We start from the raw sequence: 61479 nt of genomic DNA, 5'->3' as shown, positions 1-61479 counted from the left end.
TGCCTGCTAGACTGCCAAGATTATAGGTAAAACATTTCACTATAGCTCTGTATTTAAGCACGGACTTGCAAAGTTCTCTGCTTACCAGAATGGGCTAAACGAATATTTGTTTAATGAACAAGTGGTAAGTGAAATAAACTGAAACAGAACTTGGTTAAGTAATTGAGTATGTGAGGTGAGGGAAAGGGAAGAACCAAACATTCAACCGAGGTTTCAAATACTGCAATCATTTTGAGAATGGTAGCATCCATGACAAATAAACGAGGCAAAAGAAAGAGCAGGTTTAGGGACAGAGGCAAAAAAAATAAGTGCAGCTTTGGACATGTAGGGTTTGAAATGATGGTGGGACTTTAATGGAATCATCCTGTAGGCAGTAGAACATGTGGGTCTAGAGCTTGGGAGAGAGCTGAGAGCTAGAGATAATGATCCAGAAATCAACTGCAGTTTATGTAGTTGTAGGCATGGAGATAAATGATATTGCCAAGGCAAAAAAAAAAAAAAAAGGAGAAATCGAAGAGGAACAAGAACAGAACTTTGGGAAATAACTCCCTTAAGCTGTCTAGAAGTGAATGAGGAACTAATTAATGAGGCAGAGGAGAAAGTGAAGATATTAGAGGAGAATTGGTAGTGTGCCACTTTTGAAGTTTAGGATGGAGAATCTATATAGAAAGGTGTACAATAATTTCAGATACTGCATTGAGATCACGGTGAGAACAGAAAATGCTACTACATATGCTAACTGGCACATTTTGACAGAACAATTTTATTAGACATGTCAGGTACATGGCTTTAGAAGTGCTTTGTAGCTTTGAAGGCTTATTTATCATGCCCAGGCATCTGCCAGAATAAGAGCAAAGGAGGGAATTTTCCCATGTGAAGGGCAGCGCGTCATTCTCCTGACACCCTGACCTCTAACCGTATGGTTTAATGTACTATATTCATATGTGGAAGGAGGGAGACACACACACATACATATATATGTAATATTTATATTGTGACACTGTTTACATACTCCATATATTCATACCAACATACACACACAGATGCATTCATGCTTTTTTTTTAGACCACTTGGACCAAACCTGTGGTTGCACTGATGTAAGGAGGAACTTTTTCTACCAACATAGATGTGTGCCTATTCTGCTGTCAATTCATATTCAAGAATTGACTTCAACTGATAACATTATTACATATGTGAGAGAGAAGATCTCTAGCCTTTCTCACATAGAACTGAAAGAACATTGCTGGGCATTATCTTACGTTGCCCTGGATGAGACTATTAGAAAACTTGGTCTGTTGAGATGACCACCACTGCTTTTCCCAGAAACACTATAGCTACAGGCAAAGGAGATGGAGAATTTTCTTTAGAAGACACCCAACACTCAGAAAGCAGAGACGTATTTTTCAAGTGTTCACCAAGAAATCCTTAAGCCATTCATCTCTTATCTGTGGGTACTTTGACTTCAGCAGCCAGAGCGAATGGAAAAACACAGTTCAGAGACAATAAGTCACCAGCTGACTGCAGAATCTCCCCCCACCCCCAGCTCTATTCCAAGTGGCTCTAGTGTTTATGTTTTGTAATGATAGTCCTATCTTTAAGCTGCTGTTTGTGTTGGTTTTTTAAATCATAATTGTATGACCTTTCCCTGACATACACCAAGGGGTTAAAAGAGATTTGGTTGCAGTGGTGGCTCGGGGATGGCACTGATATTTACCACCCCCACTCCAACATGCTGGGCTTGAAACTTCAGACCGCATTTGGTCAGTTTAATCACAAACCAGCAGCCTGCTAACATAGACAGCTGGTGGTAGGTTCTACCTCCATATTGTCCAATGAGGCTGCTTCTAGCTCCAAGGGAGGTCTACAATTTCTTTTCCCATTCTCTGCCTCAGACGTCAGGTAGACCCTTGGCTCAATGAGGGGCTTCACTTTTCTTACTAACCTTTTAAATGGCAATATTTCCACTCTCTGATTAGCACGGGCAATGGAAGCCAACACTCATTTTTAATAAAATCCTGTTACACTGTACATCAAGTGGGAATTTATTTATGTATGATGTGGCTTGGCCAGTTCTCAGTCCGGGGTAGTTTTTCAATTTGTACAGTTATGGCTCTACAGGTCCATAGCTTTATATTTCATTGCTTGCAGGAGAGGGTTTGTCATTTGGATTGAAAAGAAAACTAGAAACGTGAGATGAAAGCTTCACAATAAGGATGACGCAACTGCTGCATGTGTAGAAATAGCAAATCCCAGTTTACCTGTAAATAAAACTCTGTATTATTGCTAGTTCTTCTGTAATTGGTCAAATATTCTTCGAACTGCAGGCTTTTATGAATAAAACTTACTAGTAAAATATTTCCCTAGATAAGCAACTACCGCAGTGTGTAAAAAGCAAACATATTTAAATTTAAGGTTGTTTCACCATTATCTGGGGAATGGTTGAGAAAAAATTTGTTGTATATAAATGCAATGTGATATTTTATGCTATAAGAACTGAGAAAATAGACCATTTCAAAGAGACATGGGAGAGCTTGTATGAACTCATGCAGAGTAAAGTGTGCCAAACAATGAGAACAATTTATATTGTGACATCAATACTATGAAAATGAACAATTTTGAAAGACTCAGGATCTCTTATAAATTCAATGATCAACTATGATTCCAGAAGACTAATAAAGTAGAACACTATTCACCCAATGACAGAGAGATTATAAACTAATATGCAGAATAAAAAAATGAGCTTTTGGACGTGAACAATGTGGTAATTTGTTTTGTTAGGCTGTGCTTATGTGATACATAAGAATTCCTGTGATCCTCCTCCCTTTCTCCTTTCTACTGTTCCTTCCTTCTTTCCTTTCTTCCTTCCTTCCTTTCTCCTTCCTCCCTTCCTCTCTCTTTTTCTTTCCTTTCTTCCTTCCTTCCTTCCTCCCTCCCTTCCTTCCTTCCTTCCTTCCTTCCTTCCTTCCTTCCTTCCTTCCTGTCTTTCTGTCTTTCTTCTTTTCTTTTCTTTCCTTCCTTCCTCCTTCCTTCTTCCTTCCTTCCTTCTTTTCTTTCTTTCTTTCTTTCTTTCTTTCTTTCTTTCTTTCTTTCTTTCTTTCTTTCCTTCTTTCCTACATTCCTTCCTCTCATGGTTAGGGAAGGGGGGAAGGAGAAAAAAATGAATGTTGATAACTGAAAAACTGATAAAGTAACTGATAGCTGAAAAAATAAAATAATAAATTTATTTTAAAATTGCTCACTGTTCTCTTTGTCTGAATTGTCTGCCCTTAGCCTCTTCACTTATTGTTTACCTCCAAATCATTTAGAACAACCATCTCCAAACTTTTTCTGATTTTCCACCCCAACAGTAAAAAAAGAAATGTGCACGCAACACCAATTTATGTATATTTTCTTATTCAAAAATTATATTTCTATGCTATCGTACTTATATATATACAATAAAACAGAAGTAGACATTCAGAAAAGATGAGATAAAGATAAGATAAACATTACAAATTTTAAATATCATTTTTAATTTTTTATTTTTAAAATGAAAGATTGTGTTTCTTTAATTAAAATAATTTTTTTTTTATTTTTAGTTGGAGAAATGTAATCAAGTGTGCTCTATTATTTTAAGGAAAAAAATCTATTTTATATCCTGGGGGGTAAGGATGACTTGTAAATAATAATTGCTTATTAGTAATTAATAGTTCAGTTGATTTGATCAGTAGTTACCCATGCAGGTGAATTTCTTTCTTTTTTAAAGATGCTTTTAAAATAGAACGCCACATACTCAATAATCAAATAAGAGACAATAACAGTGAACTTTTTGGGAAGAGTATCTCCGCACACAAGGCAAAAACAACAAGCAAAAGGGACTTGTCTCCTACCTCTGATTTCAATTCGACAGAATTTTTTTTTTCTTTTAAATTCCTTCCTTTTTCTGGTTCTGTTTTGTGGCTGGTGGTGTTGTTCACTCATTTCAGTCATGTCCAACTCCTTGTGACCCCATTTGGGGTTTTCTGGGCAAGGATACTGAGGGTTTGCCATTTCCTTCTCCAGCTCATTTTACAAATGAGGAACTGAAGCAAACAGGTTAAATGTCTGAGATTAGATTTGAACTCATGAAGGTGAGTCTTCCTGATTCCAAGCCCTGTGCTCTAGCCACTGCACCACCTAGCTACCCTGTAGGATTTACCGTACCTGACTCCAAATTAAATTAGAGGTGGTGGTTTTATTCAGTGGTCAATGCCCAGGACCATAGAGCACTGATCTCCAATTGTACCTGTCACATCCACTAGGTGATCTGGAAGGCAGGAGTAGGCATGCTGAGGGGAGAGGGAATGTTCCCAATGGCACCTGTGCAGGTGATAATTACCTTACTGCCCTGATGGGCCAACTTGTGCTCAGATTCAATCTAGCTCAAACTCAATCTGAGTCAGATTGTTCTGGCCAGCTTGTCAATACAAGCGATATAAATGCTCAGGCTCTTTAAGAGTCCACCCAATATAGTGAACCTTTAATAAATTTTGTTTTACTTTGGCTGTAAGAAGACTTGAGTCAAATTCATTATAGCAGGACCTGGCATATTGGTATTTTGAGGTCCTGAACACTCCTAAACCTCAGCAGAGGTCTAGAAGGAAGAGATCTGAAAAAATATCATCAGACTTAGCAATTGAGAAATTAATGGTGACTGTGAAGAAAATTTCAGTTGAATGATGAGGTTGGAAGCCAAAGTAACAAAAGGCTAAAAAATGAGTGGAAGTACAGGAAGTAAAGCCACTGAGTTTTGACAGCTTTTTTAGGAGTTTGCCTAATAAAGTGAGAAAAGTAGAAGTGATTCTTGAGGGATTGATAGAGAAATAATTGTTTTTGTATTAATAACCATTTATTAAATTAAGATTCAGGATTTTTTTCTTTCTGTTTCCTCATTCAGGGACTAGTCCTTGTAGGTCAGTAGGTTTCTGAATGACAAGGCTGATGATGAGATTAACCTAATCCTCTGGAAATTCAATCTTGGGTGGGACCCCACCCAACCAGGAGAGCTCACTTCTCATTAAAATATAAATAGAATCTAATCTACATGAATTTCCACCCTAAAAGCACTACATACACACACATGAACCACTCCACCCCTACACACACACACACACACACACTCACACCCCTGTTGTTGTGTCCAGATAACTTGAGGCAGCTGAGTCTCATGATCAAACCATATTCTCAGCAGGAGAAGTTAAAGGCTTTTAGCCCAACTCCTCATCCACTTATTGTTTACCAATCGGGGTTGATCTCTGCCTGTCAGGAGCACCCACTTTTCCAAAGATATTTAAGCATTTGATGATCTTGGTTACTGAAAGAGATCACTGACCATCAATTTATTGCTTATTTGCTAGGCTGATTTAATAAATCAATTATTAATTACCCAGGAACTCTGTCTCTTGGACTTTTTATTTCTCTCAATTCAGTCAAGTGAAAGTTTTTAAGGATGAAGGACACTTAAGAGTGGTCATAAGTAGGAGTGAAAGAAGCAATAGATAGGAAAAATTTGAAAATTAGACAGTAAGAAGTATGCTAATCTGTGGGATGTGATAGGATGGAATAATATAGATAAATATATTACTTTTGCATTTTCTAATTTTCATATGTGTCTTTTTTTTCCCCAATAAAAATTCCAAGTTCTTTGTGGCCGAAAATCACATCCCATGTATATAAAACACTTTCAGAACTTTAAAAGCACTACATAAATGAAAGTTCTTATTATTGCTACTATTATATCCGTCTCACTTTATTCAATCAAAATCATTGTTCCCTCATTCTCACCTTTTTTGATGAGATGGAAACAGCCCCGGGACAAATCACTATCTTGCTACTATTGATTTATATTAAATGTTTAACAATTTATTTCATAGGCAGAAAAATTAACTGAGATAATATATGTAAAGGGCTTTGCAAACCCAAAAGCACTAGATAAATGTATTATCATTATTATTGTCATTGAGTAAAAGCATTAGGATTCAAGCTGTAGGCTCACCGAAAATATCCTTGGTACCACTTCAACAACAGACAGATCAACAGGAATGATATGCACCTCACCTTTGCCCACAAGCCTCTGATCTCCTCTGCTGTCATCCTTGGCTCTCTTCACCCCACATGTCCAATCTGATGTTGTCTTCTTGTTGTCTCCTTTTTTCATCATCACCTTCCATTTGGATTATCGCAATAGCCTTGGGGTGTGTTTTCCCACTCCAAGTCTCTCTGCAATCTAATCCATTCTCCACTCAGATGCTAACATGATTTTCCCATGTCTGAACATGTAACTCTATTTTTCCTCCCTGCTCCCACTTAAATTTCTGTGACTTCTTATTACTCCAAGGATCAGATACAAAAAATCTGCCATTTGCCTTTTAAAGACCTCCATAACCTGGACCCTTCCTCCTTTTCCTGTTTTCTTATGCATTATTCCCTCTTAATTGCTGCTTCTCACACAGAGCCCTCCATCTCCTAACTCCACGCCTTTTCTAGCTGCCCCATAGGTCTCTCCCTACTCACCTCTCCCTCTTTAGTTGCCGACTTCCTTTAAGGCTCCGGCCACATCCCTCCTTATGTAGGGATCTTTCCTAGTCCCAGTTAGTTCCTTCTGATATTACCTCCCATTTACACTCTATAATCTTGTATGTACATAATGGTTTTCATGTTATCTCCCTAATTGTTTTATCTCTTTGAGAAGGAACTCTTTGAGGGGAGGGATCATGTTTTTGCCTTTCTTTGCATCTAGGGTTTAGCATAGTGCCTTCCACTTGGTTGGTTGGTTGTTGTCCTTCCTTCTAGAAGAGGACCAAAATGACATCATTATGTTTGAGTCAAGATTCAGCATGTCCAACTGTGGCTGATCAGGTCAATACAAGCTAAGAATGCTCTACCACAGGTCGGGCACAGGTAGCCCATGTGAACATTTGGGATGGGTTCTCCAAATTTGTGCATCCTGCATTTCCTTTGAGCTGTTTCAATTCTGCTTTGCTCATAGAGCACAGCACCTTCTCTGATTTGGGAACACCATACTGAGCAGTCCTGTGCCAATGTCTCCCATGTCACACAATAAGTTCCAAAGTTCTTGAAGAAAGTGTTTAATGAATGCTTGTTGACTGACTGGCTGTACTGTGTTATTATTGCTACATATCACAATCAAAATAGATTTTTACAGCATAAGTTATTATTATGGTTGTTGCTGTTAAGATGCCTATTGTGCCCAAATGAAGTGGGAGCTAAGAAAAGATAGCAAGTAATTATTTGTTGATTGGTCAGGGACCTCTTGAAATATTTAATGTGGTCAAGTTAGCTTATTTAAACATTATTCCTATCATTCTCCTTTGTAAAAATTCTTTCAAACAATCTAAGGCAGATTTCATAACAAAGGACAAGGAACTCCCTTTTCTTTGCCATGGAGACAGATTACTTCTACTCAAATGTATCCTGAACTGTATCTGTGAAGTAAAATTTGAAAGTACGAATCATTTTAAACTCAGTGACTTTTTTTCCCATTTTTTTATATTGTGGGGACTTTTTTGTTTTTTTAGTTTTAAAAAGAAAAAAAAAGGAACTAATTGGTACCTGAAGAAAATGAAACTAGTCAATTCACATATGGAAATTAAATGAGTTCAGGAAAACATTTTTTTTTCATGCTTCCTTTGTGTTGTCCCCAAGAGGGGTAGGTCTTTGTCTCCAGAGAACCAATTTTTTTTAAATGTCTGCGTGTTTAGGATGTTGCTTCCTGAGTTGATTGTACACTGGTTTCAGTAGCAGTATTTACATGTTAGACATAATTCTGAGCAATCTGAACTTTCTAATGGCCTTCTATTAGAAGATTTTTTTCTAACTTGTTACTTCTCAGGGAAATCTTCAAAGAGCAGGTTTTATAATTACAGATAATATAAGATAAGATATATAATTAATATAATATAAATAATTAATGACATAATATAATATATAATACTATACTATACAACAATATACTATAATATAATATAATAATTATAGTCAAGCTAAAACAAACAAGATGACTCAGTGATTACTGTACCTGTATTCCTTAAAGAAGTGAGTTCATATCCAGACTCATGCTTACTAGCTATGCAACCCTAGGCAAGTGACTTAACCTCTGCCTGACTCAGTTTTCTCATTTGTACAGTGGTACAAATAATAATAGCACCTACCTCCCAGGGTTGTGAGGATGAAATAAGATGTTTGCAAAGTGCTTTGCAAACCTTAAAGCACTATGTCAATGTTAGCTATTATGATGATAATAAGAAAATTTGGACAGTATGAACTATGTCCTGCTGCCAGCCCAGTCTGGACAAACTTACCTATGGGCCTGACAGACCAGTGCCAAGTGTTTTCTTATGATGACATGAGCAACCTGGGTTACTTATTTCTCCAGGTAAAAGAATATGGACATTTTCTTCACTTTGATAGCATAACTTTGAATTAATTTTCAAAATGATTAGCCAATCCACCATTCCACTGACAATATAGTAGGATGCTTGCCCTTCCAAAGTCCCTCCCAACATTAATAGTCCCCATATTTTCTCATATTTATGTTATCTTTACTTCTTTGGGGATATTTTCCTATTTTTCTTCAGAGGAGCATAGATGTTAAAACTGGGGAGGACCTCTTTTAGATATCATCAAATTCTAAGTCCTTATTTTAGATAAAAAAAATTAAGGCCAAGAGAGGTTAAACTGCAGCAAGAATTGGAATACTATTCCTCTATCGCCAGATCTAGTATTCTTTCCATTCCATTGCCTAGAACCAGGTAATATGGCTAATAATTTTTATATAATTTATAATTTGTTCTCAAGTCAAAGAGGGCAAGCCTACCTTTATCACTTTTCCTCTCAATGTTCCATTGGCATCTTTAACCCTGTTCTTTTCTTGTTCTTTCTTTATTTTATTGCATTTTTTAAACATAGTAATTATCACCAACATGCTTAGGTAAGCATATGTAAACTAGCTATAACTATGACTTTGCAAGAAAATCAGATTTTTATAACATGGCCAAACTTTATAATCTCTTTTTTTGTATTCCAGTCTATTATGCAAAGACAAACCTCACTAAATTTGGAAAGGTTCATTATCAGGCTGATATTAAAGCTTTAACAACTCTACAAGTATCTCTACTAAGTTACCAGGAATTCAGGACCTGCCTTGATAAAGGGAACTCCCATACACACAAAAATGACAATTATTAGAAGTAATCAGTAACACAAACCTTTAAATTAAAAAACAAAGCACAAAACAATTCAAAAATCAAATCAAACCCCAAACTTCAAATTGTTTGGCATTTCTTTTTAAAAGTATCTACTAAACTTAAAAAGCTGCTTCTTCAATTATCCAATGGTCCTGGGACCTCATTGCTGTGCATATTTCTTCCTTCAGTGGATAGCACAACTTACCCAGAATCATTCATTTTAAAGTTCTATTTTCTATTGGTGGAAGATAGAATCAAAACCATAGACAGAAATAACTAGGTGCTAAGGTCAGTTGCTTCTAAACTACTGTAAGAGTACATATGTTAAATCCTTGCAACCTCCAAATTTTGATGTCCTAGGGCAAAGTTATAACCAACCTACCCTACTTATGTCTCTGGCTATTATATATCAATTTAAGTGAAATATAAAAGTATAAGATCAAAGTAGCATTAGTGGAAGTCTCTTTTTTCTTTTCTCACCCCTTTCTTCTCAAAACAATGATTTTTTTTTACTAGAGGATAAAGTTTTATTATTACAAATCAATATCTATTAGAATTCAGAAGTCAAAAGGTGTATATTTATGATGATGAATGGCCATGAAACGAATCTATCAGGAGAATATATATTCTAATTTTAACTTAGTTTCAAATAAATTCAAGTAGCAACTCATAGCCAGAACTGTGGCCAAAGGAGGGGGAAAAACTTTTTAAACACTGTTTTATATTTTAAAATCCATAATTAGTTTTTATTTCCAAGAGGGAAAAAGACTTTTGAAAATTAAATTCTAAAATAACACCATGATGAAAGAGTATTCAAAGTAGGAATCAGGAAATCTCGATTCTGGTCCACCGTAATGGCAAGCAAAGTAGGACATTTTATTTTGCTCTTTTTTCTTTTGGAGTTTCAGTTCTTCTCAGCACTAAGGTAATCAAGTATCTTTGACTGAGACTTGCCTTTGTTTGAAAAAAAGAGTCTTTGATTAATCAAGAGTCTTGGATGACCTGCTTAAGTTACAAGAAAGCCTAAGTCACATGAGTCTGAGTAACATGGTTGTGATGCCCTCTGTGGGCTGACCCTGAAGAAGTATATATATATATCTATATATATACTCTGAGGTTAGCATTTTGCTTTGGGGGCTCTGAGGTTAGCATTTTGCTTTGGGGGCTCACTCATTGGAAGAGTGTTGGTGTGGAGACTCTGGGTAGCCATTAAGGAGCTCCCCACCCCAACTTTGAAAACCCAGATGCTGGTGCTTCTTTCTCTAGTAACTATATATGTATTGCTATGGTCAGACAGAAGCCTGTCTGTTGATTTGTTATTTGCTCTGTTTATATAATTTCTGCTTGTAATTTCTGTTTGCATTTTCTCTGAAGTTCAGGGTGCTGACTTTTACCTTTGAACTAAGTGAATGATATATGTATGTCTGATTAAAGTGAGATTGTAAATCCCTTAAGGTTGCTTTTCTTGGAAAAGCAGATCAGGGAACCCATGCTAGCAGCCCTCCTGTGCGCTGGTGTTGTTGGTCTTATACCTCCACAGCAGCTGTGGACAGCATTGCTGTTATATCCACTAATTAATTAATCGCTAATTAACTATGTGACCTTTGACTAATGACTTTTCCTCTCTGGGTCTTAATTTATGCTTCTTTAAAGTTAGGGACCCAATGACTACTAAGTTCTCTTTCAGCTCCAAAATTGTATGTTTCAAGTTTGTATAGGAAATCAATTATTTATTCTGCCATCATTATTATTTATATATAATAATATAATATAATAATATGTATAATATAATATATATAATAATACTGGGACTTTAAAAGTATTAATAATTCTCTCTATTTTCAAGGGCAAAAATAAAAGGGCCTCAGTGTGGCAAAGGAGATTCACCAAGGATCACTCTGAATGTCTGGAACAGAGTGAAGTCTGTCATAAAACTTTAAAGACTTTAGCAGTGTTGACCTTGGACAAGTCACTTAAATCTCTGAGCATCAAATTCCTCATTTTAAAATGAGAGGGTTGAACCAGATGGCCTCTGAGGTCTCTACCAGCTCTACCTGTATGATTCTATGAGCCTAGGATAAAAATATTACCTTTCCTAATAATCTCTACAGCTAAAAATCAAATATGAAGAGGATGTATTTATTATGTTACTGCTGGTAGAGAAGCAAAGTGAGTTACACATGTTCATGTGGTTTTTGGCCAAAGATATTTACCTTAAGAAGTTATTAAAGATTTACCAATATCACCATTGTAATAAGCATTGCCCAATGTAAAATGGTCTTCTACTGAAGGCTGCAAAGCAATTTGCAAATTAAGGATATTAAAGGAGACTCTTTCACCCTTTAACGTTTGGGGTGAGATTACAACTACTGAAGTGATGATCATCTCCTACATTGAATATGATGTTTTAATGCATAAAGGTAAATATCATAAGCTCTGTGACAATCATAAATTGTCACTGTCTTTAAATAAGGCATATTTTTAAAATTCCTCAATTTACCAAGACACTGAGCATTTGGGTACGAAATGGCTATAAAATGTCCCAGGTATTACCTCTTAGTTTACTTATTCTGACCTAAACTAACAAACCAAGATATAATTATATGGCTGCAACTTAGGATCCAAAACCAAGGAGGGCAAAGAGTAGAAGACAGAAATGTGACCATATATCACACAATGACCACCATAATGTAAAGGCAAACAGAAATGAAAGACATCAAAACTCTGATTAGTGTTGTGACTAAATCTGACTTCGAAGGACTGCCGGTGACATACCTCCTTTCAGGAGAGAGGTAGTGGACCAAAAGGGTGGAAGGAAGCATACATTGCAGCTGCTGCTGCTGCTGCTGCTGCTGCTGCTGCTGCTGCTGAAGATGATGATAAGGCTTTAAGGTTTGCACAGTACTTTTCAGATCATTATTAACTCATTTAATTAATTAGTATTTATTTTAAATTATCTCATTTGGTCCTTACAACAATCTGGGGAAGTTGGTGCCATTATTAATCCCATTTTACATAAGAAGAAACTGAGATAGGCAGAAGTTAAGTGACTTGCCCAAGCTCACACTTACTACTAGTAAGGTTCTAAGGTTGGATTTGAACTTGATTATTACTGACTCTATACCCAGAGCTTTATCCACTTTACCACCTAAGTTAAGTACTGTTGGAACATAACCAACATATCCTTTGCTTTTGATTAAGTATATTTCCTTGTTATAAGGGAAGAGACTTCAATGGAAAATAGCTATATTATTAAAAAAGCATTAACAAAACATTTATTTTTTTATTTTTTTATTTTTAATTTATTTAACATATTTAGTTTTCAGCATTGGTTTTCACAAGAGTTTGAATTACAAATTTTCTCCCCATTTCTACCCTCCCCCCCCACTCCAAGATGGCGTATATTCTGGTTGCCCTGTTCCCAAGTCGGCCCTCCCTTCTGTCACCCCACTCTCCTCCCATCCCCGTTTCCCTTCCTTTGTTGTAGGGCAAGATAAATTTCTACGCCCCATTGCCTGTGTATCTTATTTTCTAGTTGCATGCAAAAACTATTTTTTGTTGTTTTTGAACATCTGTTATTAAAACTTTGAGTTCCAAATTCTCCCCCCTCCTCCCTTCCCACTCACCCTCCCTAAGAAGTCAAGCAATTCAACACAGGCCACGTGTGTATCATTATGTATAACCCTTCCACAATACTCATGTTGTGAAAGACACTATATTTTGCTCCTTCCCAACCCATCCCCCTTTATTGAATTTTCTCCCTTGACCCTGTCCCCTTTCAAAAGTGTTTGTTTTTGATTATCTCCACCCCCATCTGCCCTCCCCTTCATCATCCCCCACCCCCTTTTTTATCTTCTTCCCTCTTCTTTCCTGTGGGGTAAGATACCCAATTGAGTATGTATGGTATTCCCTCCTCAGGACAAATCTGATGAGAGCAAGATTCACTCATTCCCCCCTCACCTGCCCTCTCCCCTCCTCCCCCAGAACTGCTTCCTCTTGCCACTTTTGTGCAAGATAATCCACCCCATTCTATCTCTCCCTATCTCCCTCTCTCAATATATTCCTCTCTCATCGTTTAATTTGATTTTATTTCTTTTAGGTATCTTCCCTTTATCTTCAACTCACTCTGTGTCTGCTCTCTCCCTCTCTCTCTCTCTCTCTCTCTCTCTCTCTCTCTCTCTCTCTATACATATATATATATATATATATATATATATATATACACACATACACACACATATATACATACATATACATTCACTTATATATACATAAACATATATATTATATATATATATATATATATATATCCATATTCCCTTCAGCTACCCTAATACTGAGGTCTCATGAATCAGACACGTCATCTTTCCATGTAGGAATGTAAACAAAACAGTTCAACTTTAGTAAGTCCCTTGCAATTTGCGTTTCTAGATTACCTTTTCATGCTTCTCTTGATTCTTGTGTTTGAAAGTCAAATTTTCTATTCAGCTCTGGTCTTTTCACTGAGAAAGCTTGAAAGTCCTCTATTTTATTGAAAATCCATATTTTGCCTTGGAGCATGATACTCAGTTTTGCTGGATAGGTGATTCTAGGTTTTAATCCTAGCTCCATTGACCTCCGGAATATCGTATGCCAAGTCCTTCGATCTCTTAATGTAGAAGCTGCCAGATCTTGAATTATTCCAATTGTGCTTCCACAATACTCAAATTGTTTCTTTCTGGCTGCTTGCAGTATTTTCTCCTTGATCTGGGAGCTCTGGAATTTGGTGACAATATTCTTAGGAGATTTCTTTTTGGGATCTATTTGAGGAGGCGATCGATGGATTCTTTCAATTTCTATTTTGCCCTGTGGCTCTAGAATATCAGGGCAGTTCTCCTTTATTATTTCTTGAAAGATGATATCTAGGCTCTTCTTTTGATCATGGCTTTCAGGTAGTCCAATAATTTTTAAATTATCTCTCCTGGATCTATTTTCCAGGTCAGTGGTTTTTCCAATGAGATATTTCCCATTGTCTTCCATTTTTTCATTCCTTTGGTTCTGTTTTATAATATCTTGATTTCTCCTAAAGTCACTAGCTTCCACTTGCTCCAGTCTAATTTTTAAGGTAGTATTTTCTTCAGGGGTCCATTGGACCTCCTTTTCATTTGGCTAATTCTGCCTTTCAAGGCATTCTTCTCCTCACTGGCTTTTTGGAGCTCTTTTGCCATTTGAGTTAGTCTATTTTTTAAGGTGTTGTTTTCTTCAGTGTATTTTTCAGTATTTTGGGGGGTTTCCTTTAGCAAGTCATTGACTTGTTTTTCATGATTTTCTCATATCCTTCTCATTTCTCATCCCAATTTTTCCTCTACTTCTCTAACTTGCTTTTCCAAATCCTTTTTGAGCTCTTCCATGGCCTGGGACCAGTTCGTGTTTTTCTTGGAGGCTTCTGTTGTAGGCTCTTTGACTTTGTTAACTTCTTCTGTCTGTATGTTTTGGTCTTCTTTGTCACCAAAGAAAGAATCCAAAGTCTGAGACTGAATCTGGGTGCGTTTTCACTACCTGGCCATATTCCCAGCCAACTTACTTGACCCTTGAGTTTTTCAGCGGGGTATGACTGCTTGTAGACTAAAGAGTTCTATGTTCCACGTTTGGGGGGGGATGTGCCAGCTCTGCCACAGCAGCACTCCTCCTTCCCCAAGAACCCCCAACCCGGACTGGGCTTAGATCTTCAGCAGGCTGTGCACTCCTGCTCTGATCCGCCACTTAATTCCTCCCACCAGGTGGGCCTGGAGCCGGAAGTAACAACAGCTGTAGCTGCCCCACCTCTGCTGCCCCTGGGGCCAGTAGCGGAACCGAGAACTCCTTCCACTCCCACAGCTTTTCCCACTAACCTTCTCTGCTGTCTTTGATGTTTGTGGGTTGAGAAGTCTGGTAACTGCCGCAGCTCACTGATTCGGGGCGCTAGGGCCCGCTCCGCCCAGCTTCTGGTCTGGTTGGTCCACTCTGCTCATGCTGGGCTCTGCTCCGCTCCACTCCCAGCTCCCAGCTCCGGGTGGCATAGACCTCACCCAGAGACCATCGAGGCTGTCCTGGGCTGGAGCCCTGCTTCCCTCTGCTGTTTTGTGGGTTCTGCAGTTCTAGAATTGGTTCAAAGTCATTTTTATAGGTTTTTGGAGGGGCTCGCGGGGGAGCTCACGCTAGTCCCTACTTTCCTGCCACCATCTTGGCTCTGCCCCCCCCCCCCAAAACATTTATTTTTTTAAATGCAAGTATTATTTAAGAATAAAAAAATGTAAACAAATTGTGGAAGGGATTGCCCCCTCCAACTTACAGTACAACTCCAATTTATTCTGGACTTAAGGAGATCGTCTTTAAGGTAAAGACATTCAGTGTGCTTTATTTTTCATTCCAAGTGCTACTTGTAATTTCTGGTAGAATGCAAGGACACGTTCTTTCTGAGCTGGCCAATGCAAGATGCAGTGAGATTTAAACATTCCTCTTCTTAAACAAAGGGCATGATTCAGCTTATAATCTGGAATGTCTTCAAGAAAGATCAGGATGATGGAATCCAGATTTTGTTCAATTGCTTGCTGGACAGCATGGTGTACCTTGAACCTGAAATAAAAAAGAAATAGTTAACCCTGAGTTCTCCTTCAATGCTTCAGAAGATTCATTGTTTAATTAGTGTGGGTTCTTCCTCTATTAACACAGATCACATATTATAGCCACAATGATTGCTACTATTACTGCTACTACTACTGCTGCTGCTACTACTGCTACTACTAGCATTTATATAGCTTTTTACCATTTGCAAAGTGCTTTACATGTGTTATCTCATCTTCCTAAGTTTTGCTGTTCAGTCATTTCATACATGTCCAACCCTTCATGACCCCATTTGGGGTTTTCTTGGCAAAGATTCTGGAGTGGTTTGTCACTTCCTTCTCTAGCTCATTTTTCAGATGAGCAACTGAGACAAATAGGGTTAAGTGACTTGCCCAAAGTCACACAGCTAGTAAGTGTCTGAGGCCAGATTTGAACTCAGGGAGATGAGTCTTCCTGACTCCAGGCCCAGCTGAACCACCTAGTAAATTATAATAAATTGAGTGACTTGCCCCAGGTTACTCAGCCATATAGCTAGTGTGAGTCAGAGGTAAAAGTAGAATACAGGTCTTCTTGACTCCACAGCCGCCCACTGTTCACTAGGGCTCTAATTTTCTCAAATCAATGCTATTAGAATGTGTTTTTATCATAGGATCCCAGATGTAGAGCATAAGAGAATTTAGAGGACATTTGGTCCAACTCCTTCATTTTGCACTTGAAGAAACTGAAGGTCAGAAAGGTTAATTGGTTTGCTTAAGATAACACAGGTAGTAAGTAGCAGAGCTGAGATTTAAACCCAGGTCTAAATCCCCACGATCTCTTTCCCTATCCTCACAATTCCTGCTCTAGACCCACTTTCTTCCCTGAATAGTCTTGACTCTATTGTTAACTAATTCGACTATAGACTGTCCTCCATCTCTGAATCTCATATCCCTTTGTCTTTCTGCCATTCATACCAATACTCAAATCATAGGCTACCTAAGCCCTCCATTCCTCTTGTCTTCGTACTGCCCAAACTGCTGAACACTACTAGGACGAGTCACACAACCATAGGTTCACAAGAAAGTGATTATATCTATTTTCAACCAAGCCCTCGCTGCTGTGTAGCAATTTTTTATTCTTCCTTAGTTGATTCTATCATGATCCCTCAAGCAACTATTCCAGGACTTCTCTTACCTCTTCAAGTCCAAAATGCTAACTCGACTATGTCTTGCTCACCAGGCAAACTTAATTCCAGATTTACTGAGAAAAGTAGGGTCATCCACCCATTGCATACTTTCTCATTTCCCCAGAATCCCTCTATATTTTCAACTATCCTTTTTGTTTGTTTGTTTTTGATCCAGTGTCTTAAAAAATGGTGGCCTTCTTACTGGGCAAGGCTAATCTTCCTCCGATTGTGTCTTTAATCCCATTCCCTTCTATCTCCTGTATTGACTTGTTTTTTCATCTCCAAACTCAATCTACACACTCTTTCCTTGCAGCCTACAGAAGAGATCACATCCCCCATCATTGATTAAAATAAGCAAAATCTTCTTTGATTTTGGCATCCCTTCAAATTTTTGGTCTATATCTCCCCTCTTTTTCACTGCCAAATTACCAGTAAGTCACCTGCTAGCTTCCTCTGACTGCTCATTCCACATTCACTTTCAACCACTTTGCCTTCTAATCCCTCCCTCCATTTGAGCTTTCAAATATCATCAGTGATCTCTTTATCTTTAAAATCTAGTGGTTCTCTCTTAGACCTCACCTTGCTTGAGATTTTTGCAGAGTTTGACACTGTTTATCATCCTCTAACACCAGATACTCTTTCCTCCTTCATTCCTCATATACCTGTTTTATCATTTCTTCCATCTCCTGCCTTCAAAGAATGGGCAACCCCCAATGCTCCTTATTGGGCTTCCTGGTCTTGAAGATCTCATCTTATCTCTTGGTTTTGTGTATCATCATCCACAGGAATGACTTCTAAACCTATATATCTAGTCCAAATCTACCTCCTGAATTGTGATCTGACATCAACTACCTCCTGGACATCTTTGCCTGAATGTCTCAATGGGACCTCAAACCATTTTCCTTTCAGTTTGTCCTAAAAAAAAATAAAGCTCTGAATTACAAGAAATTGTATGTATGTATGTATGTATGTATATATTGGGGCAGCTAGTCAATACAATGAATAAAGGTCTGGGCCTGGAGCCAGAAAGACCCAAGTTTAAATCCAGCCTCAGATGCTTGCTAGCTGTTTGCTTAAATTCCTTCTGCCTCAGTTTCCTCATCTGTGAAACGGGGCTAATGATAGCACCTATCTCACAGAGTTATTATGAGAATCAAATGAGATAATAATTGTAAAGCACTTGACCCAATGTCTGGCATGTAGTAAATGTTATATAATTGTCAACTGTTATTGCTATATATCGTGCATACGTACATATATGTGTGCGTATATTATGTATAGCTACATGTGTGCCGATATATGTCAACATATAATATATTATTTGTGTATATATGTGCGTGTATATATATATATATTTATGTGAGGAAGAGAAGAGGGAAAAGGGGAAAAAAATACCTTATATTAAGCACCTACTATGTGCACTGTGTTGAGAGCTTTAAAAATAGTATATCACAGGGCAGCTAGGTGGCGCAGTGGATAGAGCCCCGGTCCTGGAGTCAGGAGAATCCGACCTCAGACACTTGACACTTACTAGCTGTGTCTAAGTCACTTAGTTGGCATTTAAGCTGGCTAAGTCACTTAGCCCCAATTGCCTTGCCTTCCCCACTCCAAAAAAAAAAAAATAGTCTTATCATTTGATCCTCACAATAATCCTGGGAAGTAGGTGCTATTATCATAAGTGCTGTTATCTGCATTTTACAGGTGAGGAAACTGAGGCAGACACAGATTAAATGACCTGCCCAAGGTCTGAAGGCTAGTGAGTGTCTTGAGGCCAATTCTTCCTGACTACGGGCCTAGTGCTCTTTGCAGAATAACACCACCTGACTGCCTCTTTGGGGCAATGGATAGAGTGCTCAGCCAAGAGTCAGGAAGAATTCCCCTTCCTGAGTTCAAATCCAGCCTCAGACACTTACTAGCTGTGTGACCCTGGGCAAGTCACTTAACCCTGTTTGCTTCAGTTCCTCATTTGTAAAACGAAAAGGAATGACTAAACAACATTGGTTCCAAGACAGATCCCTAAAAATTTATGTGCATTCCATACATATTAACCTACCTTTTACACAAGGGATCTTTCAAGAGATTTCGTGTTACAACAAAAATAATCTTCCTGCTCCTTTTTATGCTGTGGACAATTGCTTCGAGTTCAGGTATACCAGCTTCAAAATCCCTTTCCTCCAGGCAGAATCTGAGGGAATGGTCTTTTTCTTCCATACGAGACAAATGCTTCCAGATCCACCGTGCATCTTCTCGGGCATGGACCACATAGGCCGTGTAGTCGGGCTTTTCTTCTTGGTGATCAATTTCTTTGAAGCCAAGGACTCGGTGTACAGTGACATTCCAGTAAAAGGCTATTCTCCAGCCTTGAAAGTGGACAAGCATGACAACAAAGATCAGAGTGAATAGGAAACTGGTATTTATCACAAAGAGTAGCTTAAAAGGGGCACTGTCTTTGCAGGGGGAAATATCGAAGAGCATCACTGGGGTACCATGATATTGTGGTGGGGTGTTGCAGAGGTAATGACTGGACAGATCCTTGATTTCTGTGTGAGTCTCATTAAGCCAGCTAGCAAACCAAGCCAAACTTTCACAGGTGCAGTCAAATGGATTGAAACTCATATCTAAGGAATTCAGATTCTGGAAAGCCGGTCCAAAAACACTCTTCTCAATAGATGTTATAAGATTCTTCTGCAGGCTCAATGACTTCAGGGATGTCTGATCATCAAACAGAGAAGCTGGAAGTAAATTCAGATTGTTTGATCCTAAATCAATTACCCTTAGCTGAGACAAACCCTTAAAGACATCTGCTGGAATTTCATCAAAGCCATTAGACTCTAAATTAAGTATGTGGAGGTGAGAAAGACCTTTCAGGAAAAGAACAGGTCCACCAGGATTAGCACATTTCCAAAGCCGAGCCAAGTTATTGTGCTGAAGATCCAGAATTTCCAGCCGATTGAGTCCTTTTAACATTTCATCGTTTATGTTCGCAATGTTATTGTTGCTGAGGTCTAGAATGGTCAGATTTCGAAGAGGATGGAATGGGGATGGAGAGACGTCCAGCTGCTTGCAAGCTACTCTTCGGAGCATCAGTCTTTTGAGGCTTGGGACTGAAGCAAACGAGTCACTGGTCAATGTCAGGTATTTATTGTAAGAAAGGTAAATCTCCATGATGTTTTCCAGACCTTTCCACTCTTGGCCTGTAAGTTCTTGACTAATTTCATTCAGGCCCAGGTCCAGGACCTCTAAATGGTCCAACCAAGAGAATGCACCACTTTCTATATGAGAGATTTTGTTTCTAGTCAGGTTAAGAGTAAGTAAGGGAGAATAAGCAAGGGATGAGAAGGTAGCGTTGGTCAGAGTCTGTAAATTTGCAAAGGAGCTGGACAAGGTTATATATTTCAGACTTGTTAATCCTGTGAACATATCAGTGGTAATGCCCAAAAGGCTGTTATCGTCCATATTAAGATATTCCAAACATTTTAGCCACTGGAAAGAAAACTCCTCTATCTTAGGAAAGGAAAACATGGCATTTTTTGGTTTAGTGAAGGCTCTTTTCAAGTTCAGGTATTTTACCTTGGAGAGTCCATAAAAGGAGCGAGAATACAGATGGCCTATGTTATTATATTCCAACCCAAGCCATTCCATGTGTGAAAGCCAAGCAAAGGAGTCATTAGCTATTGCCGACAAACCATTATGGGAAAGGTCAAGTGTGGTGAGATTTGTCTGGTTCAGGCCTCTGAAAGTCATGTTGGAAATTTTGGTAAGTTGGATGTTGCTCAGAGAAAGTCTCTGAATACTTGTGCCTGATAATTGTAAACAAAGCTTCTCTGTGGGTTCAAGCCCAAGCTGAACATTGTTCAGTGAAAGGCCATATAAATTCCCAATTGACTGAAAGCACTCTGGAGAAAACTGGAAAAATAAAAATAAGAAACAAAAAAAAGTTAGTGGTTATTTTACATGACAATATGTTTAAATAGCTTTTCAGAGAGGTAGGAAACTAGGTAGTGAAATGGATGGACTTCTGGGCCTGGAGTCAGGAAATCTGAGTTCAAATCCTCTGTCAGATATTTACTAATTATGTGACCCTGGGTAAGTCACACAATCTGTTTGCCTCGGTTTCCTCAACTGTTAAAATGGGGGTAAAAATAGCACCTACCTCCTAGGGTTGTTATGAGGATCAAATGAGATAAAAACTGTAACTGGCACATAGTAGGTGCTTTATAAATGCTAGCTACTTAGTAGGAGATTGGGCAAAGTTTTGCTATTCTGGAAAGTTGATCTGCTCAATTCCTGAGAGGTTACCCTGTGTGAAACTGAGAAGGAAACTGAGTAATGGATAGAATGCCATACTTGGACTTAGAACTGACTTGGATTCAAACTCTATCTCTGGCGCCTGCTAGCTATGTGACTCCGAGCAAATTTTCCTTAATGTATCTATGCGTCATTTTCTTAATGGGTAAAATTGATGTGTAATATTTATATTTCTTAACTGGAAGGCAGTGTGGTCAGTGGATAGAGAACCAGCTTTGTGAGTTTGGGCAAATCACTTAATCTCTTAACTCCTCGGATACTTTCTAAATGTGTGACTGAGCAAATCACAACTTGATCTTTCTGGGCCTCAGTCGCCTCACCTATAAAAAGGGCATGTGTGTAGGATTTAATGGTCTCTAAAGTCCCTCCCAGCTCTAAAATCCATGATCCTATGGCTTGCAAAGCAGGTGATGATATGAATTGGAGGAGGGGGTTCCTTCCCTGGGAGCTCCCCACTTTGAACAAATCACAGCTCTGGGACTAACAGTTTCCTCCCTGCCCCAAAAAAGAAATCACCCTATTTATCTTAGAAGGTAGTTTTGAGAAAAAGCAGTTTATAAAGCTTAAAGTGCTAAACAAATGCAAGTAATAAGAAATACTACGACCCCAATAATCTGGAAACAATTTCACTGAAAATCTTAAGCATACAAAAAATATTGGTTGTTAGATATGATACCTAAATATGGCATCATTCATGTATTTGAGGGACTTTTCTAGCTGTATGACCCTGAGCAAGCTATTTATAACTTCTCCAGGCCTCCATTTCCTCATCTGTGAAATGGGGGTAATGCTTTTCTATTATGTCACAGGACCGATGTGAGGAAAAGTTAATAATAAATAATACATATAATTATACTATATATTATACATAATCACATGTAATGCATCACCTAAATAATAAATTAACAAATAAAATAAATATTATAAATAATAAACTATAAAGTTGAATATAGATGTGGACCATTCAAGCGCTTAGGCAGTATTTTCTGAGAAATCATACATATACATACATACATACATTTTGATTAAGCTTTGTGTCAGTGGGAGTAGAAGAGATGAAGCTACAAAAAGGTCACGGGTCTGTGTTCACGGAGGGCCTGGAATGCCAGACAAAATAGTTTGAACTTGATTCTACGAGCAATAGGGAGTTCTGAGCAGGAGTGCCAGGGCCAAATCTGGGCATAAAGGAAGATCAATCTTTTTTTTTTTAATTTTTTGCGAGGCAATCAGGGTTAAGTGACTTGCCCAGGGTCACACAGTTACTAAGTATCTGAAGTCAAAGTTGAACTCAAGTCCTCCTGATTCCAGGGCTGGTGCTCTAACCACTGCACCACCTAGCTGCTCCAAGGAAGATTAACCTTGCAGAAGTAGGAAAGACTTGAAGGGGAGCAAATGAAAGGGGCAAGACCCATTAGTGGCTTCTGCAGTCTCCCACACCTATAATGTATTGCCTCCCTCCTCATCTCCACCTCTGAGTGCCTTCTAATTTCTTTCAAGTTTCAACCGAAATGCCATTTTCTTCACCAAGACCTTCTTTCCAGCTTCCTCCAGCTGTTAAATGCCTTCCTTCCAAAAACCCTGGCATCTATTTTGTTTATGTTTCTCGTATACATAAATATGTCCATTGTCTCCCCAGACAGATTGCAAGCTCCTTGAGGAAAGGATCTGTTTTCATTCTGTTTTTGTATCCCTAGTGCATGGCACTGTGCCTGGCACATAGAAGATTCCTAATAAATGCTTGTGATTGACTGATTGACCGATAGTCCAGGGCGGGGGTGGGGAACCTGCAGCCTCAAGGCCACATGTAGCTTTCTAGGTCCTCGGGTGGGGCTTTTTGACTGAGTCCAAGCTTCACAGAACAAATCTTTTTATGAAGGGGCTTTGTTCTATGAATTTGAAGTCAGTCAAAGGGCCACACTTGAGGACCTAGAGGGCCACGCTTGGCCTTGAGGTTACAGGCTCCCCACCCCTGGCGTATACTTGATGGTATCTGCGTGAAGGAGGAAGCAGCAGTACGATTAAAGAAGAAAAAAATATATCTATATGAAAGATAGAAGTAGAAATAATAGGACTTAGAAACTGGTAAATGTTATAAATTGAGGCAATAGAAGAAGTAATAATAAAAAATAACAGTAACAGATACCACTTCCATGGCTCTCACGATGTGCCAGGCACTGTGCTAAGTGGTTTTGTAATTATCATCTCATTCGATCCTCATGACAACCCTGTGAGGTAGGTGCTGTTATTAGCACCCCCATTTTACAGATGCGTAAACTGAGACAACCAGCGGTTAAGTGACTTAGCCAGGGTCACACAGCTAGCAAATGTCCGAGGCCAAATTTGAACTCAAGTCTTCCTGACCCCAGGCCCAGAATTCTATTCATTTGTACCATTTAACAGCCCCTAATTTGTAGATGTTACAAATGTCATTATTTGTTCTTTAAAAACAAACAGATGAAAACTCTATGTGGGAAACTAAACAGATTCACTAGAGTAATCACCAGGAGTCATGGAATCCTGGGCTTGGCAGACATTCCAGGGGTCATCAAATCCAACTTCTTGTCCTTTTTTTTTTTTTTTTTTGCTTTTTTTTTTTTATTTTGGCAGGGCAATTGGGGTTAAGTGACTTGCCCAAGGTCACACAGCTAGTAAGTGTGTTAAGTGTCTGAGGCCAGATTTGAACTCAGGTCCTCCTGACTCCAGGGCCGGTGCTCTACTCACTGCGCCACCTAGCTGCCCCATCCTTTTTTTTTTTTAAAAGGGGATGTGACTTTTTAGGGATGTAGATTTTAAAAGTGCGTGTTGCTTCAGTTTTCTATATATTAACAGGAAACAAATTCTCAGGGAAGGAAAGAGAAAGTTTTGATTTCCTCAGAAGAACTAGAATAAAATTAATATCCTAGAACATTAAGAATAGTCCCACCATTGTACCTGGTTCTAACTCGAGTACTGAAGTATCCATGGTGTGTATATTTTACTAACAAGACACGGAATCATATTGGAGCCCTGGAGGAAGACTGTCCATCTGGTCCATTCCACAATTCCCTCCATTCTCAAAAGTTTTGCCTTTTTACCAGATATTTCATTATCTAAGCTCTCTTAGATGGAGTCTAAAACGTACTCACTTCAGACCAAAATTTGCTTTAAAGCAAACAGTGTCATTAGCACATTCCAAAGTATGTCATATGGAAAACATCCTGGCTCTGTTTTCGAAAAGCTAGACTTTCTTTCTCTAACTTTAACTTTTTGAGGATTTCACTTCCCTAATGCTTATCACGGCCCCTGCATTCCCTAGTAGATGCTGCTATTAATAATAATAGCTAGCATTTATATATTGCTCTAAGGATGACAAGGCACTTTCCAAATGTTCCCTCATTTGATACTCAGAGCAACCCTGAGAGGTACAAGTTATTATTATCTCCATTTTACGGAAGAGGAAATTGAAGCCAGTGGAGGTTAGTCAACTGACTTGACCAGGGTCATGTAACTATTAAGCGTCCGAGGCAGCATTTGAACTCAGTTCTTCCTGACTTCAGAGGTCTATGTATTGTACCACAAGTTGCTACAGTTCCCCCACTTCTCAAAAAAAAAAAAAAACAAATCAGGATTTGGTGGCCAACATTCTATTGATGAGTATCTTAGCAAGGTGGGTCCTTAGACAAAAGACACATGGTTGTTTCTAGCTTGTTAGAAACTCTCAGAACTTGAAACCAATCTTCAGGAAGCCAGGATGGACTCTATGCTAGGGTAAGACATCAGAGTAGGTCTGTAGTAAAATTTCTCTCTCTTGACCTAGGGTCCAGGGACCCAGCTTTCAAGGGATGCATGAACTTGAATGGAGAGAGAATCACATTTTTATTTTCACTAACATTTGGTTTTCTTTTTAACCCTATATATTTTGAATTTAAAAACATTAATCAGAGAAGGGGTCCATAGGCTTCACCAGACTGCCAGAGGGATCCATGACACAGAAATTGATGAAGAACCCATGTAGGATACGATCAACATTTTCCTGATGCAAGTTTCTTCCCCACCCCAACCTTCCCTGACCACTCCAGAGTTCTCCTCCCACACAATCTGATCAGCCCCAGCTCGCCTGATGTAGCAGAGTGGTCAAGGGGCATAAAACATCCCAGCTGCATATAGTTGGGGCTTTTCAGACTTGGCGGGTGCTTGAGACCAAGCAAGTCACCAAACCTTTACTGACTAGATGTGCTTCCAAATGGAGGCGAGAGGGGCCACCTCCAGAGAGTCTAAGTGCCACAGTTTCCTTGTTACACATTCTTGCTGTGTTTGGGCAAACTACCTTTTCTTTGCTAATTGTTCAGTGACTTGCAGGTGCCTCATTTCATCCTGACCTTGAACCTTCTCTAGGAGGGTGCTGGCTCCAACCGGACCCCTGAACTATTACTTCCTGCTAAATTCCAGACTTCTAATTTTTCTAACACTCCAGCAATCTTCCCCAAGCCAGACTGCAATTCAACATTGAGATCCCTGCCTTGGGGCTCCCTATGCCTTCTCTCTTCCCTACCTTACCTTCAAATAGCTGTGGCTTTCCTTAGTGAAAGAGCTGGAAATGAAGAGAACAGAGAGGAAAAAATCAAGCCAAAGAGGGGATAAAAGACAGGGCCAGTCCCTAGCAGGGTGGGTGGTCTGGAGAGCACAGCAAATACCATTCACACCCTCAGACATCAGTTAGCAGGTTGCTTTTTTCAGCAGCCAGCAAGAAAGAGAGAAACATGATATAAATAAAGTAGATAGAATCAGAAAGAAGTGGGTCATATCTAAAATCTTGCAGTTACTGAGTCTGGCTAATTTAGGGCATAATATACAGGAGCAAGAGTCAACTCTCCTTCTTAATCAAAAAAGATTAGAAAGGCAGTGGGATGTTCTAAGGAGGATGACAGATTTAGAGATAGAACCTGTCTGACCGTGTGAAATCTGACTTGGGGAAATCATTTAACCTCCCTAGACCTGTTTTCTCGTTTACACGAGTGACTTCTTTTGGAGCAGAGATTCTTAATCTGGAGTCCCTGAACTTGTTTTTTGCTTTTCTTTTATCTGATATCTGTATTTCAATATCATTGACTTCCTTTATAATTCTATGTATTTTATTTTGTGTATTTAAAATATTATTTTGAGAAGGGGTCGCTAGCCCTTTATTAATAAGTAAGGATTTATTAGTCTTTCCCAAATTTCCAAAGGAGTTCATGATACAAAAAAAGATTAACAAATTCTGGTCTCAAGATCTTTTCTTTAGGATACTCTGCTACTCCCAAATCTTATTTCTGCTGGAATTTTTAAATATATCTGCCAAATAATTAATACAGTGGAACAATATTCCTTTATGAAGAGCAAAGAACATTACAAAAATTAATTACCTTGGAGGAGAAAAGGCAGAAAAGAATGTTGATAATGATCTTCTGGTAGGATTACAGATCTGACCTATGTAAGAGACTGGAGGATCATCTAATCCAGAGGTCCCCAAACTTATTTGGCCTACCACCCCCTTCTAACAAAAAAATTACTCCGTGTCCCCCTAGAAATCTATTTTCTTTAACCCTTTAGCAGTTTTTTTTGAAATTTGTGTCATTTCAAAAAATATAAAATATTTATTTTAAATGATGTATCTTAAATATAATAATTTATTGTATTGAAATTTTAATGACATAATATTGAATTATGTAACCAAAAAACAGCGTATTATAAACGAGTCATTACATGCACATATTCCTGCTGATGCATGCTGGACTTCCCAACAATGTGCAACATACTCACCTGCCAACACTTGCTTGTTAAGACCTGTCAGCAGATTGACTACTGATCTGTTATAGACTGCATTTTGTGTGTTTATTTTGAAAATAATGTAATCACTATGAGTTTTACTGTTACACAACCAGATGAAACATGTACTAACGGTTTTTCAAAATTTTTTTATCTTCCCTTCTTTCCTTGTTCTTCCACCGTCCCCTTATTTTTATTCAACGCCCCCTAATTGCATCTAAGGATACTAGAGTCCTTCCCCTCCCCCCAACCTGCACCCCAGATCATTCCAGTGTCTCCCAGTGGACAATATCGCCCACTTTAGGAGGCTTTGATCTAACTCCCTGGCTTCCAACAGGCCAAGGTGTTATCATTCTCCTCTTAAAAATGCAGCATCTTGGGACCAGAGGAGTAAAATGTCTGGCCCAAGATCACACAGTTATTAAGTAGGGGAAACAAGAACCCAGGTTGTCTGCCTCTCTTTCCAGGTACTGTTTATGCAGATATGGTGAGCTCTCTCCTGAACACGACACAACAGGGAACAAGGCATTTCGAGTAGCCATGATGGAGGCTGTGACCTCCTTTCTTAGGCATGTTTATATTTCCATCAGTTGGTCTCCTTTACACAGAGTTCAACCTAAAGTTAGTGATGCCATTTCTTACCTCTTTCAGTTGGTTTGAAGACAAATCGAGTTTCCCCAAGGATGAATTCCCAAGGTAATCAAAGTCCCCCTTTTTTAAGGTATGTATTTTGTTGTTAGTTAACAGAAGTTCCTGGAGATTTTCTAGTTGTACCTCAGTTCCTAATTTTGTAGATGATAAACCACTGTGAGATAGGTCTAATATGCGTAAATCCTGAAGGGGGGAAATTAAAAACAAAAACATTACAATGTGTATGTTAGTTTTCCAATTGAAAACAGCCTTAAAGTACACCTCATAATTATCCTTGAAGTCAAAGTATGGCCCATCACTATTACCTCTATATCTCGTGGTTTCATAATCATTATCAGTGTAGGTACTCTCTCCGCCAATGCAGTGACATAGTAGATGGTCTTCATGGGATTATAGATTTAGAACCAGAAGAGACCTTAATGGCTAAGTTCATCCCTTTCATGTTACAGATGAGGAAACTGAGGCACAGAGAGGTTAATGACTGGACCAGGTTCACAGCAAAATAGTATATGAGGTGGGATTTGAACCCACATCTTCCTGACTCCAATTCCAGCTTTCTATACACTACTCCATGTTGCCCCTCTGAAGGTTGATATGACTATCAATGTCATTTTGCCAACCATTGGGTCTTCAGCTTTTCCATATTTAACTAAGCCTGTCATTGTATGACAGGCAAACCAGATCTATGCAGTTTAGTACCTACTAGAGTTTGCACTCCAGTAATATAACATTCAGGAAGCCATGATCATGGCCGTGATGGACTCTAGGCTATTAATAAGGAACTGAGAAGGATTTTAATGGAATATTCTACTAATCTGAGGGAAAAGCCACGCTAGAGTTAAAAAAAGTAACTTAATAAATGCTTAATTGGATTAAGTTGAATTAAACTTCTGGCTGACAAAAGTAAACAATCTTTTGGCCTATTAAAGATAGGACTTAGTTTCATAATAGAAGAATTCATTTTGCTTCTTTTCCCAGAAGAAAAAAATAATTAAACTTGGAAAGGATTTGTAAATCCTTTCATCATGTATGAGTTTTCCACTTAGCGTATGAATTACTTGAAAAATGACACATTGATACGAATAATGATTGAGTAACTATGAAATCCTTACATGAACAAAAAGCAAATAAAAACCATGTAATATCACGCTTGAAAGAGCAGAGGTCTTAAAGTTAGGAGGCCTAGATCTGTATCCTAATCCTAGAACTTTGGGAAAAATATTTAATTGCCCCAAATCTCAGTTTCCTGAGTTCCATCTGTACAATGGGAGATCATAATACTTCATTCTCCATCTCATAGGTTGGTTGTGAGGAAAAAGTTTTATAAAGTATAGACAGCCATGTCAAGAGGCAGCAAGTAGGTGTAGGATCAGCCTTAGGGTAACAAAGATCTAAGTTCAAATCCTATCTCTGACACATGCTAGTTGTAGGATCCTGCACAAATTATTTAATTTTTTAATGACCCAGTCAATAATTTAAGACTAAAAAATTACAGGTGGTGGAGAGAGTTTCTGTAATGGAAATGCCCCATCACAAATCCAGTAAGCAAAAAAATAAAGGATTATTTGAATGCAACAGGTGTCTGGAAAATGCTCAGAACACTTGGAATGGCATCTCCACATGTGGAAATGCTGAAGGGCCTAGTTCGAGAAGAGTCATGATTCCATGGAGGCAACTTGGAAAGACTATAGAATGCATAGACATTCTGTTACTGGTTTTTGGCTTATTACAGGGTGAACAGGAGGTTTGGAAGCATTCAAAAGACTTTCTTTTTTTTGCCATCTTGCTCTTTAGCTACGTTCCAGTGGCATGACTCCTTAGCTCCCAGCTGATGAGAGAAAAGCGTTGTGAGAGGATAGGTCTTGGAACCTTTTCCCCTCTGAGGCCATGCGGCCCTAGGAAAAGACATCAACCCCTTAGCGTTTGTTCTTTTTCCCCTTAGCTGAAGAAGATTAGAGTCTCCAAGTCTGTGAGTTTTGAAAGGTCAGAAGAATGGACAGAAGGAATCTTAGAATCAGAGTCTACTAGAGTTCAAAATTCAGAGTATGGATTTTGTAGGCAGCCTGACACTGATGCCCAAAAGAATAAGGAGTTTGAGAAGTGATCTTTTGGACACAGGCCTACAGAAACTGAAACTCATTTGTCCTTCCACATATGAACTTGGTGGGACCAATGTTCTGCAGGAACTGAACCAAGAGTAGGCTTTGTAAAAGCTAACACATTTAAGTTGTAAGCGGAACTTGAGTGCTACTCATTGGCACCTAATAATGGGTGGGCCCAGCTGGTGTGGGCTCAAAAATAACACTGGAGAAGAAATGGTCCCAAGCTCCTCAGAGTACCTGAGAATCTCGAAGGGAAATGTAGCCTGCCTGGCTCTGGGAGAGCTAGCCAGAGGGAACTAATTACATAAATGTGAGCAATTATTATGATCTGAATGGGCCGCTACAAATTAACTCTTGCAAAAGGTGATGTGACTTTCTAGAAGTGGAGAAAGGGGCTAGACTTTTAGAATCCCTTCACCTTTGACCAGTCTGCTCCCAACATCTCATCCAGATGAATACCTGCTGTAAGATGTGCAACCTTTGCTCCTCTGTCAGCAGAGATTGTACCTTAATAAGATTTTTTGTTTGTTTCAAATTTGTGATTTTTTGGTGCCAGGAACTTCTGGTGATTATGTTCATAATATAACTTATAATTATCTCTAATCTATAATTATCTAATCTATAAATTATCTTCATAAGCCACTGGTAATATGCCAGCCCATCCTCAGCAGCCACCTTCCAGGGGAGCACCCCTTATGGAGAAGCCACCCAACAAAGGCCTCTTCAATGGCCTTAGGAACTCCTGACCTAGAAAATAAAGTTCTCACTATCAAATTTCTTGGAACAGTTAAATGATTCAAAAGATGTGTTTTACCGATGGAAATGACATTGAGGTTTAGTCCTTTTTTTAGTCCTGTCTCACTCTTGGTGACTCCCTTTGGGGTTTTCTTGGCAGAGATATTAGAGTGGTTTGCCATTTCCTTCTCTAGCTCATTTTACAAATTAGGGAACTGAGGCAAACAGGATTAAGTGACTTGCCCAGGGTCACACATCTAGTTAGTGTCTGAGACTAGATTTGAACTCATGAAGATGAGTCTCCCTGATTCTAAGCCCGGTGCTCTATCAACTGCACACCTAGCTGCCTCCAAAATTGTCATTTGTTGTTGAGTTGTTTCAGTTGTGTCCAACTCTCCATGACCCCATTTGGGATTTTCTTGTCAAAGATACTGGAGTGATTTGCCAGTTTCTCCTTCAGCTCATTTTACAGATGAGGAAACTGAGGCAAATAAGGTTAGGGTCATGTAGCTACTAAGTAGGAAAAGCTGGATTAGAACTCAGGTCTTCCAGCTACCCAGATGACTCTAGGGCCAGTGTTCTATCCACTGCACCACCTAGCTGCCCCTCTCTGTTCATTAGGTCTAAGCATAGAGTAAGTGCTTAATAAATTTTTTTTCATTCATTCAATGATTCCACTCCAACACTCTGATTCATACTGAAAAGAAAACATTGGAGCTATGGAAGCACACTACTTTAAGTCTGAACCACAAAAAGGACATTTTGAGGTGTCTGTTTTGCCTTATCTATGTTTTTTTTCCACTACCCCATTGAAGACAATGGTCAGGAACTGCTGTGACTGTCCCCAACAGTCTCGCCATCCACCACTTCACAGAATCAACAAGACTAAAGTTTCTCTTCAGTGTCCCATGAGGTGAGATTTGGTCAACATCTGTCCTCCCTTCCGGATCTTATGACACCTTTTCTAAATATTCGCCAGCTTAACTTAAGCACTATAATATGAAGCAATAAAACCTCAATTTTTTGTTTTGGGTTTAGACTCTTGAGTTCGTTGAGTCTTGCCTCATTTTTGTTCAGATGCAGAAACAAGACCGGAGAGATACCAAATACTCGTGGTCATATGCCTCAGTAAAGAAGCCAAGAAACAAACACAAGTCTTCTGACTCCAGACCCAGGGCTCTTTCCACTTTCCCACACAGCCTCTCACTCAGCTTTCACATTTGGCTGTCCATTGTAAATGAAATGAATTTTAAAGACAATCTATTCTAAAGAGAACTTTCAAACTTAAAACTTTCTTCTTGAGACTGCCAAGTAGTGTAACACAGTGGTGTCAAACTCCAATAGAAACAGATTTCTGCAGGCTGCCTGACTTAGAAAACCACGAATTAACATTATCTATGTTGTATTGTATTTTATTTTCTTAAACATTTCTCTCTTTTTTTTGAGGGGGGAAGGCAGGGCAATTGGGGTTAAGTGACTTGCCCAAGGTCACATAGCTAATAAGTGTGTCAAGTGTCTGAGGCTGGATTTGAACTCAGGTCCTTCTGACTCCAGAGCCGGTGCTTTACTCACTGCACCACCTAGCTGCTCCTTAAACATTTCTCAATTACATTTTGGAGTTTCTCATGGGCTTGAAGCCTAGGAGTGCCAAACTTGGAGAAAGGAACAATAAAATCAACACAACAGTAATAGCTGGTATTTTTCTGTGGGGGGTCGGTGGATAGAGAATGGGACCTGGAGTCAGGAAAATCTGAGTTCAGATCTGGCCTTGGATGCTCACTAGCTATGTGACCCTGGGCAAGTGCCTTAACCTGCCTCAGTTCCTCCTCTGTAAAGTAGGAACACTCTGGAGAAGGAAATGACCACTCCAGTATCTTTGCCAAGAAAACCCCACGAACAAAGTCCATGGGGTCACATAGAGCAGGACAGGACTGAACCACTGAACAACAAGCATTTCGGTAGGACTTTAAGGTCAACAAAGCGTCGCACATATATGATCTCATTGGATCTTGGGTTTGAAAGGAAGACCTGGGTTCGAATCACGCCTGAGACCTTTACTAGCTGCGGTTCCTTGGACAAGCCATTTTATTTCTCATGCACGGCCACAGTTGTTTCAACTATAAAAAGGTGGTAATGGTAACATCTCATAGGGTTGGTGTGAGAATCAAAAGAGGTCATCTATGTTACACGTTCTGCATATATGTAACAGTGTAACATACTATGTAACATCTGCAAATCCTCAAACTCTATACACATGTTAGGTATTATCATTGCTGTTTTTGCTATTCATGTCATCTCTGGCAAAAGAACACGTTTATATTACCTTTAGATTTTTGAAAGGGTTGTTACTGATTTTCTGAAATGAGTTGAACTTTAAATGAAGTTCCGTAAGGCCTGTGCAGTGGGCAAACACGGCGTCAGAAAGCTGGGACAGCTCATTGTGTTGAAGGTTCAAAACTTTCAACAGAGGCAGATTTTGACACAATTCTGGCTCCAACTTCGAGATGCTGTTGAAGCCCCCATCCAAGACGACGAGTTGTTGGTATCTTGTAAAATTTGCAGCTGGCAGTCTTTTGAGTTGATTGTGGGTAAGGTTCAAGGTTGTGATGTTGGTTGGGAGATCAGGAGGAATTTGGGTTAATTTCAGGTGACTGCAATCGGCCACTTCTTGTCTGACAACACAACTTTTTACAGATTGTGTGCACACCGTGTGAAGGAGCAATAATCCGAGGAAGAAGTAGCTCCAATAGGGCAAACATCTTTCCATGATTCTACTCTGCAAAAGAATCCAAAGCAAGCATGCACATGATTAATAATGCACGATTATATAAATAATTTGCACAAATTACTTGCTACACAAAGCACCAAAATAACCTTGCCCATTTTGATCATGCCACAAAAGTTGCAAAATGGATAGAGGGGGTCCTCAGAAAGAGGAGGGATCTGTGTTCAAGTCTCCCCTCTGACAAATATTGGCTGGGTGATCATGGCTAAGTCAATTACTATCTCAGAATTTCATTTAGCCTGGAAGCTACACAGCAAGTGTCCGTTTGCATTGGTGAAGGAAGTTTCTCACCCTCTATCAATGAGATAACAGTTCTAATTCCTGCCCCCTTTCCCCCCACCAAAATCAACAGATCAAGAAGTAGCACTGTATAATGGATATATAGCTGCCCTAGTCCATGTACCCCGTCACCCCGCCTTCTCCACTTTATCAACCTTCCTCCTACGATCGCACACTTCATCTCCCGAATCTGAACATTTTCACTGGCTGTGCTCCGTGCCCTCCCGGCTTCTCTATGCCTAGCTGTCCCATTAGGACTAAAATGAAAAAACATCAAACTCCAAGCTCATCATCATGAGTTATAAAGCCCTGCTGATCTCACTTTTCCAATTACCATCATCAAATCGATATCAATAATATGGTAAGCATATAGGCTGTGTTAATGTTTTATATAAATTTATTTTCAGTTTTCAACATTCATTTTCACAAGATTCTGAGTTCCAAATTTTCTCCCCATCTCTTCCCTTCCCCCACCCCTATGCTGTGTTAATTTCAGGGTTCAAATTTAATTCAACAAATATTTATCAAGCAGATATCATGGGCAAATCTTGAAAGGTGTAATTGATTTATATCTGGCCTTAGAATTGGAAGGACCCTGATACACATTGGCTGTAACTGTGGACAAGTCGTTCAACCTCTCGGTAGGCCCAGGGCCCTCTCTAGGACGGGTCTTCCCAACCAGAGTTACAGATACCACCCGTAATACGAGAAGCTTTTTGAGAGAGTAAGACAAATGTTTGGCAAATTACTGTATTATCCTACTGAAACATTCCAAAAGTAGGAGTATTAGTGAGAAAAATGTGTGGATTAGAAAGAGAACAGTGAGAAAGCAGGAGAGTGGTGAGAAAAGGAAAGAATGTTACAATGTACCTAAGAACATGTGAAAGATACTAACACAAAAATAACTCCCAGCAACCAAAGCCAAATGAATGAGGATTGAATATGAAACACGATTCATTTTAAGCTAGAACAAATAGTGGCAGTGACCCAACGAATGGAAGAGGAACTAACTGATGTCCGCAATAACCCCAAACTCCAAAAGCATTTCCAGGCCACGAAGTTACAAAATGCCAGGCACGCTCTTATTAGACGTGCTCACAAAGTTTTAATTCTGCTTACAACTTATCTCTGTGAATCAGTGCCCTCACTCAGTCCTGTTCTCAGTCAAATCCAAAGCAAGAGGTAATTTGGAGGCTGAACATCTTATGTGGCTGGTATCTATTTTAAGAATCATACCAAGAAGAAAACCATTGGCTGATAAGAAGCCAAATCAAAGGTTTAATTCATTTATTTGACTATATTCTGATAAACATTGAAACTTTATGGTAACTAACAATGTTGTTATGTATTAAACAAGGTTTTCCTTATGAAACTTTTATCTTATCTCTTTTGTGCATGTATATAATATATACATATACACCCACCATGTACACACACACACACACACACACACACACACACACACACACCCCTAGAATTTATTTTCAATGGATAGCTAGGTGGGCACAGTACATAATGTATCTCGCCTGGAGTGAGGCAGACATCTCCCTGAGGTTAAATCTGGCCTCAGATACTTACTAGCTCTGTGACGCTGGGCAAGTCACCTAACCTGTTTGCCTCAGCTTCCTCATCTGTCAAATGAGTTAAAGAAGGAAATGGCAAACTACTCCGGTATCTTTGCCAAGAAAACCTCAAATGGGATCACAAAGAGTCAGACATGACTGAAAATGACTGAGCAACAACGAAAGAACTGATTTCCATTCATATTGAAAAAGGGATACGGAAAGGTTTACTAAAAGCCCAAAGGTATAATTATTATTATCATTATTATTAAGCATTATATAAGCATTGTTATTAGTGTGATCAAACTCTAGTCCTGAGGTATGGGGAGTAATGCCCCAAGTCTCAGTTCCTTCTTACTGTTGCTTTCTGAGGTCTGTTCTGGGGCTCAATCTTAGGCTCTCCTCTCCACTCCTAAACCACAGTGTCTGCAAACTACAACTGTTCTCTCTACCTCGGAACTGAAACCAGGGGCTCTGCTTTCCTGCAAGTGCCCACAGCCAGCAAGGTCCCCGCTCCTCTGCTACTGCACTAACCAGGTGTTTGCTAGCTCCTTCTCTCTGGAGCCACAGCCTGGGATGCATCTGGTCGACACAGCTGTCCTTGGCAACCCTCAACTATGGAAAGTCCTTCAGTCTCCTCCTACTCAGGTGTCAGACTGCACACTGTGAGATTAGAGTTTCTAAAGCTGAGGCAGCCTCCCAATTCCAGCTGCCCCCAGGGTTTGTTGTTGTGGATTCCACAGAGTTGGCCTGGAAGTGTTTGCCCTTCACTCAGGCCAAACCTCTGCCCCTGAGGGTCAGGTCTTTCCTGGGGTTTACTCAGGTTATTTTAGGTGAACAACTGCTTTACCCTGTGTTTATTTCTGCTGCTCTGAGGTGAATTTCTGTCTTTTCTTGTGGAGGAAATTTAGAGAGCTGAAAGTTTTCTGACCTACTCTGCCATCTTCCCAGAATCTTCTCTCTTTCCAATTTATTTTTCAGTGAAAGTGATTTTTAAAGAAAGAAACTAACTTTCCCAATTCATATTGTTAAATGCACTTTGGACTTTTTTTCTCAGACTCTGATAATCACCATTTTCTCAGTAAACATGCAAACAACCACCAATGAACAATTTCTCTTTTCAGCCATCATTAAATTGGAGGAGAATTCAGTGAACATTCCAGTACAAGCTGTTTTTATCTCCTCTCTCCTGCAAAATTAAAAAAAGAAATCTTTGCAGCCCATCTTGTAGTACCTTTTTTTCTTTCAGTAGCTCAAAGTCCAGGACTTTGCTCAGAAACCATTAGTGACCTGTTTGCTCAACTCCTGAAAGTGAAACTACAGAAATTTAAAAAAAGAAAAAGAAAAAGAAAAAGAAAACCCCCAAAACTTCCTTTTTTACTTGGATTTAACTGTGGGAGAAAGGGAGTGGAACCCCAGCAACTCACCATCTCAGCAACAGTAGTCCTCTCTTTGGCTTCTTTACACACGTTCTCCCCACTTTGGAAGCAACGATCCTGCTGAGTAACCCAAGTTCAGGGCAGGATTCAACCCTGTTGGGATGGGCCAGGACTACGGCCAGGAATGGATACACGGATATAAGTCACTTCCTCTCTTTGGCATGTATTCTTGGATAAAACAAAAATCAACTCGGCAAAACTGAACTATAGTCACAAACTAATTTAACATGAATTTTTTCCAAGATGAAACACCCTTAGGCGATTCAGAGAGGCAGACAGTAGTTACTATTGGGAACAAAGGTCACCTTGGAAAACGGAGGGAAGAAAATGAGGGGGTATTGAGGAGTCTAGGTTTCAAGAACCCCAAAATGTTCAGCTCAGCTTTATAACAGCAAAAGGATTTTACAGTAGCACACATGCTTATATATTTACTAAGTAAACTGTCAGAAAATATTATGTAAGCAATGACCTTCTATGTTATTTAAAAAAAATTTTTAAACATCCTTTCTCATTTGTCCCTTCATTCTAGCCTTCACCACCAGAGCCTTATTAACTGGGAGGGACAACCTGCCCTTGGTCCCAGGTCTCCAGCACCTGGGAAGGCATTTTTCCTCTCCACTGAAGTTCAAAATCCATCACCACCACCCTACTGTGTTGTTTTCCACTGTCCTGCACCATATAATCCGACCTTACTCCATCACCTAGCCCTACCTGCCACCCCAGCAATACCATTGCCGCCTCTCTTCTGGGAGCCACCCTCCTTTACAATCTTGACAATGGAATGGGCTGATGTAATTACATACATGCTCAGATTATTCATTCTGCCACTAATAGCACCACTGACTCAGTACAACCCCCAAACCATTTTGCTCCAGGTGAACAGTCTTTTTTTTTCTTTTTGGAGGGGGGAAGGCAAGGCAATTGGGGTTAAGTGACTTGCCAAGGTCACAAAGCTAGTAAATGTGTCAAGTGTCTGAGGCCAGATTTGAACTCAAGTCCTCCTGTCTCCAGGGCTGCTGCTCTACTCACTAAGCCATCTGGCTGACCCAAACACAGTCTTAATTTAAGGTCTGGTCAACATAGTTTTAAGAGAAAGGTAACGGATATACTACTATCTATTTTCACATCCCATCCAGCCATTCACCCTCTCCACCTTCTTGCCACATGCACTACCACTCAACTCTGTTCACTGGACCTCTAGAGACCATGTCCAGGGGGAATTGATCCATTGAGCTATAGAATTCCTGAGTCATCTTAATTGGTGAATGAAATTGATCCTTTCAGCTTTGGAATTCCTGAGTCATTCTAATTGGCAATGAGTCAGGGAAAACTCACATAGACCACTACTATCTACCTGGTTTCAGACCAGATCATACTTCATATCTCATCCTGCCATATGCCCCTACAACATTCTTGCCATGTATCCTACTGTAGCATGCTCATCTACCTCTGTCCTTCTGGAAACAAAACTCCTGTCTGGCATCACCAACTACCTATTGGATATTTCCAATTGGGCATCCCATAGGCATCCCAAACTCAATTGATCCAAAATGTGTCTTTTCCCTAAGCTCACCCCTCTCTCGTTCCTGCCAAGAATATTTCCGTCCTATCAACTGTGAATGACTTAGCTCTTCTCAGCAATGCAATGATCCAATACAATTCTGAAGAACTTATAATGAAAAATGCTGTCTATCTCCAAAGAAAGAATCAATGAAGTCTGAATTCAGATCGAAGCAAAGTTTTTCTTTATTTTTCTTGTTTTTTGTCTGTGTTTTCTTTCACAACATGACTAACACAGAAATATGTTCTGCATGACTGCACACATATAACCCATATCAAATTACTTGCCTTCTTAATGAACCAGGGAGGGGAGGAAAGAAGGGAGATGAGTTGGAACTCAAAAAATTTTTAAATGAATGTTAAAAGTTATTTTTATATGTAATTGGGGAAAAAATAAAATATTAAAGAAAGAAAAAAAGAACTTCCCCATTCTTCTAATCCTCTACATTTGCCACCACAACATTGTACTCAAGATCTTCTCTTTTACTCTATATATCCAAATCAATTATCAAATATTGTTTCTACCTCCACAACGTCTCTCACATGCATCCTCTTTTAACTACTTATGCAGCCCTTATCATCTCACCCAGCATTAGAACCTCCTAATTAGAGTCCCTGCCTTAAGTCCTCACTTCTCCTATTCATCTGCTACAGACCTGCCAAGCGATTTTTACTAAGCAAAGCACTGACCATGTCATGCCTGTATTCAAACTCTAGTGGATACCTGATGCCTCTAGAACAAAATACAAACTCATCTGTTTGGCATTTAAAACTACTCACAACCTATTCCCAATCACATTTTCTAGATTGATTATTTTTTTTGGTTTTTTTGGCAGGGCAATTGGGGTTAAGTGACTTGCCCAAGGTCACACAGCTAGTACATGTGTCAAGTGTCTGAGGCCAGATAGATTGATTATATTTTACTCTCCTTGTCTCACCTTATGGTCGAGTTAAACTGGTCTTGCTGTGGCTCACACATGACACTTTATTGCCAATATTTGAAATACACTCCTTCCTAAATTGCATGTCTCAGAATCCCTAGTTTCCTTTAAGACACAACTCACTTTTTATATGATGGCATTCCAGATCACCACAATTAGTGATGTCTCTCTACTAAAATTGCTCCTTATTGATTTCGTACTTTTAATACATATTTATATGTGTGCATATTGTTTCCCTTAATAGAATATTTGTCCCTTGAAAGTAAGGATTGTTTCATTTTTTTTCTTTGTATTCCTAATACCTCATCCCACATCAGTACCCAACAATAGGACATCACCAATGGTTCATAGTTCCATAGTCATCCTCAATTCTTGTCATCCTCCTTCTTACCACTAACATACAACCAGTTATCAGATTTTTTAGTTCTGCCTCCAAAACATATCTTATATCTTTCTTCTTTTCACTTATACGGCCATCACCCAAGTTGAGGCCCTTATCACCTCTTTCCTGGACTATTACAATAGCCTCCTACTTTGTCTCATAACTACTGGTCAGTCAGTTACTGAGTCAGCAAGCATTTATTAAGCATTTAATATATGCCAGACAATCAGACAAGCACTGGGAATACAGAGAAAGAAAAGAACAATCCCTGCCTTCAAGGATTTTATATTCTGAAAGGGAAGAGAGACGATACGCAAAAATCTCTGTACATACAAGATATATCCAGGGTAACTTGTAAGTAATCTAAGATGGAAGGTGTTAGCATTAAGGGTGACCAAGGAAGCCTTCTTGCAAATGGGAGGATTTTAGCTAGGACCCAGAAGAGGCCAGAGAAACCATCGAAGAGGCATGGGGTCAGGAGATGGAGATGAGGATAAGCAGGGAGGCAGTTATCATTGGATTTGCGATTACGTAGGGAGTTAGATGAAAAAAAGACTGGAGATGCAGGAAGAGCCCAGGCTATAAAAGTCTTTAAAAGTGAAACAGAGGATTTTGTATTTGATCATGGAGCTAATGCATGAGCCTGATAGAATTGATTGAGTGGAAGGGGACAAATTCAGACCTGAACTTTAGAATGATCTCATTGGCAGCTGAATGGAGGATTGACTAGAGAGGGGAGATAGTTCAGGCAAGGAGTCCAAACCTGTAGGCTACTAAAATAGTCTAGGCATGAGATGATTATGGCCTGTACTAGGATAATGGCAGTGTGAGAAGAGAGAAAGAAGAGGATACAAGAGATGTTGGGAAGGTAGAATTAAAAAGACTTAGCAATAAATTGGATATTGAGGGGGAGGGAGAGGTGGGAGAAGATGAAGAATCAAGGATGACACCTAGATTGTAAGATAGTGCCCTTGAAATCCATAGAGAAGTTTAGAAGAGGGAAGGGGTTTGGGGAAAAGATATTAAGTTCAGTTTGGACACGTGGAGTTTAAGATGTCTACTGGACATCCACTTTGAGATGTCCAACAGACAGGAATGCTTTGACTGGAGGTCAAGAGAAAGGTCAAGGCTAGATCAAAGACCTGAGAATCATCTGCATGGAGAAGATAATTCAATCAATAAGAGCTGATAGGATCATTAAGCAAGAAAAAAAGTATAGAAAGAAAAAAGAAGGTCCAGGACAGAGCCCTAGGGACTCATAGTTGGTGAGTGTGACCTGGATACAAAAAGGCAACAAGAAGGAGTGAAGATATTTAGGAGGAAAACTATGGGAGAGCAAAGTGGTGAAAACCTAAAGAGAAGAGAGTATGAAGAAGAAGAAGAGGGTGATTCACAGTGTCAAAGGCTGCAGAGAGGTCAAGAATAGTGAGGACTTCAAAAATGTCATTAGATTTGGGGATTAACAGATAATGGTAATTTTGGAGAGAGGGATTTCAGTTGAATGATGAGGTTGGAAGCCAGACTAGAGAAAGTTAAGAAAACAGTGAAAGCAATAGAAGATGAGTCACCAATTGGAGACGATTATCTCAGAGAGTTTAAGCCTGGAGGAGAAGAGATAGAATAGCTGCCAGTGGGGATGGACAAATCAAGAGAAAATGTTTTGAGGATATGGAAGACATAGACATTTGTAGGCAACCTGGAAGCAGCCAGGAGACAGCAAGAGATTGAAGATAAGTGAGGGAGTTGAGATGACAGAAGGAGCAATTTGTTTGAGAAAATGTGATGGAATGGAATCACAAATGAATGTAGAGGAGCTTGCCTTGGCAAAGAGAAGAGATATCTCTTGAGAGAGGTATGAAGACTATGGTATGGAAGGCACATGGGTATTATGAGATGAGGAAGAGAATAAAGGGAATTGTGGGTAAATGGCCTGAATTTTTTCAGTGAAATACAAGTCAAGTTTCTCAGATAAGAGAATGGGAGAAAGGAGAGCCACAGGAAGTTTGAAGAGGAAATAACAGGTTTGGAAAAGCCACTGTGGTGATTGGAACAGTGAATTAGTTAAGAAGGTGTAGAAGAATTTCCCTGCTGCCATGAGAGCCCAGTTGAGATTATGTAACACAAATTTGTAGTAGACCCAATCAAGACAGTTTCATGATTTTCTCCACTGCCATTTAGCAGAATAAGATTAGTAGCAAAGGCAGCAGACAGCAAGTGATCCAAAGTTGGAGCTTAGCAGAGCATGAGCAGTGATAAGAAGGCAAAGGACTTGGGAGCAGAGGATAGTGTAGAGTTGAAGGGGTCAAGATTGGGTGTAGCCTCTACGGGGCAGGGGCAGGGTATTGTCCCAGAAATGAACTGAGAGAGGGATTAGAGGTCATGGTGAGGACCAAGAACAGGTTAAGAGTGGTAACTCAGAGGAAAAACAGAATGATAAAAGATGATGATGAGATAAAGGAATATCAGAGGTCGTGAACATGGAAGTAGACCACTTGTGGGTGCTGGTAAGATCAAAGATATGGCTATCTCTTTGTGAAACTGAAATGGGATAGAGGTTTAGGTCCTGGGAAATGAGTAAATTAAAGTACTGGGAAGTTAGTGCGTTTGAAGAAACAGCAATTTATATTTTAAAATCCCTTTGTCTGAGGACAGAATTCGGACAGTAGAGCATGACTGTGAATGAGGCACTGAGCTCGTTGAGAAAAGGAGAGTATTCTGGGGATCGATAGATAACAGCTATCATCCAACCAAGATTCGGTGATAAATATGGATTGCCAAATTGATCCTCTACACAACAGCCAAATTGCTATTTCTAAATCTCCAACCTAGCCTAAAGTCAGGATGATCCAAGTTCAAATCCAGCCTTGTGACCCTGGGCAAGTCACTTAACCTCTGCCTATTTCTTTATCTGTAAAATGAGGATAATAATAGCACCTACCTCCCAGGGTTGCTGAGAGGATCATATGAGATAATAATTGTAAAGCATTTAGCACGGTTCCTGGCACATAATAACTGCTATATAAATATTAGCTATTATTTCATGATTATTATTCCAAGCCATCAGAAAAAAGAAAATAATACCCCAAAGGACCAATGAGAATTTCACCAGATTTTTCCACAAGAAAGACAGCGGATCAAAGAACTTAAAAACAGTATATATACATATACATATACATATATATATACATAATTTTAAAATATGGTCTCATATCCCAAGATAAGTTTCACAGTTAATCTAAGCATTGTTTAAAGTTAAAATGTGGATACTTAAAAACAAAAAAAATTGCAAAGAATTCATGAAAATAATTCCACACCTGATAAAATGCTTTCAATTTGAGCTGAAGAGATAGTCTGTAATTAAATCAGAGGTGCCTAAAACCCGTTCATAGGTATAATGGAACTTGTAATGCAAGAAAAGCAAGCCTCCAATCACATGTGGTATCATATCATTCATAGCATTGAATATTAAAGGTGATTTTGATAGAGAAGAAAAGATGAACAGACATGCAGACATAGTTACAATATATTTAAATGTTCAAAGAGATGATTTATATAATCAAAGGGGGAAAAACACAATAAAAGGAGAGTGGAAAAAGCAAAAGAATTAGCTATCATCCCAAAACCTCTTAAACCTTTGCTCTTTAAGGAAGATGACTTGTACTCTTAAGAAAACTTACATATTTAGCAGCAAAAACTATAGGGATTGTGTTTCATTTTGTTATTGGGTCTAGTTACTGAAATATCTATAATGTCTCATTGTGGTATGGAGATGACCTTGCTTTTTTTCTCAAAAGTTTTATCAACACAGCATAAACTTTGGCAGGTCCTAGCAAGCAAGAAAGGCACAAAGCATAAACTCAGTTTGTACGTATATTGTCTGGGGATCAGCCTTGCTTAGGCCAAAATCACTCATGTTCAGATTCATAGGGATAAATATCTTCTATTGAAACCTAGAGAAGTTATCATCAGTGTCACTCAAGGAAGCATTCAAAACAATTAAACAAAGTTCATTGACATATTGAAATACTACATGCAGTAAAACAGGAAAACTCACATTTGCTTCCAAGCTCATTACTAACAAATATAGGGGGGAAGAAAGAAAAACACAAATCAAATTGAACAATTGGAACACTGAACATGAATAGACTGAATTCACCTAAAGAAAGAAAAAGTTAGGCATGGTTTGGTGTTGTCTTTTGTTTTCAAAGAGGACCAATGAAATCACTTGGATTTAAGTGAGACACAGTTGCATGAAGTTGTCAGCCTCACTCTCTCTTCCAGAGTCATCCAAGTCCAGTGGCAAGACAAAAGTCAAAATGACTGGTGATATTTTTTAAAAAAGCCAATGGCTTTATGTCTAAACCTTAGAGTGTTATATAAATGTGAGCTATCATTACAGAAAAAAACTTTGTTATTAGAAACACATTTTAATGGAGGGAAAAGCTTCAAGTAATCATTTATAATTTTTTATTTCCTTTCTTAAGTTGTCATGTTGGCAGTTTTTGAAAAGATGAAACATAATCACAAATTATTTAACCTTTCTAAAAATGAAATAAATTCAAATTAAAACAACATTGAGGCACCACCTCACATCTGTCAAGGTAGAAAAGTAATTAAATGCAACATAATTCATTGTTGTTGGGACTTCAGGGTAAGAGGAACAATATTATATTGCTAACAGAACCATAAATTTATATAATCATTTTAGAGAGTAAAACATATTTTCTGTATTTTTATTAAATAAATTTAATGATCCCATTACTGAACTTATGCCCTAGAGATGCAATTAAAAAGAAAATAAGAAATCCATAAAATAATAGTTATCCCTCATTTATTTGTAAGAACAAATAACTGGCAACAAACTTTATATTCTACGGTTGGGAAATAGCTGTATAAATTATTATTATCAATGTGAGAGAAAAGTCTTACACTATGAAAAGTGATAAATATAAGATATACAATGAATAATGGAAAAAATTAAATGTAAGGCAATGTGAAGAAAGAAATACTAAAAAGCCCAATATATATATGGGTTAGGACCATGTGAAAACAGAACTCCCTTTCTTCCCTTTCTTCTCTCTCTCTCTCTCTCTCTCTGTCTGTCTGTCTCTTGATATAGATATATATATATATATATATGGAGAGAGAGAGAGATATTGATATATATGTTGATATATATACACACACACACATATACACACACATATATGTATGTATGTATATACAAATATGTATATATAAACTGATTTTAAAGCATGAACAAACAAATAGGAAACAGATTTGGTAAAGATGAGTTATTATTGGTTTGTTAAAGCACATTTTATTATAGATGTTTTAGGCTGGGGAAAATGGCTTCTTTTGACCTTTAGTTGGCTCTGCTTCTCAAAAAATTTAAGTTGAGGCCTTATTTTAAAGTTGTTTGGAGTGGAATGTTGTGAGTATTTGTCTGGGTTCTCTGCCATCTTAGCTGTGCCCCACCCTATCAGATGTTTTTAGAATATAAATATTGAAAGAAGGCTTATGAGTCTAGAAAAAGCTAGACTGACATAACAATTAAAAGCTTGAGAAAACCCATCAATTCTCTTTGTAGGACAAAACTAAAGTGCAGAATTTTTAGCAGTTTGCAATAATGACTTAAGTCATTGGTGTATTCAGGAAACCATAGACATTCCCACTCTCCATCTGTTTTCTCATGGGTTTTCATTTCAATCAATCAGGAAACCAGATACCTGTTAGCAATTAGCCCTAAAACACTGATCACAACTTCCAGGGACACTTGAATTACTGGAAGCAGCAGAACCTCTGACAGCCAGCACCAGTATTTTCACACCAAGGCACTCACTCCCATCATTTCTGGATTGTATCTAGAAAGCAAACCATGACTTCCATTCCATAGCAATTAGTTTATTTGTAAAGGAAGTAAACCACAAGTACCACATAATCAGCAATTTCTTAGACAAACAGACACTTTCCTTCTTCACAATTAATCACAAATACTATTGGATTGAAATTAGGCACGTTATTACTTACCCCTGAAATGGAATTAAAAGCCTGAGAAATTAGCTCCAAAATTCCTGGGAAATTTCACTTCAGTCAAGAAACATCTCTACTTCAGAGTTGGTGTATTTAGTCAAGCAACATCTCTTTTTCAAGGGTGGGAAGCTATTCTCCAATGTGCATTGTGGATCTGTACCCAAACTTGTACACGTAAATGAATATATCACAAAGTCAAAATAGGATTATGCGCGAGGAGCAGTACCAAGCCTGTCTGCTCAGATTCACTTCCTCTGTGCTATGTGCAAACCACAGACCACTGAAATTTTGACTTGAAACAAATACATATAGTCTGTCTCAAGAGTTTTGACACAGATTTAAACTCTTAAATTAAAGTAATTATTATGGTTATAGTAAGCTTGGATTTCTTCCTTTGAAAACTGCCTTTTCATATCCTTTGACCAATTATCTATTGGGGAATGGCTCTTATTCTTACAAATTTGAATCATTTCTTTATATATCCTTTATAAAGGACTTTATCAGTGAAATGTGCCACAAAGATTTTTCCCAGTTATGGTCTCTATATCTTTGAGATATATCTTTGAGATATATCTTTGAGATATAGAGATCCCTGAATCTTTGAGAAGGCCTCCCAGGCTCAAGTGAAACTGAGTAAAATGACGAGTTGGACATGGCTAGGGGGGCTATGTTTATATCAGCTTAATAAAAATTTTTTCCAAGACTGCAATTAATTCTCCCGAGAAAGGAGAAAAAGACTTCTGAAAATTAGGTTACAGTTCCTCTTACTAGTTCTTGTAGGGTGACTCCCTTTGCCAGCATTATCTCTTTGAGATTCTCAGTTGAAGATTTTTCAATTTTTCAATATTTTCTTTGGCTTACTAATATTACTTACTTTGTGTTAGGGGTCCCTGACCAGCAAGGACCCCAATCTCAGTACGCAATGATGAGGCGGGAGTCAGGGAAGATGTAACTCCGATTTATTGGAAGACATTATCCAGTTTTATAGGGTTTTGCACTACATGAGCAGAAGCAGGTGTTCAAGGGGTAAGGGGTTGACAGCATGGGAAGATCGATATCTGGTGGGAAGAATCTGGATTGTAGTAAACTATGATTCCTACAGGTGTATGGGAAAAACTAGGGCTGTAGTAAGGTAGTTTCCATGGGAGTATGGTAACAAAGGGGGGTGCTGTCCTACAGTATCTACGGAGGCGTGGGAAGGCTCAGGCATGTAGCCAGCTGATATCAGAGCTGTATGAGCTATGTGAGGCACAGGGCAGGATGCCCTTGTAAAGTATCAAAGATGTTCCAGTAAATAAAGTATCAAAGCATTGTTGTGTTAGGCACTGGTTCAAGAGCATTAGGTAGTGGCCAGCTGGGTTCCTCCTTCTAGGCTTGTGAGTCCCTGGTAAATGGACTCTGCCTGCATGAGAAAGGATGGCTACGAGAGCCGTAGGGGGGCTGTTAGGGGGGCTGTTAGGGACGGAAGTCCTTCCTCCGGGCGCCTACCGTTCCAACTCCTACTAAACCTGTCTGGTTTTACCCAGGAAACAGGCCAAGCACTAGGGTCCGAGCAGCCCCGGGGTTGGCACCAACTCCCTACAACTTTGGTTTACTTGTATTATTGTGCTTGGGTCAAACTGAGAAAAGGCTGTTAAATTTGTAGTTAAAGAGATAATTGGTAACTTTGGAGAGTAGTTTCTGTTGAGTGATGAAGTTAGAAGCCAGATTACAAAGAAAGTGAGAGGAAGTGGGGGTATTCATTGTAGATGGCTTCTCAAGGAGTTTGGCCATGAAAGGAAGAACATGGGATGATAGTGAGTGGGGACAAACAGATAAAATGAATGATTTTAAAATTTATTTATTTTATCTTAAATTTATGGAATAAAATAAGTATTTCCATAACATAGTATAACAATAAAAAAAAGATGATTGCACATGAAACTGCAAGTCTATTCTGTACAACTTTTTCTGGATATATATATAGCAGCTTCCTCCATGGGGGGAGGCGGGGAGTGTGTTTGCATCATTTCAATGAAATTGTTTTCTTCCAGGACTGCAACTGATTCTCCAGAGTATGGAGAAAAAGACTTCTGCAAATTAGGGAACAGTTTCTCTTCCAATGTCACTTGGTTTACAAAATATTAATTATTTTTTAAATAGCTTACTCAAATGTTAGTTATTTTAACAGTTATGACTAGTCTTTGAATGGTCTAGAATAGACTATTTGCCATCCTTGGAACTTCAGTTTTCTTTTGCGGGTGATGTTATTTGACACATATTCAAAAAAGAATTAATCAAGGATTTTTTTTCTAAATTATTATTTATTTATTTAATATTTTTTGTTTTCAGCATTGATTTCCACAAGAGTTTAAATTACAAATTTTCTCCCCATTTCTACCCTCCACTACACTCCAAGATGGCATATATTCTGATTGCCCCATTCCCCAGTCAGCCCTCCCTTCTGTCACCCCACTCCCCCCCATCCCCTTTTCCCTTACTTTCTTGTAGGGCAAGATAGGTGTTTATGCCCCATTGCCTGTACATTTTATTTTCTAGTTGCATGCAAAAACTTTTTTTTTGAACATCTACTTTTAAAACTTTGAGTTCCAAATTCTCTCCCCTCTTCCCTCCCCACCCACCCTCCCTAAGAAGGCAAACAATTCAACATAGGTCACATGTGTATCATTATGCAAAACCCTTCCACAATACTCATGTTGTGAAAGACTAACTATATTTTGCTCCTTCCTATCCTATCCCCCTTTATTCAATTTTCTCCCTTGACCCTGTCCCTTTTCAAAAGTGTTTGCTTTGGATTACCTCCTCCCCCTATCTGCCCTCCCTTCTATCATCCCCCCTTTTTTATCTCCTTCTTCCTTCTTTCCTGTGGGGTAAGATACCCAATTGAGTGTGAATCAAGTAATTTTTAAAATAAATTTTATCAACTGCTAAGGCAGCAACTTTGAGTTTGGAATCTCTCTGAGCCAACAACTTTGGCACTTAGTGAGGGCTTGTTAAATGGAATTGCATCAGATGACCTGGAAAGCATTTTTCCTTGGGATGTAGCCATAGAAACAGTCCAGGCAAACAGTGATAGCTATTCTATCATATCACCATCTAGTGGTTCTCAGCTGCAGTTACAGCCTGGTGGACATGGTTCTCTCAATGATCAGGCTGGTTAGAATGGTGTCTATTGCTCACTCCAGATCCAAAGGGGGGACAGTATGAAGTAGTGAGAGCAGCACTATGTTTAGATTCAGACAGACTGGATTCAAATCTCAGCTTTGCCTCTAACTAGCTACAACACCTTGGGCAAGTCACTTTGGGCAAGTCTCTGTGGGTCTCAGTTTCTTTGTCCATAAACATGAGGGACTGAACTAGCTGGTCTTTAAAAGCACTGTTAGAGGTCCTTTGTTTGAATCCCATTTTTGACACTTACTATCTTGGAAAGTAGACACAGCCTGTTGCCAAGACAACATTTGATATTTTTCCAAAATGGTAGACCTATCAGAGTTTGTAATCAACTTGCATAGGCTTTGAGAACCCAGGGTTACCTCCACAACAGAATAAGGTACCCAAGGTCCCTGCCACACCCTGCCCTGACACTTTTCTGAAAAGTGATGAAGGAAGAGTAGCCATGTCTGCCTCAATAGGACTTTGTGGAAAACAGCTTTGTTGAGGGCATTAGGAGAGTGTTACTCCATAGGAGACCACATTTTTACCAGCATACATTTGAATGAGAAGTTCAGAGAATGCATAACTTCACTGCAACCTTAGTCTAGTCATATAACTTTTTTGAGCCACAGTTTGTGCATCAGTGAAATTATGGGATTGACCTATATGACCTTTGACATCCTTTCCAACTCTAGGTCCAACACATTATCACATGAACTTTATAGTCCTGTGACCTCTTGTAATCTAAAAGACCTTCTCAGCTCTAAACTAATCCATCTATCAATCTAATAAGCATCTAAGTTCCTACTATGTGTCAGGCACTGAACTAGATGCAGGGGTTTTTACCCCCTCAAGTAAAAGGGTTTTGAGAGTGGTGTGTGTCTATTTCCTTGATATTCACTTCCTGGCAGAAAAGTGATGGACTCAAGATGCAAAGTGAGACATACATTTCCTAACACAGCCAATTTGTGGATTTATTTTCCTTGATTCTGCATATGTGTTACAAGGGTTTGTATGTTTTGTTTTTGTTTCTCAAGAGCGACTAAATTAAGGAAACTCCAGAACCATTTGCATGGCATGGGGCTAATGTCTAGAGGCACAGTGTATGCTGAAAATAATTTATTTGTTTGAACCCATATATCAGGGAGGATTGGGGAGTTTATTGGATCATGGGTTTAGAGCTAGAAGGGGCCTTAGAGGTCACCTATTCTGACCTCTTTTCCCAGAGAACTTAACACTAAAAGGTAAAGGCCCCTCAGTTGACACCTTCAAGGTATTCTTAAATTTTGGTCCTTCTAATAAGGTAATAAATGTCAAAGCTAGGATTTAAACCCAGATATTATGATGTCATATTTAACATTTTCCCACTATACCATAATTTCTCCACTATCTTCCTCTGATGGGGAAGTGGAAGAGTCAAAAAAGACAGGTGACCTAAGCAAGAGGTGGCACATGGCACAGTGGATAGCCCGACAGGCCTGGAGTCCAGATGACCCAAGTTCAAATCCAGTATTTTACACTTACTGCCTGTGTGACCCTGGGCAAGTCACTTAACCCTGTTAGCCTCAGTTTCCTCATCAGTAAAATAAACTGGGGAAGGAAATGGCAAACCACTCCAGAATCTTTGCCAAGAAAACCCCAAACAGGGTCACAAATAGATATGACTGAAACACCTCAACAACCACAACAACAACAACAGGTAGAGAATGGCAGTTATAAATTATTTCACAAAATTTCTCATTTCAAGAATCAGTGAAAACATATATAAACACATATATCTCTTAAAAGGTAATTCAATAGAGTTGCATGTTTTATATATTTAAATGATGGGAAATGATGTCTGCAAAGAACGAGATTTCTGAGGCACCCATCAGTGCAATTAGTGAGCCCATTTTGAAAAAAAGAAAGAAGCAACTTCTTAATAATAAGCTTCGGGGTAGTTGTAGCACAGTGTCAGTGTAATCCTTGTTATTTGTTCTTTGTTACTCCCATTGGTGAAAAATTTTAGTAACATGAGAATTCAAATATCTTCACAAGCTATTAAAGCACATTGCCAAGAGCCATCTCAAAGCTTAATTCAAAAAACACGGATTTTAAGGAGAAAGGTTAAATCCTTTTTTGAAAAGGGCACGATTCAGAACAAACACAGCTTCTGAGAGGATAAGCCAGTTCCAATTGTCTTCTTTTGGGAGTACACAATGACTGAGTCCTCCTGGGGACATTCTGGAAGCACTGAACTATAGCTGAGTTCACATGTGCATAGCATGGAGCATTTTCAAATTGAGTTCCTTACACCTACACCATGGTGGGTCATACAAGTGGGATTTCCCAACTCTAGATTCATCAGTGATCTAAACTGAAGCAGATTTTGACCTAACAAAACTTAGTAGATGAGGCTAAGAGAATTGCCTAAGGATCAGAGGGGTAAAATGATGTGCACGTGGTCACACAGCTAGAAAGTGTTAAAGGGGGGACTTAAACCTGGGACTTTCTGCACTCTTATCCAGTAAACACTTCAATTTATTCTTTTAAAATAATGGGGCTGAACTGAAGTCATTCTCTCTCCAGTCTCTCTCTGTTTCTATCTTTCTCCTCCCTTTTCTCTTTCTCTCTCTTTGCCTTTCATCACTCTCTCTCTCTTTCTCTCTCTCTCTCCCCCCATTTCTCTCTCTTTTGCTCTGTCTTCCCCACTCCCTGTCTTTCCCTTCTTTCTTTCTATCTTTGCCCCATCCCATTCCCTTTCTCTCTCTTCTGTCTTTGTTTCTCTCTTTTTTTCTGTCTCTTATCCCTCCCTCTTCTCTTTCCCCACCCCATTCCATGTTCATAAAAGGTAAAGGCACTCAGGGTTGATAGAACTGAACCTCATTTTCCCCAGACTTATGCAGTCCACATAACTCAAGCAGTGATGATAGGCAAAATTCAGGGTTGCCTCTGAAAGGTTGCCTTTGCCTCTACTGGATCCCGGGACTTCCCTGTTGGTCCAGGGACTCCTCTGCTCCTCCCACATTGCAAATCACTGCTATGTGTCTGCAGCTACTGACTTTGCCCAAGAACTCCTCACAACTTACTATATGCAAAGTACTGTACAAAGCATCAGAGAAAAGCTATAATATGTATTATATTATAATGCATAATATATCTTAATATAATATATCATAGGAAAGTTCTCAAGGAAGCAAGGGAGATTATACATATAAAAAGAAATCTGTACCCTGTAGAGATTTGTGGTTTCTATTCTAATCTGTACTTGGAATTTTTTTTAATTCCAAATTTAAAAAAAAGAAAAAAGTTTTTTTAAAGAAAATAAGCTGCAGACTACGTAAGCCTAACATGTATCTTTTCATTGACTTTGGGTCATCTGTAACTTTGATTCTTCAGAGAAAGTGGTATTCTAGAATCTGCAACCAATTCAATGTCCCTGGGAGAACCCTGGGATAAAAGAGATGAGTTAGGGTTTTTTTAAAGCATCATGGGATTGTTAAAAGTACTGATTGACTTTGTGAATGCAATCCTGCCTGTTCTCATTGTCCTTTTCACTTCTGGGTCTATCTTATTGTCCATCTGCACTCTCTGTCCTAGTACTGACATGCGAACTAGGCATAGTATGTCTGGAACTTTTCATTGTTTTTCTCCTACACATTTATTTAAGCCAATCTCTTTTGAGTAATCATGGATTTAATAGAAGATGTGATGTAATGTGGTGTAACTTAACCCATTTAGTATGATGTCATCCATAAACAAGCTTATCTGGATGACCTTGCCATCCAAAGGGAATCCCTCTTCCATTTGGACCTGGTGTAGGACCTCTATGACAGTAGTGCACAGATACCTTCAGTGAACATACGTTGTCCTGTTTTATGTCTGACTTATAATAAAAAACCAGAGGGTCAATGACTAGCCTTTTCTCCATACTTGCATTAGCAAGGAATCTGATGTGATTTTAACATACGTGTAGTGAGTACATCCGGGCAAAGTCTTTGTTGCCCTATTAACAGAGCCTTTTTTCCTGGCCTTGATGATGTCTCCTTAGTAAGGTATGAAATCACTTTGACAACATTAGGTCTTTGATAAGTTGTTAAGTCCCCGTACTGTCTATAACAATACATTACTGATGACCAGTGATTGGTGATTCATAAGTAATTCATACATTTATGCCATATCTTGCAGCTTGGCCTTTACGAGAGAAAGATGGACCCTAGAGACTGGAAACAGGAAAAGAGAGAAAAGGGACTAGAGAGACCTTGTACTCAAGTTCCTAGAGCAGTGGGCTTCAAAGCATTTTGATTATGAACCCTGTTAGTAAAATTTTTGAGCGTATACTCCCAACATGCCTATATAGCTAGGTCCTAAATAATGAATCCCAGGAAGTGATTGCACTATTCAAATTCTCACTGCATGTTTGGATTGGGCTAAAACCTATTACCAAATTTTATATAACTATCACTTTAAATAGTACAAATTCAAATATATTAGACCATTTCATGGGATTCATTATTTGTACTGATAATTTACTAATTGATAAATTTATGCATATACTATTATATAGTTCTGTACATTATAAAACCCAAAATTTAAGTTTAAAGAGTTTAGATAAAGATAAAATCATATTTGATACTAGAGTCAATAGGGAGATATTGAATTCTATTGAATAGGGGAGTACCTGGGCTTTAGGAAAATCCCTTTTGCAGCTTTATGGAGGGTAGATTAGAGAGGGAAGAAATTTGAGACAGAGAGACCAATTAGGAGGCTATTACAAAGATTCATCAGAGAAATGATAGACTGAACTAAGGCGTAAGTAGAGAGAAGAGGACAAACACAAAAGATGTTGTGTAGATAGAAATGGTAGACTTGACAAACGATTGGATATGTGGGGTGGAGTATAAGCAGTCGAGGATAACATTGAGATTGAAAACCTGGGTGACTGGAAGGATGGTGGTGCCCTTGACAGTAACAGAGGAATTTAGAAGAGGGGCAGGGTGAAGGGAAAGACAATATGAGGAGATTGGTGATCTGTCATGTTATTTTCCCTGTGAGCGTTTCTAGACCATTCAGAAATTGATAAATGCTAAAATCAAGGCTTGATTCATTGTTTTATTTATTGTCTAGACTTAAGAAAGTGATAGACAATATATTACCAATGCCGATTAAATTTAAAAGTGTCATACTTTTTCTTTTTCTCCAGAGAGCTAGTTGTTGAACACTTGCCATCACACCATCGAGACTCGTGACCCACCCATACTATCTCAGCCCATGTGACACTCTCCCACCCAAAAGAAAAGAGAAGGGTGTAGGGCTTTTACTCAGCACTCATTGCCCTAGTACCTAGAACCCCCCACAAAACCTGGCTTATGTGGGATGTCTGCCTCAGTTGCCAAGTGATTTAGGAGCTGAGTGCAGGGTTGTTGGGGAGGTTTGGGGTACGTGGAGAATGTTAATTACAGCCACTGAGAGGCCAGTGACGCGAGAGAGCCAGACAAGTAGGTTTGAGCGATAATGGGTAGAAGAGCCGTAGTGTGGTGGAGTCAAGTCCAGTATTAGCTATTGAGGGGAGGGGAGCACGTGACCCATCGCTCCTCCCCACCCCCATTCGTTACTCAAACACACATTGGATTCATATTGTATTCACAAATCCCATTTTGGAGATCAGTACACAATATGGCAGCCTACATATTCATAGAATGCCCCCAGAGGACCAAAAACTCAGCGGATGTCAGCAGATTAAAGCAATGGCTGAAGGCATGTAGCAGAAGATTTGTAAGGTAGAGGGAACAGAGGAGTCCCTGGACCCAGGAGAAGCAAAAGTCAAAGCCACAACCCTGCATTTTGCCTTTATAATATGATATAATATAATATAATATAATATAATATAATATAATATAATATAATATAATATAATATAATATAATATAATATAATATAATATAATATAATATAACATCACATCACATCACATCACATCACATCACATCACATAATATAATATAATATAATATAATATAATATAATATAATATAACATAACATAACATAACATAACATAACATAATATAATATAATATAATATAATATAATATAATATGACATAATATGATATAATATAATATGATATAATATAATATAATATGATATGATATGGTACAGTACTATACTATACTATACTATACTAACGTTATATTGTGTTATATATATCATGATATATTATGTATTATATATGCATATATTATAATACATAATATATTATGTGTTATAATGTAATATACATGATAGCTTTTCTATTTGTATCTTCAATGTTTTGTACAGTGCTTTGCACATAGAAAGTGCTTAATAAGTGCTTTTAAACTCATTCATTGTTTAAAAATGTCTAATAAATTCAATATGCTACTTTCAAAGCTGCCCTGCTTGTCTGTTTCCCTATGATGTTCTTTCTGTTCTCTTCTCTGCATTTTAAATGCTTTGGTGATGCCATTTTCCTTCTTTTCTTCTATTTGTAGCCCCAATTGCTAACTCCCCTTTTCCCTCTCAAATCCTACCCATTCCCCTCCCCCAGTAAAGAAAAAAACATAATCCTTGTAACAAATAACCATAGTCAAACAAAACAAATCCATGCATTTACCCCGTCTAAATATATCTATTTCATTTTGCTCCTTGAGGCCAGCCCCCTTCTGTCAGGAGGTGATTTTGCATGTGCGTCCTGTTTTCAACAATGACATTTGTGTAGATGCTCCCTAATCATCCCCATCATCCAGAAAACGCATGGTCAGAAAACAAGGTATGTTTTCTGATTTTTAACAAACATCAGGTATGTAGTGAGAGTGAGGCCCCAGAAGCAAGTCTTTATCACATTGGTAAGGAAGAAAATGGACAAGAATCACAAAGGATAGTGAGGTGTGGGTGATACACAGGTAGTTAATGTTTAGACCAAAGGTGTCAAATTCACCACCCAAAGGTATCCATTTCTATTTGAGTTCAACACTACGGGCTTAGAGCACACATCTATTGACACACACACACACACACCCCTATATATTTTAAAAAATATTATTATATTATATTATATTATATTATATTAATTATATCATATATCATATTAAGATTTTATACATTATTTATATATAATATAATATTTCATATAATATTTATATATTTCATATATTATTTATGTATAATATTTTATATATTATTTCTATATTATGTAATATTTGTATATTATATAAATACATATTATATTATAAAATATATAGGGGGTGTGCCCATACACATATGCACACATCACATTGCAGTATATTTGTGTGTACATGTATATAGGTCTATGTACCCTACGGATATATTCATGTATGTGCGTACATCTAAATCAGGTTTTTTTCAAGTATATGATGTAGCTAAAATGCCATCCATTTTCAATCATTGGAGAAACAGAATCTTTCACCTAGAATATAGGCTTTTGTAAGTCGGTCTAGGACTTCATATGCCAGTTACCTCATTTTTCCACCTATGGAAAAAGTATGTTCTGAGCTCCATTTAAGTAACCCACAAATGAACATTTGGAAATCAAACCATATGCAAGTTGGGGCTTTCTTGCGTTCAGGCAGTTGGCTTCTAGGTCGTTATTCCAAATACCACCACAAGATGGTAACCTTGGCATAAATTGTAAGTGACTATGAGAGCTCTAAATTGTAAAAGTGGAATATGTTTTAAATTGAATTATTTCAGAGAGAGGAAAATGGGGGGGGGGGGAAGTCACTTAAGTGTTTGTGCAAATGTGCAAATACATTTTTCCCAAAAATGGTATTTAGAAACTGTTATTAGCTATTTCCATATGTACACATTTGTAAATGGACTAGGAGGGAAAATATATTGGTTGGAGCAATTGGTAGCTTCTCTATTCTTGAAGCATTAGCTGCCATTCACTTTGAATCAAATGCTTCCTTTTTCAGCCTCACTGAATCTCGGTGGCCGAGTACCAAGGAAGCAATGAGGATGGAAGCTACTAATTTTACCAACACCACATATTAACCTATGGTTCAGGGAAACCCAAGAATATCATTGCCATGGGTTAGAAGTAGCCACTACTGCATTTCTAGCTTTTATAAGTTTCTCTTCAAAACGAATCCTTTTTCTTTGCATAGTTCACTTTTAAAGACTGAATCCAAGGAGAAAGCTTGGATATAATTGAGGAGACCTTGTAATGTGGTGTGGCTTGATACATAGGCTTGATACTAGGATTCTGAGATAGCTAGATTTGAGTCAGTGATAGAATAAAAGTCTAGTGACAGGGGCAATGAGGGTTCGAAGAAATGGGATCTCTTCATTATCAGATGACACAAGAGGCTTACTTCTGGGCCATGCCTAGGCAGGCTTCAATTTTAAAAATTTCAGTTCTTTATAATTACACATGAGTGCCTGTAGGTGTACTAGCCCGAAGCCAAAATTCTGGGTATGTCTCTGGGAACCTGGGAAGGCTTCCCAGCATCAGGCAACATACTTAGTATAGTATATTCCTTGCTTTCTTTTCTGAATGCCTCTCCCTTGAATTATGTTGCCCTGAGAGAGTCTATAGCAGGGATAGGGAACCAGCTGCCTTGAAGCCACATGTGTCTCTCTAGGTCCTCAAATGCAGCCTGTTGACTGATTCAGGCAACATTTAACACTCAAGTCACACTTGAGGACCTAGAGGGCCACATATGACCTCAAGGCCTCAGGTTCCCCACCCTGGTAGCATACTATAGAATCCTTATCATAGTTCACAAGTACCCCCAAATCAATATTTTTGGTTAATTGTCCATACTAATTGCTGTGCACCAGCCCTCCTCTCCAATAACTAGAAGGCCATAATAGCCCCTCACCTTTAACACATATAACTCAAAGTTCATTTGCATGAGACTCTCCTCATTGGTGGAGATTGGTTATTCAATGTTCCATGTCTGCATTAGGGGAAGAGTTGGTGAGAGCTTGGGAGAAGAGAAATCCTTCTGGCTTGCAGCTTTGAGAAAGAAAAGCGGTTCTCGATTCTCTTTAGGTCCCTGAAGGGAGAAAAAGATTCTAGAAGTTAAGATATGGCAGAGCCCAATATCCCCCACCCACACCACCTTTCTAAGGGGAGCAGATGCAGTGGGAAAGAGGCTTCTTGTGGAAGCCAAAAATGGAGGTAAGCAGGGAGAGCATTCCAAAGCATAGAGGATAGCCAATGAAAAGATATAGAGTTAGGAAATGGAGCGTTGTGTATGAGGAACGGCAACAGGGCCAGTGTCACTAAAACAAAGAGATCATGGCAGGGAGTAAAGTTTAAGCCTAGAAAGGTAGAAAGAGCCCATCTCATTAAGGGTTTTAAAATGAAGCAGAGCTTTTTACCTTTGTTCCCAGAGGTAATATGGCGCCAATGGAATTGACTCATTACATTGGGTGACATGGCCTGACTTGGACTTTAGAAAAATCTCTGGCAGTTGAGTGGAGGATGGACAGAAGGAAAGAGACCCTTGAGACAGGGAGACCAATCAGAAAGCTGTTGAAATAAATAGTCCAGGCATGAGATGATGCAAACCTGCGCCAGGGTGGCATCTATGCGAATGGAGAGGAGAGGATGTATGCAAGAGAAGGAAGAAATGACAAGCTTTGGAAACATTGGATCATGGAGTGAGTGTGAGTGAGGATTCTACAATGATATTGAGGTTGACAGACAGGGTAACTGGGAGGTTGGTAGTACCCATGACAGTAAGAGGGAAATTCAGAAGAAGGAAGCATTTTGAGGAAAAGATAATGAGTTAAGTTTTAAACATTTTGAGTGTTGACTATGGCTGCCAAAATGTGTTTTCTTGAAAAACCCACTTCAACTCCTTGAAATATGGATATCCAGCTATCACCCAAAAGTAAATATGGCCCAGACTGGATTCCCAATTCCCTATTTAGCCTTCTCTCCTGTCACCACTTTCCATTATTCTTTTCATTAGCACCAATTTCCTAAGTTTAAAAAGAACTTTAGCATTATCTACCCCCAAATTATGCCACTCTGGCTTCTTGGGTGATGGCCTGTGGAGCAGGTAATGTGCATGAAAAGTTTTAAGGAGATCTGGGGAGGCCCTTCTGTCCTAGTAAAAAAAAAATTCACCCATCTATCACGTTGTATCTATCTACATCACATTACAGGATTTTCGTTAGGGTTTACAGTAACTTAAATTTGGGTTCATAGTAAAAGTTCCATAAGACATTTTGACATGCATTATTTTATTTGATCCTCCCAACAACCCTTTAAGGCACATATTGGATGCAAGTATGGTTACCATCATTTTATGGATCAAGAAACTGAGGATCAAAAAAGCTGATCCAGACCCTAGGTCTTCTGAATTCCAGGTCCTATGTTCTGTATGTCAAGCATGCCATCTCATGGTGAACCACTAGATGGAGTAAAGATACAAGTTTTTGCTTTACTTTTAAAAAAATACATACATGCGTATATACATATATATTTAATAAGCACCAAAAGATAATATTCCCATGCACAAAGTTGAACAGAAAGAGGATTACATGTGAAAATATGAGTCTCTATTACATCTCAAAAGACACAAGTCAGACATATGACCTGCTTATTAAAGTACAAAACATTCAATATGTTGCTTTCAAGGCTGCCCTGTTTGTCTCTTTCCTTCTGAACTTCTGTGCATTTTTTATATAATGGCCCTCTTTTCTTTCTTTTTTTTCTGAGGGGGAGGCATCTCTTCCCTCTTAATCCCCTCTGCTTTGACCACTAGAAGTGAAACATAATCCTTGTACAAAAGGGCATGGCCAAGGAAAACAAATACGCATCTTTGCTGTATCCAAAACACGTGTGTCTCCTTTTGCACCTTGAGTCCATCACCTCTCCTTCAGGAGACGGGTACCCTGCTTCCTCTGAAGTCATGCTTGAGCATTGTAGTTGGTGAAGTTCTTAAGCTTTTCAGAATGTTTTTTTTTCCTTAGAGTGTGGTTATCACTGTATAGTTGAACTATATACATTGTATAGTTCAACTGGTTCTGCTCACTTCACTTTGCTTCCCTTCTGAGGCAGAGGTGCCGTAATGGTTAGATCACTGGTCTTGGAGTTGAGAAAATTTCAGAACAAATTCTGCTTCAGACACTTTCTAATAAGTCATTTCACCTCTTGGATTCTCAGTTTCTCCATCTATAAAATGGAAACAATAAATAGCACCTACCTACCTCCCATTGTTGTAAAGCAGGTCAAATGAAAAAAAAATATGTGTAAAGTACTAAAAAAATTCTAGTTCTTATGCCATTCTAAATGGAGTACAGGTATCCTACGTAACATTTTAATTGATTACACACAGAGAGATGTTAGGTAAAATAACTTTGAAAAGTAGAGTTTCTCTCATAGTAAAATGTTGTAAAGGTAATATACACAATTTGGACCACCAAAGCTTAATATTAATTTTTAACTGAAATTATGTAATTAGAGGAGCCGCTAGATGGCACTCCTGGAGTCAGGAATACTCATCTTCCAGAGTTCAGATGTGGCCTCAGACACTTACTAGCTGTGTAACCCTGAGCAAGTCACTTAACCCTGTTTGCCTCAGTTTCCTCATCTATAAAATGAGATGGAGAAGGAAATGGCAAACCACTCCAGTATCTTTGCCAAGAAAACCCCAAATGGGGTCATGAGGAGTCGGGCATGACTGAAATGACTGAACAACAATAAAATATAATTGGATTGGACTGTGTAGCATCATTTGCATACACTAACAGACCAGAGGGGTGGAGACATGGCACACCAATTCATTAAGTGAACTCTCTAAGATTTGTAGGAATGAACTTGAAAGCAGCAAGACAAAATGCAAAGAATACAGCAACAGCATAGTAACATCCCATATATTCCTGCTAATATCCTTGAATTCCTTCACAGTGGGACACAGCTTCCTATTCCATGCTTCCTTACAAAGGTGAGAGTAGGAATGATAAGAAGTCACATTTCTATAACACTTTGTTTTCCAAAATGCGTTCCTCTCAACCACCCTTGGCAGATTAAATAATATGATGACCATTTTGTAGGTGAAGTATATGTTGAGAGCCTTGCTCATGGTCACACAACTAAGAAATGCCAGAGCCAGGATTTGCTTACCAGCCTGGTGTCTTCTTACTAGACTGACAGCAGCTTGTGTTGAATTTTTCACTACCTTCTCCTCCCCCGGCACTCAACAAATATTTGTGGAATGAATGAATAAATAAATGAATTAGTTAATTTTCAATTACTTCTGGCAGGGGCCATGGTTTTTCAGAGACCTATGGAATGAATGAATGAATTGAATTAAATTTTTTTTTTAGTATAAATAGACTTCATTGAAGTCGGTTCCTCTGAACCAAGATGAAAATCATTGTCTACATTAGCACAAGTTGTAACATTTCACAGCTTCTAAAAGGAGTGAAAGAATTAGGCAAATTAAAGTTTCTTTGGCAGCTGCCAATCACCAAGCATAGTGCCTTGACCAGAGTAGGCACTCACTTGAATATAAATTCCTTCACCAAGTCTCCTATGATTTTTATGGGTTGCCTTCCCTTATTGCCTCATATTAATAGTTAACATTTATAACTTTAAAGCATGCAAAGTTCCTTACAAATACTATCTTATTTTATCTTCATAACAACCCTGGAAGTTGGGTGCTATTCTTCTGCTTCTTCACATCCTGCTAATGAGGAATCTAAGGCAGACAGAGGCTAAGTGACTTGCCCAAGACCACACAGCTAAGCATATTGCTGAGGTAGGATTTGAACTCAGATCTTCCTGATTCCAAGTCTAGTACTCTCTCCACTAT

General features: G+C 38.7%; 1 protein-coding gene across 1 annotated transcript; it reads right to left on the bottom strand.

Moving 5' to 3' along the window:
- Positions 1–15482: 15482 nt before the first annotated feature.
- TLR3 (toll like receptor 3) lies at positions 15483–36726 on the bottom strand. The gene is made up of 5 exons (XM_036765355.1): positions 36606–36726; positions 32876–33328; positions 27707–27898; positions 19026–20878; positions 15483–15819 (listed from the first exon to the last, which is right to left on the bottom strand). The coding sequence occupies exons 1-5, from the start codon at positions 36606–36608 to the stop codon at positions 15591–15593; spliced, it is 2730 nt and encodes a 909-aa protein (XP_036621250.1). The 5' UTR covers positions 36609–36726; the 3' UTR covers positions 15483–15590.
- Positions 36727–61479: the final 24753 nt, after the last annotated feature.

The sequence above is a fragment of the Trichosurus vulpecula genome, chromosome 6, assembly GCF_011100635.1.
Source record: "Trichosurus vulpecula isolate mTriVul1 chromosome 6, mTriVul1.pri, whole genome shotgun sequence".
Lineage (NCBI taxonomy): Eukaryota > Metazoa > Chordata > Mammalia > Diprotodontia > Phalangeridae > Trichosurus > Trichosurus vulpecula.
This window is presented reverse-complemented; position numbering and strand designations above follow the sequence as displayed.

What these genes read in the sequence shown, in the direction of transcription:
- TLR3 (XM_036765355.1), bottom strand. An exon ending in CTTCAAACCAACTGAAAGAG is followed by an intron (nt 20,879 to 27,706) that starts GTAAGAAATGGC and finishes TTATTTTTCCAG; the next exon opens with TTTTCTCCAGAGTGCTTTCA. An exon ending in AAAGATCCCTTGTGTAAAAG is followed by an intron (nt 15,820 to 19,025) that starts GTAGGTTAATAT and finishes TTTTTATTTCAG; the next exon opens with GTTCAAGGTACACCATGCTG.